The sequence below is a fragment of the Spermophilus citellus genome (assembly GCF_964194105.1).
Source record: "Spermophilus citellus genome assembly, contig: SCAFFOLD_91, whole genome shotgun sequence".
In the NCBI taxonomy this organism is placed as follows: domain Eukaryota; kingdom Metazoa; phylum Chordata; class Mammalia; order Rodentia; family Sciuridae; genus Spermophilus; species Spermophilus citellus.
In genome coordinates, this window is record NW_027673011.1 from 57,387 (window position 1) to 125,936 (window position 68,550).

The window sequence follows — 68,550 nt, forward strand, 5'->3', positions numbered from 1 at the left end:
TTTCTAACATAACTTTCTTGCATTGATCACTATTTGATCCAGTATTAAATGTGCACCTGTCATTAGCACATTTAGCTGAGGTAAAAATCACTAAAATTGAATTTAGAATGAATTTACAGACTTGAAGCTTATGTTGTTGTAGTCATCATTTTAAACTTTATAAAAATGCATAATTTATAAATTGGAATCATTTTATTTATACATTTTAAAATGTTATGATCATATCTGTAATTATAAAAATTTCAAAAGTCTGAGATACCATTTTGACTAAGGGGGAAAGGGGTAGAATTATAGCAAATTTCACTGGTAATTATGTGACTGGTTCTTGCTAAATATGTCCCGGCAGGAGGAAAAGGGTTTAGAGTCAGTGGGATGGAGGGCAGCCACTGTGAGATGGTAGAACACTGCCTCAGGTGGTAGAAATGAGGGGAGAGAGGAGAAGGTTTAGAGTCACACTGTCATCTTTCTTGGTGAGTTTTGATTGGCGAACCCACAGGTGTATTATTGCATTGCTCTGAGTATAATTTTCTCCATCTGTGAAGCAGGGGTATTGCTGCCTATCTCAGGATTCTGTTGGGAAGAGTAGAGTTTAGAAAATGTAGGTTAAGTGCATGGCACACATGGGAGGTCATCAAACATTGGTGCTTTTATTTATTTATTTTCCACCACAGTAGCAAAACTCAACTGGGAGAGATTTTGCATTTCTGCTTCCACACCAAGAGGACCTTGGTAACATCTGGGAATATTTGGGGTTGTTGCACTGGGGAGAAGTGCTCTTTGTGTCTGGCAGGTGGAGGTCAGGTAGGCCAAGCATTCTTACTCACACAGGACAGCCCCCTCAGCAAATAACTATCAAGTCCAAAAGGCAGGCAGTGCTAAGATTGAGAAGCTTCGCTCCACAGCATGACAATGAAGCACTTTCTAGCATCCCCTGCTACTGTATTTGGTTATTTCAGCAGGAATCAGAGCAAGTAGAGGCATGTATTAAAGGAGAAAAAAATAACACATCGGAGACCAGAAGTATTCAAAATGATGAAATTTTAAATTCAGAATACCATATTCACTTTAATCATATAAAGTTAGCAGTAATGAATGCACTGTGTTTACTTACAAATCAAAGTAAGTGACAGAAAACCCCCAGAAAAGAACAAAGAGACTAGGAAATATTCTGCAGAACCCGGAAAGGTAAAAATGTTGAATGCTCTTCCTCCTTTTTGATCATTAAATAGATCTATTTCTCTATGGAATTAGGGAATCCAGCAGTTGGCTTCAAGAAAATGATTACAATAGTATATATCTACGCTGTGCTCCTTTTCCTCAAGAAAATCAGGCATTAGAATCTAAGCCCTGGTGTTTGGGGAACATTTAAACTTCCAACACAGTTATGTTCATAACACTAAACAGCTTGAGATGCCATGTCCCCTACCAGAAAGTGACAATCAGGGGTTACAAAGGAAGAATGTGTGGGAAGGGGTATATATTCCTCAAAGATACACTTAAAATAACCCTTTTTACTCTAAACTTTTAAAATTTGGATTCATCAGAGCTTGGTGCTGATAACACCAAGGTCGCGGGTTCGTTCCCGGTACGGGCCACCAAATGCCGCAGTCTGGCTGGGCACAATTCACGTGAGCCACTTATCAAGCAGAAACGAACTTTATTTTTAGAACACACATGCCACATCACAGAAGCTCTTCAGGGATTCCCTCAGAGCCCAACTGCCACCACCAGCTTCCCTCAAGCCTCTCAAACCCCACCCATCCCTCCTGCTCTTGAGGCGATTGGCTGGGTCGCATGGGAAAAGCCAAAAGAGTCCCCCAATGAGCAGCTCCGTGGTCTGAAAGGGTAGGGAAACAGCCCAATGAGCATCACCGCAGAGGAGCCAATCAGCTGGCAGCTGGAAGTTTGCTGGGGCCACGGTGAGCCAATCAGCTGGAAGTTTGCTGGGGCCCCTTTGGCTGTGGCTCTCAACAAATGTGTGTGCGTGTCTGTGTGTGCATGTGGGAGTGTTGACACGTGTGATTTCTCTTGTGGGCACACGTCTTTGCGTGGAGATGGTGTGTATGCCATCATGCAAGTTGGCTGCAGCTCACTTTACCAATGTTGTTTGGAACAATAGCAGGAAGGACAGGGATTTCTTTTTTAAAATATGTGGTGAGTTATGGGCAAAAATAGTGAGGCTACCTGTAGGCGTCATTTGATTTCCCTGGAATATGATTCCAGCAAAGCAGTCAGACAGACTCTTAGTTTCTTCTTGGATTAGAACTTCACACAAAGTTCATAAAAAACTAAAGTAAGAATCAAGGTGAAAGAAGAGAGTAAAATTTTTAATGGGTAAGTATTACTCATGAGGAAAAGCTTTTTTTGAAAATTGATAGATATATAGAGAAACCCTAAGGTATCTGACACACAAAAAGAAAAGCAAATGTCAGGTGTTTTCAAGGAGAATCAGAAGACAGCAGAATCCAGCAGAACTGATTTTCACTTAGTTCTGAGATGGAGGTGCATAGAACAATGATCTGTTAGGGCCCCAAACCTGGCCTACAGGTAACTTTAATATGGGGGTTGCTGGTACCCTTCTAGCAAGAGAGACTTACTCTGTGCTGCATATTTGGGTTTCAGTGTCTTTAGACAAAGTTCCATTCCCATCTTTCCTTTGCTTATTAGAGCTGAAATTCCAATAAACAGAAATATATTACCTGAGTCCTCCATCTAGAGACTCCATGTTAGTCTAGTATTAGATCTTCATTATTCTCACGGTGTAAACTTGTAAAAATTGTCTTTTCAATGCCTTTATTTTATTAATCTGTGAAATGGAGTTTATTATTAATAGAGGCAATCCTATAGATTGGTTTATGGGAATTAAATGTGAAGTTCTGAGCACAGTGTCTAGCACATATGAATGACATGAGTTGTTATAGTCCCTATTGTTAATATTATTTGTAGTATCCTTATAATTTATGACTTCTAGTTACCTCCCTATGTGGAACAGTATATGTCATCCCAAACTTTCTCCAAATATTTGTAGCTATACGATGACATTACACAGATCTCCAGGCATTGAAATTGGATGACAAAACACTCTCTGTTGTCAAGGAGCTTGCAGCTAGGAAGGCAGGCAGGTGTGGGAGCATTTCATGCTCATACCATATGGCTAGCATTTCAGGGGTATCGTGGAAGGGCTCTTGTGGAGGTTCACCTGAACCACATCATGCTATACCAATAAAAATCAACCAGGAAAAGTGGGTCAGGTGGGATATAATATGATATTGAAGGGGACAGCACAAAGTGAAGCTTAGGAGTCATCTGCAGCGATCGTCACCTGCCATCAGTTCCTGTATGTCAGCCTCAATTGCTTGTAAGCAAGCACAGTAAGGGCCCCTCCCTTTTACCCGCCAGGTAGAACATTCTAACTTGACATGCAAAACCCCATTATTTGTGTTATTATTATTATCATCAGGTTATACAGATGTGGAAACAGGGCAGATAAAGTGCAACCCTCATGCTTAAAGGGCACTGAGTTAAGGTCACTGTCAGGGATTAAAACTACCCAGTCTCACTCCGGTTTCTGCTTATGTAATCTACTTGACCAAAATAAAACCCTGATGAAGTAACTGGTCCATAGTTTTAACGATGGCCACAGAAATCAAACCTAGTTCTTTCTGGCGTCAATGATCATTTGTCAGGGAGACTTTTAAGGTTTGGTGCAGAGGGTAAGCTATCTGTTGATGAGTTCACAGGCCAGGGCTGTTCTACACCTTGCAGGCAGGGTGAAGAGCTAGTAGAGAGTCTCTGCACCTCTTGCCTGAACCAGCTGGGCTCCCTCACAAAATGCAAAAAATGTCAGAAGGCCTGCCAGTCTCCATCAGCATGGCTCTGAAGCCATCATACCTGTGATACCCTTTACATCCTCAGCGGTTATAAGTGATCTGCACATGCAGGTCAGCACAGCACGTGCACGATGAAGAGGATACATGCTAATTCCTCATGGGAGCATTCTTTCTGCATTTCTCTAAGTGTTGCAAGCTTGAGCAAATGAAAACACAGAACACCCAGTTAAATTGAAATTTCAGATGAACAAACAATCATTTGTTTTGGTATCAGTCCCCGTGCAATACTTGTGACATATTTACGCTAAAAATTGATTTGTTGTTCATCTGAAATTCCAATTTAAGTGGGCCTCCTGCATTTGGCAGCTCTACACTGAACATTGAGAAGGGGAAGCAGAACAAATGTGATCTGGAAGGAATTCAAGGATGCCTCGACGATTTGAGCCAAATTGGTGGACAGTCAGGAAATACCTACTTTATAGATGTTTTTGTATTCAGCATTTGATGTGTACAGAGTTTCCTCCCAGAAGCAGCTTACAGTCTATTGGGGCGGTCAAGAGGGTAAGAGGCAATTGTGGAGAATGTGGCCAGACCTCGTGTGTGTTATGTTTCTGTCTCCTTCAGATCCATGCCTTGCTCTGCCTCTGCCCTGATCTGCCCACTCTAGTGACAACATTTTAGGTGTGTGCTGAGGCCTGGGTCAATTGGCTTCTGGCTGGGCTCCTTCACAGAGGCACTGGTGAGAGATCACGGTGCTGGAGGAATAGGGAAGCTAGGGAAAGTCTTCTTCTCTCCCACTGTCTGGGTCACCTCTTTGAGCTTCCAGCTATCTCCAGAGGCTTGCTATTCACCAGGGTCCACAGGCCCCTACCTGTGTGACAGGTGTTCCTCTAGCCTAGGACTGGAACAGCCTCTATTTCTTGTACCCCCACTCCCTGCTTGGCCTTCTAGAAATTCCATTGCCCACACAGCTGTCTGTGTTAAATTCCCACTGCGTTAACCATCCTGCCTTAGAGTGGTGTCTGTTTCCCTCCTGGGCTGTGATCATTGGAGCACTGTCACTGTGACATGGACAGGAGAAGTGGAGGAGTAGGAACCAGGAGGCACTGGGAGTCTTGAACTCAAGACCCTGATGGTAGTTCTAAGGTGTTCATCTTAGGATGTTCCAAGAACTGTGCTAAGAGTTTGTGATGGTTAATTCTGTCTGTCCACTTTCTTGGGCCACAGGATGCTCAGATGTTTGATTGAGCATTACTCTGGGTGTTCAGAGAGGGTGTTTCTGGAAGAGATTACCATATGAATCAGTAGACTGAGTAAAGAGGATTGCACCCCACTACCAAAGGTGGGGGGGGGCGCTCATCTAATCAGTTTAAGGCCTGAATAGAACAAAAAGCTCAATGAAGGAAGAATTCCTTTGGCCTGGTTGTCTGTAAGCCAGGATATTGTTTTTTTAGTTTTTTTGTTTGCTTTCTGTCCTCCTACTTGAACATATACATCACAAGCTCTCCTGGTTTATAGGCATTTGGACTTGAACTGGGACTATACCTTTGGCTCTCCTGGGTATCTAGCTTGCCATGGAAGATCTTGGGACTTGTCTGCCTCTGTAATTATATGAGCCATTTTCTTATACTGAATCTTTTATACAATCTAATACATTTACCTTATTTTAGAAACATTTATTGAACACCTACTATTTTCAAAGCCCTGCATGCATTCTGTTATTTCCGCACCAGGAGTTTGGAGAGACAAGGATCCTAGGATTCACACCTTACCAAGGTTCTTTCAAGCCCAAGGCTTTGACATCTTCCCAATTCCCTTCGGCCACCCAATTAAATGGGTCAGGTACTAAAGTCTGATCACACATTAAAAGGTACTGTCCCTTTTCAAGGCCTTATCAAAGATTTAGCATGTCTTTCTAAATGAACTAGGGAGCCATCCTTTGAAGCATCTGCTCAAAGACTAAGTGTTACCTGTCAAACAGTAGAAGGTAATGGTAATTCAAAGATTTAAAAAAGAAGAAAAAAGAAGGGTCCAAGGGAAATGAAAATGTAGCCATAGCAGTAAAACTCTGGATGGCTAAGAGTTACAGACAATGTAGATGTATTTTGTCTTTAACTAAATAAAGAGAATCATAATAGGTATAATACGGCACATAATTATTATGTGTCCAGCCCTGTGTTGTTTTGTCTTATTCTGTAACTATTTTATTTGTATTTGTTTACTATTTATTGTTTCCTTAAATATAATATTCTTCTCAGTTTCTTCTAAATACTACTGTGTGAAGAAAAAGAGAACATTGAGTTATCTATATATCTCATCTCCTTTGTTTGTAAAAAATCTACAGCCTGCATGAGCTGAATTTTTAACTCATTCACTCAGTTTAGAAAGGAGTTCAGTTATAGAGCCCTTATTATGAGTTAAAGAGAAAAGATAGAAAGATACTTACTGCATAGGACCCGCCCTAGTGGGGATTCTCCCCTATTAGTGAAGATACTTAGAGATGTACAGTGTGTGTGTGTGTGTGTGTGTGTGTGTGTGTGTGTGTGTGTTGGACTGCTGAAGAAGAACACCAAGTTCTTTTCCTTTGAGGATACTCCCAAATCTTCAAAGATAGAAACTATCCAGATAAAGAGGGGCTGTTTGAGGAAAGTCATTCTCAAGCGGAAGTGAGAAATAGTAGCAGGGTTTTGGTTCCCTTGGGGTGCTGAGGATACCTTGCAAACCAGGATGTGGTGAAAGATGATGTTGAAAGGGGTGCACTAGCAATCAGAGATTGCAATCCTCGGTGACCCATTATGGTGCTGGGTTATTTGGGTACCACCATGTGGCTGCTGCTGTTTCTTTTTGTTTTAGTTGTATGACATGTATCTATTTTTGTTTTATGAATAATTATGATGGTGTTTCAAAGTGGGGAAGGAACTACTGTCAAGAAGGCACATGAAGGAGCTGGAGGACTGGCTATTTTGCTGCTGTATTGATTAGGGTGAGAAGTGAGCAGAATCCAAATAGCATTAAGTGTGAAGTGGAGGAGACTAAGAGTACCGTGTTTCCTATTTGGGAGTACATGAGATTCTCAGTTCAGATCAGGAGCTGCCAACCCTGGGCAAATGGGGTACCAATTTGTAGTCCTCCCCAAAATGCCTGCGCTCTACTCTCCAAGCTTGATGCTGATTTAATCTCTGCATTTCTGTGTAAACCCTTGCTACTGGAAGTGTTGTCTGCAGAGCAGTAACAATGACATGAGAGTGACATTATACCAGCTTGTCAGATATGCATCATCTTAGGTCCCCTTCCTAACTTACTGGATCAGAAAGAGTTGTAACACAATCCTCAGATGACTCGGGTGCATAATAGGATGCCCTGAGAAAACTATTCAAATTAACTCAGGTGTTTTAAGTCATATTGTTTGCAGTTTGTTGGAGATCAAAAGCAAAGAACTAACCTCAGAAATACAGAGAAGAATCAAAACAATTGCAAAACAATTAAAAGTGCTAAAAATCCTTAAAAATGTTAACTATGAGCTATGGATAAAACAGGTATCAGAATGAACTGTGTGGTTCTGTAATTATCAGTTCCATTGAGAAAAGAATAGCTATTTATTTATTTATGTTTAATTTTCCTTTTCAAGTTCACTAGCCTTCTTTATTTTCTGGTATATATCAGCAATCAGTTGCAAGAAGAGAAAAACTGTTTTTCTCCAAAAAACATTTTCTTTCATTACTGTGGTTCTTTAAGAGGCAAATTAACATAGCAACCTGGTGACCCTAGAGCTAGTGGTCATATGTGTGACCTCTAAATGGAGGGCTGTCACACATGGAATTCCTGATCTCCTAAAAGTTTTACTATTGGGCCTAGGTGTTTTGTTTGGCAATACATGGATAGTATTCCTGCTGCTGTTCAGCTCTTTAATTGTGAGCATTCTCCCACTGTGGAATCACTAATTGGACTATTGTTTAAATTAACATAAGGGTGCCATTTTTGATAAAAAAATCTAGCTTTAGTAAACAAGACAATAACTATTGATACAAGGATAAAAATAGACAAATACAATGAGAGTGACTAAAGACAAACTCACATTTTTATATGTTGTCAAACAATTTAGAAATAAGTCCCTACTCCAATAAACAGTGCCAAATCAGTTATATGGATATGTCAGACCAAATATATTTTAGATATTGATCAGTGAGATACATGGAGAAGGATAATAGTCGCTGAATTTAAGGAGAACATTTGGAGAATATGGAAGAAAGAATGCTTTTCTTGATGTTTTTGTTTATTTTAAGTAAGTGATAAAGTGTTCTGGGATCCTTCAAAAATTAAAAATATATTGGCATTTACTCCCCAACTTGTCATTCTTTCTGTCCTCACCCTGGAATTTCATTGGTTATTTCCTTCATTGCTAAATCAAGCCATGCAGATCTCTCTCTCCACCCTGTTTCAGCCCTGCTTTGCTGTCCAATCATCCTCTCTAGGATAATGCCCAATTTTTCTGATAAATAACTCAAAAAATGTACTTCTTTTCTCTCTCGTTTTCATGTTGCTGCACATCACCCATCTTTCGTGGGAGACATGCACCACATTCTGACTAATCTTTAATATTCATGGTCTTAGTGTTAGGCCTCAGGATAGAGAGGTGCTCTGCTCTGGAAGTTCAGGTGGAGCTTCAGAGCATGAGAAGTAGATAAGTGTAGTAGAAATCCGTGTAAAGGGGCAGGGGTTATGGCTCAGCAGTAGTGCACTTGCCTCGCATGCATGAGGCACTGGGTTCAATTCTCAGCACCACATATAAATAAATAAATTAATTAACTAATTAATTAATCAAGGTCAGTCAACACCATATATATATATAAATCTGTGTTAAGTCTGCGAGAAACCTCCATGGGGAACCAGTTCTTGCCTACTTACTCTTTAGTATGTCTGTGGTAGATCAAAGTGTTGAATCTGCTCTTCCCTGAAACAGGCTTACACAGCCCCACCTGATTCCCTATTTCAGTTATTTGAATAGCACCTCCAGCAAGTTTTGAGGGAGGCTCATCCCAATGCCAGGTCCAGTCCAGCCTTACATCTTTCTCGACACATCTAATTGATTGGGAAATGGAAATCGAGACCTGTGTCATGTTAGTGGGTTTTATTATTGGAATTACTATTGCTACTATTTTAAATGGGCACTTGTTTTTATTCTGTAGTTGCTGAAAAGACTGTGTAAATTCCAGAAACCGCTACCAAGATGGAGCAGCCTTCTGACCTTGAAGCTTATAGGAAAAAAAAGTAGAATCAGGAGATGGTGAGTGAGGAGGACAAATTTCTGATGAGGCTGCCATTCAAAAGTCTGTCTAAAATCCAGCCCAGAGCTTTTCATATCAATCGAAGATTCTGACCAATGATATAAGAAGCAAGTGTGTAATAAAATTTGGTTATATGAGGTACAAACTGGCAAATCATAACTTACCAGATGTGAGGGTAATATACTTTTTTTTTCTTAAACTAAGTTCAGCATTCATTAAACCATAATTTTGGGAACTATAAAAGAAACTATACAGGAGAAAGAGTTTATATAGATAATATCAAATTATGATTATCATAGTTGATCTGATTATTGAAATTTAGTTTTCTCTGATATTAAAAACCAATATAATATGGAAAGTGTATAATAAAATAAGGACAGGAAACTAAGGGACATACATTTTATTCATTGAGTTAGACATTCACTTTAGCTTCTCCATCTGTAGGGAGATAAATAATTTAGAGGTGAAACATGGCATAGAAACATTTTGTGTCCAAAGTTGATCAAGGGATTCAGCTGGCATTTATGCAAACACACTGCTAATGAAGTATGATCGATATTAAGGATTTTTTCACAAGTAGATATTTGGCCCTAATAGTGATATTAAAAATATAATAAGCTCTTTAAAATTTAATATCTTTCTTTGATGTTTTAAAATAATACTGTAAATCTTGTTGACAAATAGCCTTCAGTTAGTTCTATATATAATTAGACAAAGACATTTTTCTTTTAATAGTATATCCATATCTATCTATATCTACATATGTATACCTATATATATCTATATCTACATACATAGATAGATATATCTACATTTGTATACCTATAGTTATCTATATGTTAGATATATAGTTTAGTTGAAGTACAGTGTATGGGGAAGGGTAAGAAGAGCTAAAAATTTAAGAATCTTTTTAAGTTGTCTTCATTTCCTCTTCTGATCAATTAACTCTGGCCTAAATCATCTAATTTATTTTCCAAGCATGTGCATTCTTAAACTATAAACAGTTTAAATTATGCAACAATCATAACCCAATTTTGACTAAGATATCAGGATATTTGGGGGGTCATTTCTAAACTTTAACAATCTAGATAATTCGTTCAACTCTTTGTTGGTGAATCTAGTTATAATTAACTAATTAAATCATATCAGCAGTTCACTTTTTCCTAGTCACAGAACTTGGAGGGATAAAAGAAGGAAGAGAGAAACTAGAGAATATATCTAAACATAAATGTCATTCCATTATAGAACCTTATTAAGTGCATTTAAATGTTTTAATTTCTAGCACTGTGTTGTTCCTAATGAACTCTGCAGGGATTGAAAATGAATTTTTCATTCTGAGATTTTTGTCTTTTTTGCATTGCAAAAAGCATTCCTCTTGAATTTCCACTAGATAAAATGAAACACTTTTTAATATCGCATCAAGCTGGCCTCCTTGGAGACAACTGTCAAAAACTCATGGTATCTTTAAATCACTTTAATTACATTTTGCTGAATGAAAAATAATGTGTAAGAAAGTGTATTAACTTTATTGTTTAGTCTTTTCCATACAGTTAAGTTATATGCCATCCAAGTAAGCCTGGGTCATTCAATTAGGATAAAGTTCAGGGTGAATGGAGAGATATGGTAAAAGATTAATATGAAAAGAAAGGTTTATACAAGAATATGAACTTCTTTGATGGTAACATGAGTGTTTTAATGTTCAAGGGCTACATAACAAAATAATTTTAATTAACTCATAGAGCCAAATATATATTGTGCACTTTACCTACATTTTCTCAAGAAATTGGATTACCCTTGGTGGAATGGACTGGCTGAGAAATAAAAGCTAAGAAAAATAGAATGGCGAAAAAAACCACAGAAGACAGAAAGTAGTTTCAAAAGCAGGTGAAGGATGGGCAAGCCAATCAGATGAATTGAGCTTCTAGTCTATGATTAAAATGGAGCCTGTGCCTGCATTGTTTATATCAGGAAACATCAAAGGCTTTTCCATAGAATATTCTTCACCCAAAAGATTATCGCTGAGCTGTACAGTTCCCAATTGGCTATGCCCATCTTTGGAGCTACTATGAGGGATTTTCCTAGCAGAGCCGAGATAAAGTTCACGTGCATTGGGCAATCTATTGCTGTGAGAGCACCACGGATAGTTCCCAAGGCCAAACCTAAATCTCTCTGGCTTCCATGCTGAGAGAAGATCCTCATGCAGTTCACTGATGGCTTCCTGCACAGCCCTTTAAGTACATGTTGCAAATGATAAAAAGCTGAGTTTATACTGAGACACATATTATGCTTATTGGAGAAAGCAAACTAGAAGTGTCTATTTGAACTCTCAAATGGACGGTCACAGAGTTAGATGGTGGAAGAAAGGATAATGACTCCAGTGTCTGGAATGCTGAAGGGCTAGTTTGCTGAGTTGCACCAAAAACCAGTTCTGGGGTGCATTAGTGCCTAGGAAGGTCTGTACCAGGAGGAAGGTCATCATGACCAAACTTAAGGGATGCTGCCCCAATCACTGTGGCACCCAGCAATGGAAACAACTCAGCCAGTAAGTCTCCCATTCTGATTTATACCACTCCTCCTTTGCCTTTCAAAAATCCACATTGTCACAATTTGTAAAGACATTTGCCATTTGTACTCTTTTAGACCCAATTTATGCCGGTTATCATGATACCTGTCTGTACCCCCATACTCAATGTCATCTCAGAAACTCCTATGTAATACTCCCCAGGAGACAGGTCAAGCACTTTCCCTGCATCTGTTGAGATGATTGGGAGATTGTTGCTCATTCTTCTATTTATAAGACGTATTGCATTAACTGAGATTCAGATGTCAATTCAACCTTCTATTTCTGGGATTAACTCCACATTACATAGTATATCATCTTTTTATATGCTGCTAAATTCAGTTTATGATTGTTCAGGAGTTTTGTGTTGATCATCATAAGGAATGTTGATTGTCTTTGGATGTCTCTGTTTGCCTTTAGTGAAAGATAATGTTAGTTTCATAGAATGAGTTGAAATGTTTTAGGAAAGAATTTGTGGATTGGTATTATTTTCTTCTTTAAATATGTGATAGAATTCAACAGTGAAATCTTCTGTGCTTTTCTTAGAAGATTTTTAAATGACTTATTCAAATTATTTACATGTTACTGTCTTGTTTAAATTGCTTACTTTTGCTTGAGACAATAATTTCACTTTTCTTAGGAATCTGTTCACTTCATTTGTGTCATCTAGATTATTTGCATAAAGTATTACATAATATTCCTTTATAAACTTTTAATTTATGTAGGATTGATAATGATACTCCTTCTTTAGTATTTAAATTGTTACAGCTTACATTTTCACAATGTGAAAAACTGTTTTAGAAAACATTTTTTAGTTTCTTTCATTTTATCTATCAGTTTTCTGTATTTTGTTCCATTGATTTCCAGTGTGGATCTTCATTATTCCCTTTCTTCTGCTTGCTTTGTGTTTAATTTGCCTTTTTTCACCCTCATTCTTTGATCTGTAGATTAATGGTCTTTGTCTAATTTGGAAAGTTTCCAGGCATTATTTTTTTTTCAGACATCTTTCTGCCCCTTCTTTTGTCCTGGTCTTCTGAATGCAACTTCTTGAAGGTGTATATAAATTTATGCATTTTGCTCTGTGCTGAGTTATTTCAATTGATGCTTTTAAGATTTTTCTGCCTGATTATTACATATGTAGATATGGATCTTATGTTTATCTTACTTGGGGGAATCACCAAACTCCTTTGATCTGCTCATCAATGTTCGTTATATAATTTGGAAAATTTTCAGGCACACTTTTTATTAAACTTTCTTATGACCCTTCCTTTGTCCTTCTCTTCTGGAATTCGCATTACATGTATGCTGGTATGCTTCTTATTTTCTTATATGCCTATAAAATGCTATTCATTTTAAGTCTTTATTGAATATTTATTCATTAAGTTATTGTCATTATGTTTTCCTTAAATTACTTAAGCATAGATTCTTTAGTTCTTTGAACACAGTTAACAGTTTCGTTGAGGTCATTGCTAAATTCAGGATCTGAGAACACTCAAAGATAATTTCTCTTGACTGCTTTATTATTATTTTTTTCTAAATATGGGTCATACTTTCTTGTCTCTTTGAATGTCTCATACTTGTTTGCTGAAAACTAAACATTTTAGATAACATATTGCAATAACTCCAGATTCTGAATTTGTTCTTTTGGAAAGCTATCGTTTTGTGTTTTGGTAACTTGCCTGAACTAATCTGTGAAGTCTGTCTTCCCTGCAGTGTGTGTGACCACTGAGGTTTCTGCTCTGTTTTCTTGCTTTTATTTTTAGGCTTGGCTTCCTAGGGTTTGCCCCTTTGGATAGCTTAATAATCAGCCAGAGATTGGTCAGAGGTGTCTTCAAACACCTGGAGTCAGCCTTGTTTCCACCATCTGATGATGCATTTATGGGTGGACTCAGGAGTCGATTCAAACATCAAACCATATTAAGTCTACTCTGACTTTGACTTTCTGCTGGAATTTCTTGCATCTCCTTTGTGTGTGCCTACAGTCTTCATTAACCAGGTATGTACGTGTGGTTTGAGCCATTTCCTTTTTGTGATGCACATGAGCAGTCTTGGATCAACCTGGGATGTGTTTTGAACTCGTCAAACATTTTAGGGTTCTTTTACCTTTAATTCCCTGGTGAGGTCAGTTGCTTACTCTAAACAGGACCCAACCCTCAGGCTGGTAGGAGTACTGTTCTCCTGTTTGCTTGCCACCAAGATGTTTAGTTTAATGAGCCCAACCTGAAGTGGTTATTTTTGCTGTTTTGTTCAGCTTCATAGTTGCTTTATCTGAACAAAATTCATCAATGTTACCATTCTGTCATACTGAATGTTTCATCCCATGCATGAACCATAGAACTGTCTCTCTGATGAAAGGGGCTGTACCCTTTGTACCCCAATGTCAGTCAGTATTTATGGACCAGCCTAGGATGAAGGACATGGCCTCTCCAACATTTTCAGGTGGGCTGGCTCCCATCGGCAGTAGGCACTTCTCATAATATGGTGGATTTGAATTAGTAGCAGTCAGCACTAAAAACAGCTGGGCATAGGAGCATCAGTCAGAGAATAAGATCTGGGTGGCACCAATGTGCCTACTATGTCACTTCAATACTACTCCTTGCCCCAGCTCTCACCCTGGAAAATGTATAGAATATCAACGTGGTTTTTCCCTTGTATATATTGAAAGTAAATACCAATTGACCACAGTCATGTTAAAAAAGTAGTTGTTACTGTTTCTGTTGCTATAATTACACTTATTTTATTTTATTTATTTTTTTATTGATTTAAAAAAATAAATGACAGTGGAATGCTGTTATTTGTTACATGTATACAGCACAATCTTTTATATCTCTGGTTGTATATAAAGTATGTTGACACCCAATTCGTGTCTTCATTAATGTACTTTGGGTAATAATGTCCATCACATTCCACCATCTTTGCTAATCCCCTGGCCCCTGCCTTTCCCTCCCACTCCTCTGCCCTATCTAGAATTCATCTAATCCTCCCATGCTTCCCCTCCCTACCCCACTATGAGTCAGCCTCCTTATATCAGAGAAAACATTCGGCATTTGTTTTTTTGAGGATTGGCTAACTTCACTTACACTTATTTTAGAGATTTCAGGGGTAAAACATAAGAGCTTTATGAGGAAAAAATCTGTTCTTGTGACAGAAAGTAGTACAAGAATTATTACAGAAGGACAGCTCAAAAGATCAAAGAGGTAGTTCAGGACGGGTCTCTCTCTCCTTCCCCTTCCTTTCTTTCTTATTTTTTTAATTTTTTTTAATTTTTTTTAAATTTTTTTTATTTGTTGTTCAAAACATTACAAAGCTCTTGACATATCATATTTCATACATAAGCTTCAAGTGGGTTATGAACTCCCATTTTTACCCCAAACACAGATTGCAAAATCATATCAGTTACACATCCACATTTTCACATAATGCCATACTAGTAACTGTTGTATTCTGCTACCTTTCCTATCCTCTACTATCCCCCCTCCCCTCCCCTCCCATCTTCTCTATCTACCCCATCTACTGTAATTCATTTCTCTCCTTGTTTATTTTCCCATTCCCCTCACAGCCTCTTATATGTAATTTTGTATAACAATGAGGGTCTCCCTCCATTTCCATGCAATTCCCCTTTTCTCTCCCTTTCCCTCCCCTTCATGTCTCTGTTTAATGTTAATTTTTTCTTCCTGCTCTTCCTCCCTACTCTGTTCATAGTTGCTCTCATTATATCAAAGAAGACATTTGGTATTTGTTTTTTAGGGATTGGCTAGCTTCACTAAGCATAATCTGCTCTAGTGCCATCCATTTCCCTGCAAATTCCATGATTTTGTCATTTTTTAGTGCTGTGTAATACTCCATGGTGTATAGATGCCACATTTTTTAATCCATTCATCTATTGAAGGGCATCTGGGTTGTTTCCACAGTCTAGCTATTGTGAATTGTGCTTCTATGAACATTGATGTGGCAGTATCCCTGTAGTACGCTATTTTAAGGTTTCAGGGAATAGTCCGAGAAGGGCAATAGCTGGGTCAAATGGTGGTTCAATTCCCAGCTTTCCCAGGAATCTCCATACTGCTTTCCAAAGTGGTCGAACCAATTTGCAGTCCCACCAGCAATGTACAAGAGTACCCTTTTCCCCACATCCTCTCCAGCATTTGTTGTTGTTTGACTTCATAATGGCTGCCAATGTTACTGGAGTGAGATGGTATCTTAGGGTGGTTTTGATTTGCATTTCTCTGACTGCTAGAGATGGTGAGCATTTTTTCATGTACTTGTTGGTTGATTGTATGTCCTCCTCTGAGAAGTGTCTCTTTAGATCCTTGGCCCATTTGTTGATTGGGTTATTTGTTATCTTGTTGTCTAATTTTTTGAGTTCTTTGTATACTCTGGATATTAGGGCTTTATCTGAAGTGTGAGGAGTAAAAATTTGTTCCCATGATGTAGGCTCCCTATTTACCTCTCTTATTGTTTCTCTTGCTGAGAAAAAACTTTTTAGTTTAAGTAAGTCCCAATTGTTGATTCTTGTTATTAACTCTTGTGCTATGGGTGTCCTATTAAGGAATTTGGAGCCCGACCCTACAATATGTAGATCGGGGCCAACTTTTTCTTCTATCAGATGCAGAGTCTCTGATTTGATATCAAGGTCTTTGATCCATTTTGAGTTAACTTTTGTGCATGGTGAGAGGAGAGGATTTAGTTTCATTTTGTTGCATATGGATTTCCAGTTTTCCCAACACCATTTGTTGAAGATGCTATCCTTCCTCCATTGCATGCTTTTAGCCCCTTTATCAAATATAAGATAGTTGTAACTTTGTGGATTAGTCTCTGTGTCCTCTATTCTGTACCATTGGTCCACCCGCCTGTTTTGGTACCAGTACCATGCTGTTTTTGTCACTATTGCTCTGTAATATAGTTTGAAGTCTGGTATCGCAATACCGCCTGATTCACACTTCCTGCTTAGTATTGCTTTTGCTATTCTGGGTCTTTTATTTTTCCATATGAATTTCATGATTGCTTTATCTATTTCTACAAGAAGTGCCATTGGGATTTTGATTGGCATTGCATTAAACTTATAGAGAACTTTTGGGTAATATCGCCATTTTGATGATGTTAGTTCTGCCTATCCATGAACAGGGTATATTTTTCCATCTTCTAAGATCTTCTTCTACTTCTCTCTTTAGGGTTCTGTAGTTTATGCTTTAGGCAACTAAAAGTTCTGATAGTAATAGGCATATTAGTAAAGAATCAAAATTTTATGAAAAAAAAGATTTTGTGGTGTTTAGATTTGTAAAACTTGTCCAGGACAATGACTTCCTTAAGGTCTTTAGTTATAGTGAGGAGGACGTTTTCTTTTGACTCAACATATACTTTCTATTCTCCATTCATGTGTGTGTTCTTTTACTCAATAACACTTACTGCTTAATATTATAAACAAACAAAACTGGAATTCTTTCTCATCTTGATTCAATACAGTATTAGGAGTGATTGAGAAGTGGTTAATGGGATTAACATAAAATTTAATATTAAAATTTATGCTGTGCATTGAGAAAAATGCTTTCTGATTCCCTTTTGGAGATAGCAGACCTACAAGATGACTTTAAAGTATTGATGTTTGTATTGCAGAGAATCAATGTCACATATATGACTATCAGAAAAGTCAAAGCCATTTTCTATTCAGGTATTTTTAGATAAGCACAAAACCTAGTGTGTCTCTCTGGCTTTTATTAGTCTTACATTTCACTTTTCTTAAGGTCATATCTGACAAAATAACAACAACAAAAAATTAAATCTTGAATAGTCTATTTGGCTATCTGTAAAGCCATTAAAGCATTTTCTTTAAGCTACTGTCTTGATAAATACATTAATTTATTCTGTAAGGGAAATAGGTCCCATTTGCTACTGGTATAGCCGAGAGACTAAAGACTTATATTTAACCAAAGAAAATATAATTGCTAAATGTAGATGTATGACAAATATTGTAAAGATACATTAATTAAGATTTCAGTCTAGAACAGATTTCCTCTGCTCTGGGCAATTTTGTCTTCCCCTGTGGATGTTTGATGGTGTCTTAGTTTTGATTCTCATGATTAAAGGAATCAGGGGCTGGAATCTAACAGATAGAGGTCGAGATGTTGCTAGACATCCTACGGTGCACAGGTCAGCCCTCTCAACAAGAATTCATCTCCTCTGAAAAGTCAGTAGTGACACTGTTGTGAAACCCTGGTCTCCATTGATGGGATGGAATGGGCGGAGGCTGGAAGTTTGAGGATCACTGTGGCAGGCATTCAGCAGAACAACTGCTTTGGATGGGGATGCCTTTTAAACATCCTACCACTGGATGAATAATTCAATAATCCCACAGAATTTTATTTCTAGGTAAACCTTTATAAAAGTTGGTTGAATATACAAATCATGAAGTAGCAAATGTTAATATGAAACAGATGCTACCCAGCCTTTAATGAGCTTTCCTACCCCTTTATTCACTGACGGAATAATCAAAATCCCCCAGGTTTGAACCTGGCCCCATGATCTACAATTGTTACTGCAACTATAAATTGGAGCTAATGATTGCTTCCCTCACAATTGTTGTGAGAATTAAATGAGAATATTCAATAAATATAAAGTGTCTTGCACAGTCTCTGAATAAATGGCAGCTATTAATCTGAGAAAATCACATTATGCTCCAAATGATATAAGTCATAGAGCTTCTGTGGCCCCATAAATTACAGAATTATTATATCTTACATGAAGACAGAAATGGAAATGATTACCTCTTTTGATGGAGAGCTATGTTGTGAATTACTTTTTTAAACCTTCAGATAGATGACTTATCTGTGAAAAGCCCTGGAACGCTAAGTGTTTTTACAAGATTTGTTACTGGCAAGAAATGGGCAAGCATAAATGAGATCAGTCCAAAAAAAATTACCCTGCAAACTTGCTGATGTGCTGTCTGCTAAAGTAGTGACAGATCATAAAACTACTGAGAGAGAAAGGCAGAGGTAGAGGGCACTGGAAATATAAAAGGCACGGTCCCTGGATCTTTACAAATGCAACTTTTTTGGGGATTTATATTGCTTCACTGCTACGTTTAGCATCATGCTCCCTTTTATGTATAGTACAGGAAGTTGACCTCACTTTGGATGAAGGTAAGAATTATTGGGGGTGAGTGTGACACTATTACCAGGCTAGTATCATGTAGTTTTTATGAGTCAGGGATTTGAAGTGAGCTGTAACGTCCCACTTCTGCTGTGTTACAGTGGTGTGACCTGGAGCAGGTCCAGTCTCTCAGATAAATATTCTGTTCTGTGTAATGGGGATGTTTATACTATTTGCTTCCTCAGTTGTGCTGATTAAATTGAATAATTCATAAGAAGCCCTTTGTTTGGTGCCTGGGACTATAATCATTTTTACTATCATCTCTTAAAAGCTTCCTATTGTTACAATAATTTGTACCACTTGACTTTATAGCTTTGTTTAAAGGAAGAACTCTTAAAGTACTGTCTTTGTTTTTAACTTCAAGTGTGATTAAGCCTCCAGATTAATATAGAAGACTTTCACATGAATTTTCTGATTATATAAATTTTCTTGTATAGAAAGAACAGAGGATCTCTCGTCTGTGCATCTGTGGGTTTTTGCATTTGATTTCTCTTGAATGTGATAATATCTATAGAAATCCTTTACAATAATACATTATATATTAATACATAATAATAAATAATACCTTTTTTATTTTACTGTATGATGTAATCCACTCCTTTTCGTTCCTCAATTTATATGATTAGTCAGTCAAATATTATGCATGGTTTTATCTGACTTTGGAAGGACCTCTGTGAGAGCTCTGACTTGGATATATGTAAAGGGAGGTGTTTCCTGGTTGTTCCTGACTTTTCAAAAAGTGGGAGTTGGAGTAGATAATAGCAGAAAGCATCCCACAAAAAGCATAAGTGGACCATGTAAAGGTGGCACTCAGAAAATTTCTATGCATGATTTATTTGATATTTCAGATTTGTAGGTAAATGGCCCATAGGCAGCTATTTCCTATCCATAGTAGGCATCTCTAGTTGATGGTGACACTCATATTAACTGGCCTCAGAATACTTTTCAATTCACAGTCCAACGAACTCTTATTCATTGTTTAATGTCAGCAAGCTTAATGAAATCTCCTCTTCATCTTTACTTGTACAGGGAATAGAAGAGTGATTGGTACGTTAAACAGAGAAGCCAAGATCCAATAATGCCAGTATGAACTCTAAGAAAAGCAGCAGGACTAATGTAAAATATTTAGTTCGTATGTAAACATTACCTGCAAAATTGTGATGGAGGCAATAACACCACATGGACATCTGCAAGTGAGGTTTTCGTTTATGGTAAGCTTGGTGTAAATCAACAGGTGCAAACACTTGTGTGATACTGATACCGCTGTTGACCGGTGACGAGTCCTTGCTTCCCCGATGTTGAAGAATAACACCAAAGAAGCACGCCGAGGCAAGGTCAGAGTAGAAAGTAGAAGTTTATTAGAGGACAGAGGAAAAGACTTCTCCCGGAGGAAGAAGGGGACCCAAGAGGTGGAATCCGTGGAAGTGCGGTTGTTTCCCCTTTTTATAGTTTTGGTGATGGAATGTAGGTGGGAGGGGTTGGGACACCGGTGGGCCAACAAGTCATCCGGGCAGGAAGGACTTCTTTATCACTTCTTTGGGATGGGGTATCTTTAAGTTTGCTGGGGGCTGTTTATTAACACTTCTTTGTGAAGGGCTATCTTCAAATCTGTTGGGGGCTGTTTCCTGGGCTCCATTAACATTCCATTGTCCTGTGTTTTTCCTGAGTCATTTCCAGCATGGCCTCCATTTTAGATTTCACTCGGTATTAGACCCGATTTACCTAACTACACTGACTACCTAACTTTAAATCTGGCTTCAATACTAGAGGAACTATTGGCGACTGGATGAAGGAATCTGAGGACATGCAGTTTGGAAGATCCTGATGCAGAGACAAAAATATCACTTTTCTAACCTCTGAATCTGGTGACTTTGGTAGTTGATGTTAATAATCAGGGAGTTCTAATGTCCTCTAATAAAAACATCCCATCCATTTATTCCTTCCCATGCAACTGTTATCTAAAGACAGAGCTGAGATCTAGAAACTAAGCCAAAATTATTTTTCTTTGTTTGAAAAGGGAAAAAAAGTCAGAGTTCTCTGACTATGCAAAATTGTCCAAAGTGAAGAGAGAAAGTGGTGGAGAAAATTGTGTGATGTTTGAGGGTTTTAGTGGAGTTGCTATTTTTATTTCTGTTATTTTGTTGTGTTGGTTTGGGTGTGAGATTCTTATTTTCCAGGACTAAAAAACAGTGGATTTAATTTCCAATAGTTAATCCAGAAAACAGCAATATCCTGACCTGATTCTCCCCCTGTGATCAAGAATATATAGGAAGCACATCAAGATCTGAGACCTTGTGTGTAGCTCTTCCACCAGAGTCCATAATTCTACAGCTCATTAATTTCTCCCCATAGGATAATTATGAATACTTATTGATTATCTGTGGATGACAGGAAATTCTATCTACATATATTTACATTTTTTAGTTGTCCTTTATTTTATTTATGACACATATATATATATGACTTATATATAATTTTTAGTTGACTTTTATTTTGTTTATATTTGATGCTGAGAATCGAACCTAGTGCCTCATACAGGAAAGGAAAGCACTCTACCACTGAGCTACAACTCCAGCCCTATATTATTTTTATCTATACCTTCTCATCAAATTTTCAAAAAAATCTTGTGAGGAATGAATACTCTTGAGCTCCAGTTTCCTAATTTGTGAAATAAAGATTGAAATGACTAAATTTCTTAAAGGCTAAAAATTTGGGACAACGAGATTTGATGCATTGCTACTCTTATATAGTTTTATTGCTAATTGTGATGAGAAATACTGGAGAATACATTTTTTATCATCTTCACACCAACTATCATGACTAAAAGCACTTTTGAATCTCTCTATTCCTTTTCCTCAAGGTAAAAAAGAATGTAACAAAGCATTTTTTTTAGATAGAGCTAAAAGATACCTGAAAATTCAGGCAACTTTTATAGCCTTGGGTTTATCCTAATTAAAAGATTAAAGACATGTAAAAACTCCTTATGAAAAATAAAGGAAATGATGTCAAAGTGTTTAAATGTGAATGAATCTTCAAAGATACACCAATATAGATTTACCTCTAAGACTAACTTTGAGATTTCATATTCTATTAAATAACAAGATCTAGTTTCACTGGGTGTGGTAGCATACACTTATAATCCCAGCAGCTGGGGAGGCTGAGGCAGGTAGATCACAAGTTCAAAGCCAGCCTTGGCAAAAGCAAGGTACTAAGCAACTCAGTGAGACCTTGTACAAAGAGCTGGGGGTGTGGCTCAGTGGTCAAGTGCCCCTGAGTTCAATCCCCAGTAACTCACCTCCCAAAAATCTAGTTGTGTAAGATATATATTAATGTATATAACATATACATACACATGTATGAATTCTGATAGCATCATCTACGTCAATTTTAAATTAGCTCTAGGGGCTCAACAGTGAGAGAATAATTCTGTCCATTTGATGGATGAGAAAATGGGTTTGAAGAGATTATGTAAGTTTAGGCCAGCCTCTCAGTCATTTATCTTTGTATTTATTCATGCATTCTTTCTCTCAGTGATATTTATTGCTTCACATGATAATGAAGAAGAAGGGAGGGTAAAGCGTAAGAGGAAATGATCCTAGCGCATCTGAAACCATATTTCTTAAAAAATAAGCATACTGGAAGCCAGGAAATGGTAAGGGTGTTTTCCTATTTTGAGACTGGGTAGGGAAGCTATTTGAAGCCAGTGGGATTGGCAATGGTAGGAACTGTCATAGGTGGTCAGGGCTCCTCAGAGTTTTCTCCAGTGTCTGGTGTCCAGAAGTTCTCTCTGTGGCAACTCAGTTTTCAGTTTGCTCTGACTAATCTAGTGGAGCTTAGATCAGGATTTGAGACCCCTGGCATTCTTTTCCATTATAGTATGGTGTTTTCAGGGCCTTCCTGAATTCCTATGTGGGAATCTGTGTGCCACTAGCCTGGCATGACCCCAGATTGGGTTGTGAAGACTGAGATAATCATCACAAGAGGAGCCAAACTCCATTAACTGTGTTCCTTCATGAGAAAATCTATAGTTTTTAAGAACCCCTGCTTTTGCTCCTCCTGAGATTTTTTCTTTTATAGTAGTGGTTGTTGTTCTTGCTTTTTAATATATGCTTGTTTGTGAATAAAAAGTAATCCCAGAAATATTTATCTACTAATTCACAACCCCAGCCCTTTTTTATATTTTTATTTAGAGACAAAGTCACATTGGGTTGCTTAGGGCCCCAGTAAGATGTAAGACTGGCTTTGAACTTGCCAATCTCATGCCTCCTGAGCTCTCTAAATCTAGGGTAAGCAGTATAACAGCTATCTGTTATCCAGAACTCCAATTTAGTTATCCATAGTTCTGAGAATAAACCTCTAAATTTCCAGCTCTCACTTCACATTCTCAAAGCCAGAGTTCTTGCTCACCTTGATTGAGGATAAATAGAATAGATAGTAAAATGATCAGGCTGCTGTATAAAGGAGAGCAAGGAGAGCATTCAACCACACCTGGAGGCTAGTGGATAGATATGTTAATGAGCACCATTAAGGCCTAATTCAAATGTAAAATACCTTGAGGTTCACTTGTGGAAATACTGACAACCAAATTATTTGTCCCAGGGGTGAACCCAGATGGAAGTTACAGGAAGAAGGGTGGGATACAGATGTGAACCCAGGTGGTAGCCAGGATGTTTTTTTCAATATCTATTTTAAGTAGATTTTGCCCCATGCTCTTCCTAAAACCATACATATACTCCAAAGCTGGCATGGCAAAATGGGTTTTTCTGCTATTATGCCCTCTCCCACATTGTGCAGTTCTATTTTCTCTTGCTTAAATAAATCTTATTCTTTTTACTCTTACCTTCCCTGAGTGTCCATAGATTTTATTCTTCAAAATTTGTGAGACAGGATCCCAGAAAAACCTGGTTATAGGGGGAATTAAGCTTCATCTCAAAACTCCAGTTTCAACATGATCGATTATTTTTCACATGTTTAATTTTAAAGGGATACCTTATTTGTAATTTTTATCTCCAAGAACTGGAGTTTTAAAAGATTTTTCTTTACCCCTGAGTCTTTCACATAAGACAAAAGAACAGAAAACTTAGGAAATTAGGTGACATTAAAAATAATGACTCACTTATAAATAAAATAGTACAGTTAATGTGTCCCAATTAAAGATACGTGTAAGACCACTTTATTAAAATGACCTGTAGAATCATTCTGAACATTCCAGTAAACATCTTTGTGGTGGAGTGTAGGAAAATAATAATGGGTCTAGATTTGTTGTAAACTACAGGAAAGTTTAATCACAGGGCTAGAGTACACAGTGAATTTGAAGGCCAAAATTCATGTAAAGAACCTGGTACATTTTTAATAACCTGTTGTTACTGATGTTTACCAATGATGATTCCTTGCTTCCCTGAATGCTGAAATATAACACCAGAGAAGCACACCTAGGCAAGTAAAGAGTGGAAAGTGGAAGGCTTTATTAAAGGATAGCAGAAAAGACCCAAAATGTGGAATCTGTGGAAGGGGACAGCCTTTCCTATTTTCCTAAGGTTTTCTTTTAGTCCTCCCACATTCCTTCATTTTCCTCTATCCTGCAGTGATAGAATGCAGGTGGTAAGGCCAAAAGGTGAAAGATAGGTGGACTGCGGGTGGAATTTGAGAAGAAAGGGCCTGGGGTGGTTTGCTGGGAGCTACTTCTTTAACTGTTCTTTAGTGTGAGTTCCAGGCCTTGGGGACATTAGCATTTTAATATTATCAGATGTGTTTCTGGTTTCCTGAACTCCATTCTCAATAATGGTCTCCATTTTCTTTATCTTGCTCAATATTAGACCCAATTTATATAACTACACTGTAAGGGATCGGCGAAACGTCGGAGGAAGAGACCACCAAGTGACCACTCATGCAATTGGCAGAAGGGGATTTATTGAGATTCCAGCATGCTGGGGCTCCATGCCCACTCAGGAAAGGGGAGCAGCCCAGAGCCCAGAGCAGGGGTTGAACAATGCTTAAGTACACTTTTTGGGGAGGGCGGGGGCTTTGCATACATCACAGTCTCCTTTAACAAATCACCTTACACCGCGGGAAAATCAAACAATTCTTAGACTTGATTAGTACATTCATTGGCAGGAACAGGGCTGGCTGGAGTGATAGGTCTTTCCTAAGGAGGGGGTTACATTTAAACTGATTGGTTCGGGCCCTGAATGTCTACATGACAAGCAGCACAGGGTCTTGAATGCTTACATGAGGAGTTACACAGGATCCCAGGCCATAAATCAACTAAATGGCCAGTAGGGCCTTGTCTTAACTGCCTCAGGAATTTAACCCATGCTTTGCAGTTTAGAAGCAGGTTTACAATGCCTGGTCCTTTGCATTTTAACTCAGGCTTTGCAGCTTAGAAACTTTACCCTTTCACACTAACTACCTATCGTCTAATCTGGCTTCACTGTTTTACATTAATATTAATCAGTAGCTTTAATACTTTTTCAATATCTGTTTGGATTGAATCAATAACCCAGGAATCAGTGAAGCACAGAATATAGTTTTATCTCTGTTAGACCACGACACAAGAAAAGACCACTGACTCCAATTAAAATCAAATTAAAGCAAGCTTATTATTTTGACCGGCCGGGCTGCCTTGCCCCTCAAAATCGTGGGAGCCAAGGAGAGCTGCGAGGCTTCTTTGTGGCCCAGTTTAATAGCCCAAAAAGTTACACAAAGGGGGGTTACAGATAACAACACTCTGAGGAGCATAACACAAGTTTACATTTTTGCTGGCCCTGGCATCAAAATTTATGGAGAACTTAGAGACTCAGAGAGGGTCGTTATCCGGCCAAGGAAGGCCAGAATTTATGAGGTGTCACTAAGGTTTAGGAAAGGGTTGTTATCTGGTCAGGGAAAACCGGACATGGGTGAGTTCAGGGCATGGGCAGGCATTCCAATCAGCTTTACAACATCAACTAATGGCCAGGCCATACAGAAATCCTGATATTTTTACAGAAAACAGAAATGAATCCTTCATAACTTCTGACAAGCTGGCTTCTGATCTAATGAGACAACTAGGCTAGGTATATCATCTCCAACTGTGGTTTCAGGTCTCAAAGTGACTGAGTTAAGATTCTCCATTGAAGAATTTCCTGTGCATTGTGTTCTCATTCCAACCTCCCATATTTGTTCAGTCCTTAGTTTTATAACATACCAAAGTCTATTGGCTTATTTATAAAATATCAGTTTCTTTGTCTTGCCTTCTAGAGATCAGTTTGAACTATAAGTGTGTAGCCTCTAAGGGGAACAGTAGCTGGAAGAAATCTTCTGATGTTCCTTTCATCTAAAAGGAAGCTATTTTTTGGGGGGGATCATACCATGAATTCAACTCAGAGGCATTCAACCATTTAGCCACATCAACAACCCTATTTTACATTCTATTTAGAAACAGTTTGTTAGTGACTCACTATTGCTGAGGATGCTTTGAACTCTCCATCCTCCTGCCTCAGACTCCCAAGCCCCTGGTATTAAAAGCATTCTCACCATGCCTGTCTGTTTTTTTTTATTATTAAATAGTGTGAATAAAGCTACAATGAAAATATAACTGTAGTTATTTCTTTGTGAAAAGTTTCCCAATTCATTTAGATACATACCCAGAAATATTATTATTAGATTGTATGGCATTTTTTTAACCCAGATTTATTATTATTTTAATTCATTTAGGTACTCGAGTTTAACCCATGGGCACTTTGTCACTGTGCTATAGTCCAACCTGTTCCCCTTTTTTGAGACAGTGTCTCACTCATTTGCTTATGACCTTGCCAAATTGCTGAGTGTGGTCTTGAATTTAAGATTATCCTTTCTAGGGGACACAGAGCCTTCACCAGTGATTGCAGATTTTTTGGGAGGGGCTGGCCTGGTTTCCTAGGCAGACACACTTGTGTGTTAGCAGTCTCTTCACTAGTACAAAGCCATTAAATGACAGGGCATGCTTAGAAAATTGTTTTGCATTTTTAGCCATTATTTTCCCAAATGACTTTTTCATTTACACTGTCAATATCCATGTTTAAGTGGGGTTATTTTAACATATAACTGCACTTAACAGGCTGCTAATATAATGCAGCTCAGAGCAGCACTGCTGTGCACATGTCCATAATGAAAAAAAAATGTGTATGGTTCCTCATTTTCCATTATATTTTTTATGCAATTACAGATATTTGATAACAGAATTTACAAAATAGTATTGGTAATCTTGTTCCTAAAAAGTAACAAATAGCTAATTAGAATATAGTGCAATCATTTAAAAGAAGTCAATGTGACTTTATTGACCATTGTCTGCCCAGCACAGTCTTCCTAGAATTTGCATCATCTTGAATCACTGTGCTTTATAATTTCAGAAATCAACAAGATATATCTAGAACATAGAATTTTACCTTTTGATATAAATTCAACAGGTCTGACTGGCTACATAAGGGATGTTTGGAAAAAAAGAAAAAAAGTCCTTGTGTTGATAGACCCAACCTGATCTTTTCTTAAAATTGGGCATCTTGCCACAAAACTATGAAAAGATAATTTTGGCTTTACTATAAATTACTGCAAATTCTGAACCTGCTTGGAATGCCTGCCCATGCCCATGCCCTTAACTCACCCATGTCCCGTTTTCCCTGACCAGATAACAACCCTTTCCTAAACCTTAGTGATGACGCCTCATAAATTCTGGCCTTCCCTGGCTGGATAACGACCCTCTCTGAGTCTCTAAGATCTCCATAAATTCTGATGCCAGGGCCAGCAAAAATGTAAACTTGTGTTATGCTCCTCAGAGTGTTGTTATCTGTAACCCCCCTTTGTGAACTTTTTGGGCTATAAAACTGGGCCGCTAAGAAGCCTTGCCTTGGTCCTTGGCTCCCACGATTTTGAGGGGCAAGGCAGCCCGGCCGGTCGAAATAATAAGCTTGCTTTAATTTGATTTTAATTGGAGTCAGTGGTCTTTTCTTGCGTCCTGGTCTAACAGTGTACTGAGCAAATAACAAGATCAAAAGTAGAATCCAGAGTTTATTTTTATTTTATTTATTGTGGACACTTAATGGGTGCAGTACAATGCTTTGCTATTCCTAATGCAGAGGTTACCACTGTCAGGCAGGTGAACACCATCTCCTACACAGCATCTAAAATCAGTTTTCTGAGCATAAATTCCTGCTGTGACCCAATGAAAACCTGGATTCCCTCACTCAAGGCAGATTAGTAGTGCTTAGGTGTGCAGACCACAGCAGGGGTTCCCAGAAAAAAGGCTGGGGACAGAGTAGATGGGGGGACAGAGGAGAAGACCAAGGTTCAGGCATGTTTTGGAGAAAAAGGTGTGGATTCCATAAGAGGTTTGGAAAGAGCAGCTAAAACCCACTTCGGCCAAGAGAGTCCCTGAGATAAAGTGGGTGGTGGGGCATTCGGACATGGCCACCGGACAGTGAAAGCAGAATTTGCTCGAAGTTTTTGGATGATTTGTGTAATGGCAGGAGCTCTTTTGCCTGGGGTGAGGCTGCTCTAGAGAGAGGGGACACAGTTGTCAGAATAACTGAGTGGCTGGAACCCTGTCTCACTATACACAACACTCCCAGGAATACGTGGCCATGTGCAGGGTTCAGGCTGTGCACATGACCTCCTCAGTGGCTGGGGAAGGCCCATGGTTCTTAGGCTGCACCTAGACATCTGGTTATGGCTCAACCAAAATGAGATTCACTACTTGCATTAGCTGGGTCTTGCCATCTGGAGACAGAGGTGGCATTGTGGACCATGGCACCATTCAGAGACTGGAGAGCACAGGTGGCACCAGGGACAGGAGTCTGACATCTTAAGTCGGGCAGTGCATTCCCTGGCCTGTCCCAAGTTTTTGGAAGCCCTAAGGCCCAAGAGACCCTGTGAGTGGCCTTTCTTACTATGCTCATTAGTGTTTTTGGAGAAGGTGTCCCTGGGCACACGTGCCATCAGCAGCCTGGCCTCACCTTTGCTAACTGGCCCCACTCTGTGCCCAGTGCTTTGTGTGCATTTTGGTTTTGGTCCAGGAGTGTTTCTCAAACCCATCCATGTGACTTGAGGCACTATTAAAAATAATCAAGCCCAGGATTTGTTCCTACAGACTGATTCTGCAATGAGCCCCAATGGTCAGCTTTGTTGTCACACTGCTGGTTGTGGCCGTGAGCAATCAGGGTGGAGACCCCCTGGCTCAGTGCTGAAGTCTTTGTGGAGAAGACACATAGTATGGACAAGAGGGTGTGACAGGCCATGGAGGAGCCTAACCACATTGACATGTGACAAGCATGAGGATTTGAGACACACTCCCAGGTGGCCATTTTCTCAGAGTATCTGCATGAAAATGTTACCATGTGTGACTGGTGGCAGCTGGTCCTTCCAAGTAAGGGCCTGGGGTGCATTCCTAGTGATGAATAAACATTCTGATGACAGGGTTGTACTCCTGGCATGGGAGGGTGAATGGTGGCTCTGGATACGTTCAACAAGGGGACAACAAGGGCACAACATTGGTGGCGTCCAATCTCCTGTTGGCCACATTTCAGCCCTTTGTGAGGACATAGAATATGACAAGTTCATCAAACAGAGCTCTAATCTCTAGGGTATACAAAGAACTCAAAAAGTTAAACACCAAAAACCAAATAACCCAGTCAACAAATGGGCCAAGGACCTGAACAGACACTTCTCAGAAGAAGATATACAATCAATCAACAAATACACAAAAAAATGCTCAACATCTCTAGCAGTCAGAGAAATTCATATTAAAACTACTCTAAGATACCATCTGACTCCGGTAAATATGGCAGCCATTATGAAGTCAAACAACAACAAGTGCTGGCGAGGATGCAGGAAAAAGGTACACTCATACATTACTGGTGGGACTGCAAATTGGTGCAGCAAATATGGAAAGCAGTATGGAGATTCCTTGGAAAGTTTGGAATGGGACCACCATTTGACCCAGCTATTTCTCTTCTCAGACTATACCCAAAAGACCTAAAAACAGCATACTACAGGGACACAGCTACATCAATCTTTATAGCAGCACAATTCACAATACCTTGATTGTTGAGCCAAAATGCATGCCCTTCAATAGTTGAATGGATAAAGAAAATGTGGCATTTATACACAATGGAATATTACTCAGCAATAAAAAATAACAAGATCATGGCATTCACAGGGAAATGGATGGCATTAGAGAAGATTATGCTAAGTGAAGTTAGGAAACCCCCCAAGAAATGCCAAATGTCTTCTCTGATATGGGGGGGTGACTCAAAATGGGATAGGGAGGAAGAGCATGAGAAGAAGATTACCTCTAGATAGGGAAGAGAGGTGGGAGGGAAAGGAAGGGAGAAGGGGAATTGCATGGAAGTTGGAAGGAGACCCTCATTGTTATACAAAATACATGTATGATAATGTGAGGGGGGAAAAAGAATCACGTCACCTTAGATTGGGCAGAAAGAAGTGATGGAAAAGGAGGGGAGGGGAAGGAGGAAAGGAAGGAGTGTAGAAGGAAATAGACATTATTATTGCTGTATGTATATACGTGACTGCATGACCAATGAGATTCTGCAACCTATACACTCGGAATAATGAGAAATTATATCCCATCTGATTCAAATGTATTGTACTGTCATGTGTAACTAATTAAACAAAAAAAATGATGAGTTCTCCTAACTTAAAACCTCCTGTTCTAGGCTTCCTCTTGCCTCTCATGGCCAAGATGCATAGGTTCTTGGGACACTTATGATGGATGTGTTTTTGCTATTTTACAAAACAGCAGAACCATCAGCACTGTCATATTTGAGAATATTTTTTCTACCTCATTAACTGTTACTCCTGGGCCTCCCTGACCCTCAGCCCCACAATTTCTGGTCTGTCTGCATGGATTTTTGTCACTGTGAGCACTTCTGTGGCAAGCACGTGGCCTTCTGTGTGTGGCTGTTTTCCTTCAGTGCAACATTTCCAAGGGTCACTATGTTCTTCTACATTATCATCTGGCCATTTTCTGTCACCTGGATGACCCTGTGAGGCTCAGCACCACACCATCAGGTGTGCCCAAAGGCCACCTTTGGGTGGGATGAAGAATGCTAACTTGGGGCTGGGGATGTGGCTCAAGCGGTAGCGCACTCGCCTGGCGTGCGTGCGGCCCGGGTTCGATCCTCAGCACCACATACCAACAAAGATGTTGTGTCCGCCGAGAACTAAGAAAAAATAAATTAAAAAAAAATTAAAAAAAAAAAGAATGCTAACTTGAACATCTGTTTTCAGTTCTGTTGAGGAGCTGGTGAGAAGTGGCCCTTTTGGGTCATAGGCTAACATTATGTTTAGCTTTTTGAGAAATTGCCAAAATGTTTCCAAAGTAATTGTCGAATTTGACATTCCACCAGCAGCACTGAGAGCCCCCACTGCTCTCCACCTCCCCCACACCCAGGGTTGCCAGGTATCAGATACCAGTCTCCCTCGGAGGTGTGAGTGGTTTTCATCATGGTTTCCCCCAGCAACTAACAAGCTGAACACACAGAGTCATGATCAGTTTCATGGCTTTTTAAGAAAAAGGTCTGTTCAGATATTTTGCTGTTTGCAGCTAGGTTGTCTTTGATGGTTGATGGGTCATGGCACTCTTTACATATTCTGGATATAAATATTTTGTCAGATATGTGGTTTTCAGGTATTTTCTTCCCAATGCAAAATCCCCATTACACTCACAGAATTTCTGGACATTAGAAAAAGGTCTTTGTAATTAGTAGGAACGGACCCATGGGCAATGCCTGGGAGATGTGGGGGGAGCATCTAGGACACACAATACAGGAACTTTGACCAGCCAAGAGGAAAGGAAATTTGGAAGAAACAGATGGGTAGAGAGAGACAGTAAGAAATTAATAACACTTGGTTGAAATCATTGGAGTCAGAGTCTGTCAAATAAGCCATAAAGTAGAAATACCGGGGCAACAAGTACCTTTGAGGAGTGGAGGATGAAGAGGGCTCCCCTGATTCTGGAAGTAAATGTTTTCAGATGCTCCTGAGTTTCTAGAAATTCAGCTTTGTGTCACAAAAGGGACCTTGCATCTTTCTTTGGCTGGGTTCTGAGGCCTGGCAGGGCATAGCAGAGTGACTGGAGAGGTCATTAATATTTATGTAGATTCATTTCTGGAATAAGACATCAAATGAAAGAATTAGAAGTCCCTGTCCTCATGGTGCTTACAGTCTAGCTGGGACACCATAGTGTAAGTGCTAGACAATTTTAATATAGATGTATAATGAGAATTAGGCAGTCTGGGGCTGTAGAAGGGGAGGGGCTCATAGTTTAGGTAGACGGCATTAGCCAGTCTGACAAAGTAACTCCTGAAAGAAGCCTGACAGGTGAAGGACTGAGCCTGGATCTCAGGGGGAACTTCCTGTGCAAATGTCCTGAGGTGGGCCTGGTGCTTAGCTGAAAAATAGGGAGGTGAGCATGACTGGTGGGTGAGCAAGGCCATGTGGGTTGGAGAGAGCTGCAGGGCTTCCCAGACTCTGTGAACACCATGGTCTCTCTCCAGGTGTAATGGACATGAGGGCATTGAACAGTGCTCATTGAACTGGCCATTGAACAATGAGGTCAGGCATGGTGTCTGCTGTCACCAGGTCCCTCTGGCTGTGGGTGGAGAGCAGATTGCAGGATTCAGGACTAGGTGCAGAGCAGAAAGAGCCATCAGGAGTCCCATGCAATGGCTGGAGAGATAGACGACCTGGCAGAGGAGGCTGTTGGCCACGGCGGATGCAGCAAATTTAAAGAGATCACACATGGAATGGGGGAAAAGAGTCAGAGGTGATCCCAGACTTCTACCCAAGTGAATCACAGATGGACTTGTGTTTAATGGGATGGAGAAGGTTGAGAAAAGGTGTGTGTGTGTGTGTGTGTGTGCGCATGTCCACCATTCAGCTTCTGACAGGTTCACTGGGGAGGGTCCATTCACAATCCATCATGATCAGGGGTGAATGGTGTGGTGTAACTCGTCCTGTGACACCCACTCAGAGTTGCTGACTCTGTCCTGGGGAAGGAGAGCAGGAACTTCCCATGGCTGGAAGGATTGTGGTGAGTACAGAAGTAATCCTTCACCTCCAGCTGCACAGGCCTGGGGCCCTGAAGCTAATGACCATGCACTCAGATGCTCTGCAGGTCTGCCATCCATGCCTCAGCCTCCTGAAATTCCTGCAAATTACCTGTTACATTGTGGATGGCACAGTTCACCTAGGCATTTATAAATGTCAAGTTAATATTTCTTATTGTTTTTTCTGTTACATTTGTGTTTTATTACAGAAATCCACTTTTGTATCTATGCTTATTATACTTTCTCTTTTGTTTTATACATCATAAAATCATCAAAATTATGTTCTATAGAGCACGAGAAAAGTAGTTTAATATTGTAGTTCATCTTCCTTTCTCATAGAACAGGATACAATTAATATTTGTGCCTTGTAAATAACTAATTTGAGACCTGGTGATACTTTGAGAACTGTCTTAGCTTTTTGTCACTGTGGACCTATTTTGTGGCACAACATTATGATGGGGAGCATGTAGCAGAGCATAGCTGCTTCCTTCCTGTCTGCTGGGAAGGTGAGAGAGCATGAGAATGCTTAAGAGCTTGAGTGAGAGCACAAGCCAGCAACCAGGGACCACTAGGACACACCCCCAGAACTAGCTCCCTTGAACCTAGGTTCCACCTCCTCCTGTTTCCGTCCTCTCTCAGTTGTCCATTCAGCTCTGAATCCATAATGGACTAATTCAGTGATGAGGTTAAAGTCCTAACCATTACAAGAACTTAATGAAAACTTTAGTTAAATAATTGTTATTTAATGATATGTTTATTAAACTCTTAAGATTAACTTCATAAGCATAGTTGATTCAAGTTTTACTAAGATTACACCCCCTCAAACCTTCTCTTATGTTGGCTGCAAATTAGTCATTAAGCCCTTTTGCAACACTTAAAAACAGAAACCAAGTGAAAAAATAGAACTTGAAAAGTTAATCATTTCTATTAATAAGGAATGAAACGGGGTGGGTCAGATACCTTTTGTCAATTTGAGCAAGTTCATAAAGATATACTGAGTCCATCTGGGTCTTCTGGTTTGTTTTTTTTTTTTTGAGTAAGGGTTGGGTGGGGAGGCTGTGGGATTCTAGGCCTTTCTTTTGTACATGAAATGTTTTAACTTGCTTGTTGCCTCTCATAGTGAGCTCCAAGTTTGTTCAACACTTTGTGTGTGCCCAGCAACAAGAACCATCCCTGGCATGTGGAAAGAACACTACTAAGGGGTCAGAAAGATGACAGGTGTTATTAATAGCATCTTCTATTCAGATAGGTTGCTGGTGAGGGTGTGTACTATTGAATCTTTCATAAACATTGCTATAGTTTTGTGTGCCCTTCAAGGCTTGGTTCCCTGGGTGTAGCCTAGTAGAATGTCTGTAAGTCATTTGAGGTGTGCTTTTGGAAGGGATTATGGGACACCAGTCTCTCCCTCTTCTCTAGTTAGAGATTTAATCATATACTTGCTCCCACATAATTGATATCTATACCATGAGGTGATGCCATCAAGGGGTGGCCCTGGTCATAGAGTCTTGTGCTATGGTGTTTGGCCTTTTAGCCTCTAAAACTGTGAGCTAAATAAACCTTTTCCTCTTAGTATCCTGTGTTGAGTATTTTATTATAGTGATGAAGAATTGATAAATACAAACACTCTTGCCCTACTCCACTCTTGGGTCAGCCTGGATATCATTTCCTCTAGAAGCCTTCCCTGTCACTGTACTTCTTCCAAATAGAGTAGTTAGGTCTCTTATGCAATTATACAGCTTACCGAACTATTTGTGCCATTTATTCACCTGTGTCCCTCATTAGACTAGGCTCTGCAAAAGCAGATTGTATCTACCTAAACCATTATTGTATCCCTGGCTCCTTGGCCATTGGCTGCCAATACATATTTACCTGAAATACTCATTTTATTTTAAACAAACGGATGGCACTGTAGAACCAAAAATGATGTCCCATTTTACTTCCCATTTTGGGGAAGACTACCCTTGAGTTTGTGCTTCCTGACATATTTGAAGGATCATTTTCACAGTTTTTTCATTTGAAGAAAAGCATCATACTGAAGCACATTCATTTTATTACCACCCACTTAGCTATGCTTTTGCTGTCAATCTCAGCCTCATATTTTAACCACTTGAATTGTGCTTATGCATGTCTTGATAGTTTTTGATACAGATGTTAGTCTGCTTTCATTTGTGTGCTGCCTATATGTTCTTGAAATGTTTTGCTATAAAAGATATTACTTTTCTTTTAAAGCAATGGTAATGAATGTATTTAAAAACTCAGATCAATTTCTAATTTTGTTCTTTAGCCAGAGGGACTTGCCCACTGTCATTTTAAAAAGAAACAGCTTATTGAGTTATAGTTTACATGGCATAAACTCACCATTTTACAGTTTACAGTTCATTGGTTTTTAGTATATTTACAGAGTTGTGCAGCTATTACCACCATATAATTGTAGATGTCCCCCAAACAAACCTGTACCCATTAGTAGTCACTTCCCATTGTACTTCTTTGTCTAGGATTTGCCTATTCTGGGTATTTCATATAAATGGAATTATACATGATATGGCTTTTGTGTTGGCTCCTTTTCCTAAGCATGATGTTTGGAAGGTTCATCCATGTTGTAATAATAATATGATACACACTGCTTCTTTTCCTTTTATTACTGAATAGTATTCCATTGTATCCCATATTATCTGTCTCTTTATCAGTTGATGGACATTTGGGTTGTTTCATCTTTTGACTGTTTCAAATATTGCACTATGAACAAAGTTTTTGTATGAATATATCTGATTTCAATTCTTTTGATTGTACACCTAGGAGTGATGTTGTTTCATCATATAGCAACTAGAAATTTTGAGGAACTGTCACACTGTTTTCCAAAATGCCTATTACCATTTTACATTCTTATGAACAAATTGGATCCCTTACATATTGTTTCTTTGTTTGCCAAGACTCTTTATCACCCCCCTTTTTAATTAGAGCTGTCAAATAAGTAGTATCTTCTTCTTTTGCATTTCTGTAGTGATTAGTGAAATATATAACTGTTTCATGTGTCTTTTAGCCATTTGTATACATTCTTTGTGATTTGTCTATTCAAAAACTGTCCTTTTTCCATTCTTGCATTGAACTCACATCTTTAGGTTTAATTATCCATTTTGAGTTGTCTATGTGGTGTGGGGTAGGGATCTAGGTTTATTCTTTTGTGTGTGGAAATCCAATTGTTATCAGCACCACTGGTTGAAAAGACTATTCTTTCTGCATTGAGTTATCTTGGCATCCTCATTGAAAAATGTTTGACTGTAAATTTGAGGGATTATTTTGGGATCCTCAGTTCTATTCTGTGATCTGCCTGTCTGTCCTGACAGTATCACACTCTGTCAGTTACTGGAAGCTTTACACTAAGTTTTGAAATTGAAAAGTTTCCCTCATAAGATTGTTTTGGTTCTCCTGGGTATTTTCACATAAATTACAGGATCAACTAGTCGATTTCTGTAAAGTCAAAGCATTTGACAGGGAATGGGTTGAATCTGTAGTGTACACTGTCAATTGACCTGAGCCTTAGCTCATTTTCTCTTTTGGGCTATGTCTTGAAGGCATGGATCTCATTATGAGTATGTGGATGTGATATTATCAGGATTCTATTATTAATTTAAGATTATAAAGGATTGAGAACATAAATATGTTATTCACTTATAACATATATACTAAAACAATAAATATGCATTCTGATGACTGTTTTTTTTTCTTTTTTTAAATTTTTATTATTAGTTGTTCAAAACATTACATAGTTCTTGACATATCATATTTCATACATTTGATTCAAGTGGGTTATGAACCGGTTTTATAATGAGCATACTCATGTAACAAGAACCCAGATCTAAAAAGAATATTACAAGTATCACTGGGACCTTTTTTTCCCCTTTCTTTGTGGGATTGAACTATCTAGTTCAGTCTCAAATTTAATATGAAAAGCTGAAGAGCATTTTAGACAGTTTACCAAATGGCATTCTTCCTAAAAGAATAACTGGGCCCTTCAACAGATGAATGGATAAAGAAATTGTGGTATATATACACAATGAAATATTAGAACCCAAGGCCTTGTGCCTGCAAAGCAAGCATTCTACCAACTGAGCTATATCCCCAGCCCTCACTGGGGACTTTCGATATTTTACCTTATGTTCTGGTAGAGCTGAAAGTTTATCCTAACTGTATATTTGGAACATAAGATTAGTAGGTAGCATAAACACTGTTTTGAGGTTATGGACTTCAGGCCTTGACTGGGTTCTGATCCTAACTCTACTACTTATTATCTCTGATACCATGGGGAAGTTACTTAACCTTTCTATACCTCAGTTTTCTTGTCTGTAAAACTGACATATAAAAACTACTTCATTGGGAGAATTCAGATGTGTGGATTGCTTAGAAAAATGCCTGATAATTATAGTAAATGCTATGTGTGTTGGCTATTATTGTTAATGTTATTGTTATTATTGTGTTTCTGTTCACTGCAATAGAAGCCCTTTGTCTGACTTGTTTATCACTATATTCCTGGATTAACACAGTGCTTGGCACATAATAGATAGTAAATACTTTTGTTGAGGAAGGAAGAAATGAAGGGAGGGATTTTAAATAATGAATGATCATATGCCTAAATTCTTTCCCGAAGCAGCTTTTGACAGCTGTACTGTCTTTCATTTCCCACAGCTTTTGGAGCTATTTGACAGTGAAGACCCTCGGGAACGAGACTACTTAAAAACAGTTCTACATAGAATTTATGGCAAGTTTCTTGGTCTTAGAGCATTTATCTGAAAACAGATTAACAATATTTTTCTAAGGTAAGTGGAGTGTGGGGGATCGGGATATGCAAAGTTGATGTTTTTATAGAAATACTAAATAAGCCTCCAATATTTGAACATAGTGTACTGACTATTCCAACTCACTTCCTTCCCTTCCTCCTTCCTTTCCTGCCCTCTCCTCTCTCTTCTGTTTTAAGGTTTGTTTATGAAACAGAACATTTCAATGGTGTAGCTGAACTTCTGGAAATATTAGGAAGGTAAGCTCTTTCTATGTAATTACTTATCTCAGGTGAATATTATTCTGAAGATTGGGTTCAGGTGGCACAGAGAAATGCTGGCCTAGGTCTCTTACTGTATATACTCTGGTTCTCTCTCATTTGTGCCTAGCATGTTTCCCAACTGACTCTACAAGACACTATTTCCTCTTCCTCTTGTTCCATAATTATGTGTTGCTCATTCCTCTGGAATGATTGAAAAAGCCAAAAGTTCATTTATTACTATAGAGACAATATATAATTGTAGTCAGGCCAGTCACATCAAAACATTCTATTTTATAAGCATAGTTTCTAGGCTACCCCTCCTTTGCCATATCTGTTGAAAGCAAGTTTATAATAGATTGGGAAAATTGGCCATTTTCAGTGGAACAATGTACCCAGGTGTAGTTCTGGAACAGCTGCTGCCTGGCATAGTGGAACAAATTGAAAAGACACAGCCTAATGTTGCCAGACAATGGGATAACTTAGTTTTTCCTCTTGATTTGAGGAGAAAAAGAAAGTGAAACTCACCCAATTTTCTCCCATTGACCTCCCAAGGTTGGCCAGAGATTTCAGGAATGAGAAGGAATAATATCTGGAAAAGGAAAGAGATATATTAAAGGAGGAAGTTAGCAAAGCAGGCATCATATGGGGAAGATAAAGAAGGAGGAAGGAAAAAGTTAGGGCTTTTTATAAAAATCTTTTGGAAACCATTGGACTAGTTTTAAGAGCACTGGAGCCTTTGTTGGGTGATCATAAGCAAATTCACTTCTCTTAAACTTCCTTCCTACTTAAATGAACTCTTTGAAGTAACTAAAAAGTCTTGAATGCCACTGGTTGGTTTTGGTTATGGTTCTGGTCAAACAACTGATTAATACTTAACCAAGCTCACAGAACAGTTTCTTTTGGTCTTATGTGTTGTGGTAACATTGCTAATTTGTGTCTCTTTTCTTTTTCCTAGTATTATCAATGGCTTTGCTTTACCTCTTAAGGCAGAACACAAACAGTTTCTGGTGAAAGTGTTGATCCCTTTACACACTGTCAGGAGCTTATCACTCTTCCACGCCCAGGTAGAATTTTAAAGTGCAATTACTTTTGAAGCAAGATAAAAAGCTTGCAAACTCAGTGGTTTTGATATTGATATTTCCTTTATTAAAAAAAACAAGTCTCATTAAAGTTTAAAAATACTCCCTGATGATAATTAGAATGTATAAATTATTTTTTTCTGTTTACAGAAGAACTGTGGGAATATTTATAAGATGGGGGCAGCTGGTGTTCAGTCTTGTTTTTTTTATGATTTTTCCAAGTTCATACAGATATTGAACATATTGCCTACAATAGAATGTATGTGGGCTCTTCAGATTCAGATCTTTGGACATTGTGTAATAATTTTTTTAATGTTCTTGAATATTTTGTTCTACCTTACTTTGCATTGGTTCATTAGTTGCCCTTTTGTCCCCTCTTCTACTTCATTCACCATTTCTTTTTCACTTTGCACACAGAAATGAACATTCTCACAAGTAAACAAGTTTCCAAAATTTTTACTTTTGTTTTTTAAACATTCATTACCTTAGAAAGCATATCCCATCTTGTCCCCATTCTAGTTTCTGTGTGAACACTACCTTGCATGGTAAGCATGTCACTAGAAGGCAGATGATCTAGGGGTATTTTTAATTTTAGTATTTCAAACCTCTGATTCCCTTCTCCTTCCAGTGGAAATGCTATTAGTTTGCATAAAAATGTAGCAATTTTATACATAATGTTTCTCTTTAAATTTGAAAATCTGTGTTTTGAGGAAAAATTAATCCATTATATTTTTAATTTAGAATACTATCAAAATGTTGGTGTTTGTGAGGGTGGATTTCTTGTTTAAGAATTTTAACAAGCCCTTCACACATATTGCCATTTATTTTTTGTAATGGGCTATCACATTTTGTGATCATTTAAAAGAATTTTTTCTTAGATATATTAGTATCAGATTGGGACTCTGTATTTCTCTAGGTTCTTAACTGTGACAGGTACAGTCTTTTATCTCTTTGTGAAATTGTTAGTTGGTGCTTGCCATTGCAGGCAACCAGCTGGGTCTTGAGAAAGTGCCTACCGCCCCTGTAGGATTCTTCTGAAAAGCACAGTAAAACCTAGTACTATTGATGTTAGCAAAAAGAGAAAGAAAGCCCATGAGATAAGCCCTAATAGTATGTAAATGTGATATTTTCAGAATATACTGAATGTAATGTTTCACTTCTGCTTTTCATTAGCTGCAGATGCTTCATGTCTCAATACTCTTAAAAAAATTCTCTTGGAACCATTTTAGTGTTTGTCTTTGGCTAGAAAAAGTAGCTTTTAGCTGGGTATTATGTTGCACTCCTGTAGTCCCTACTCAGAAGGCTGAGGAAGGAGGATCACTTGAACCCAGAAATTCAAGACCAACCTGGGCAACACAGCGTAGCCAGACCTTGTCTTTTTTTTGAAAAAGAGCTTTATATTTTGCTTGATATATTTTATTTTTATGATAGTTAAAATGAGTTCATAGTGCAGTTAAGACCAGAGTCTGGAGACATTTTAGGAAGTTTTAATACTTTATATTTTGAGCCATTAGTATAAGAGCTCACAATTTTGTCTTTCATATTTTGTTTCTTCAGTTGGCATATTGTATAGTCTAGTTTCTGGAGAAAGATCCTTCACTCACAGAACCAGTAAGTAATGTTTTTTTTTTCCTCTCAATTCAGAACTTAACTTTAAGAAAAATAACTTTTCCTGAAAGTAGTAGGAAAAATTAAATGCCACATGTTTTTTTCTCCTTTCTTATTAGGTTATTAGGGGATTAATGAAATTTTGGCCTAAAACATGCAGTCAAAAAGAGGTAAGTGCTTAGTGTCAAGAAGTAACAATAGCTTACTAAGTGCTTTGCCAAGTGCCAGGCATTGAGCTAAATATGTAAATATACATCATCCAAAGCTCATTTGTAGCTCTATGAGGCAGGACTGTCCATCTCCTTTCATTAATAATGAAATTGAGGCTTAAAGGGGAAGGAAGTAGCCCACTCAAGCACACTAAGAACAGGTAAGTTGATCAGAAACCACCTCCCTAACTCCTGATCATGAGGCTTTTATCCACTGTGTTGCTCGGTCTCAGGTAACCCCAGATGAGGTCCCATTTTATATGTTCAGTTGTCAATTCTGTTGTTCCCTTCCTAGTCATTCCCTTCGTAGTATGTAGATTTTGCTGTCACTATAGATGCTATAGCAAACTTCTCACATGCTTCTTAAAACACAGTATGGATGGGATCTTAATATGTATAATCTTAAATTATATAATAGCCGTTAGTTTCATTCATAAGTAGCTCTAGAAGGTTCTGACCTACAGTCATTTGCATCTTTGCTGAGACCTAAGCAGGAACACACACAGTGTGAGGTTTTGGGAAGTGAATCCTCAAGCATGCAGCTTAGAGGTGAGCCTAACTGAATCTGCCCCAGATCTTTCGTCACTCTGCTGAAAGGTTAAAACTACGTGGAACCTGGTCTAGAAACCAAGTTCAGCTGTTAGGTTTATATTTTGTGAGAATTTTAGGTAAACTTTTATTTCTATCATTTTTTTCATTATATTTAATATAATTGACCAAATCAACTATTATTCCTGTTCCATATTATAACCTAATGCTGGTCTCTAGGTACATAGTGCTGAAGCCATGAGATTCACTGTGCTCTCTAAAGAGCTTATGTGTATGTGTGCAAGTACATAGAATGGGGTCAGTGTTTGTTGACAAGCTTATGTGATACCTTCATGTGGGTGAGTTTGCTCATTTGTGTTGTTCATATGACTTTTTTCTATTCGGTTAATTGGTGTATCCTATAGGAGTACTTACTGCAGTAGCAGAGACCACATTCACTTGGCAGATGACTGCCTGTACCACTGTGTATTTCTACTTGTTCATACCATAGGCCCCCCTCCCATTGTTTGAAAAAAGGTGGGGTAGGAGAGGTGGAGATAGCTAGGTTGCTAGCAGTAGAGAGGAAAGCCTGCTGGGAGAGTCCTGTTTCCCAGAGGCCAGGTGCAGTATGTGAGTGCTCCTTATTCCCTGGCATGTGTAGGAGTAGACTGCTTTTTTCAAACTAGGTTGGATTCTGTTTTCAGTGTTGTAGGGAACTTTTGACGTATATCCTATGGTATGAATTCTTTGTAAAATGGGATAATGCATGTTTGTTTGGTTTTATGTGTATGTTTTTCTTAAAGTGGGGTGAACTATCATTAATCATCAACAATCATGTTGATTTTTAAATTAAGTGCCTCTCATTTATGTTTTGCTTCTACTTATAGGTCATGTTCCTTGGGGAGCTGGAAGAAATTTTGGATGTGATTGAACCTTCACAATTTGTTAAAATTCAAGAACCTTTGTTTAAACAAATTGCCAAGTGTGTATCTAGTCCCCATTTTTAGGTTGGTAGTAAAGAGGACATGAGCAAGAGTGTCCTGTAGAACATGAATTGTTTTGGTTTGATTTCACTTGTCTTAAAGGAGATGTAATGAATAACAGCTGCTTTAAAAAAATATTAGTTTTTGTTTGTTGTTTTATTTGCTGCTTTTTATTTGAATTTTCTCACATAACAGTTCTTAACAGCCACCCTATCTTGAGCACCTGTTGCCTAATGGCTACTGTAATGGTGCCTTCTTGAATTCCTAAATACCCTGCAAGGAAGGCATTCTGTTTTTTGTTTGTTTGTTTGTTTGAACAGATTTACAGATAGAAATAACTTATCTCAGGGAAATTACTATAACTTATCTCAGGGAAATTACTGAGTATGAAGTGGGCTGGTTGGGTTCTTGAATCTATTAGAAGACTAAATAATACTTAGGAGAAAAAAAATGACCCTAACATTCTTTCTATACTGTGCTAGATGCTTTATGTACATTATTATCCTCTGAGGCTCTTTTCCATTTTTTGGATGAGGTTCAGAGAATGCTTTGCACGAAGTTCCAAATTAATAGGGCATGGAGTTAAATTTTGATCTTAACTGTAGCTTCTTGCTGAAGCCCATGACCTTCACATGGCCTGCTCTGCCTCCTTGTGGCCACTCAGGGAGAACATGGGGGAGGCCGACCTTGACCCCTGCTTTCAATGGTGGAGCCCTTGCTGCAGTGCTATGGAACCCACATAGGAGAAAAGAAACGAGAGAAAAGAAATGGGAATCAGGGTTGAAAACATGGTTTTTTTTAATCCCCTGGCTGTCTCACTGAAGATCCATCTCACAAACCTAGAGGATTGACTGCTTGTCACTTTGAAGAGATTGTTCAGATTGTAGTTTGCAGCACAAAAGCACATTTCAAATGGAATCATTTGATGGGAACTTTCCCTTTAGTTGTCATTATCCAGCAGAGGCAGAGAGGTTGGCTCTTGCTGTTTTAATTTTTTTTTTAGCTGTAGATGAACACAATGCTTTTATTTTATTTACTTATTTTTATGTGGTACTAGGAATCAAACCCAGTGCCTCACACATGCTAGGCAAGTGCTCTACCACTGAGCCACAACTCCAGCCCTGTTGTTTTAATTTTTGACGTAGAGATGCATCATTTTGTCAAAGCAGCATTCTTATAAGAATCTAATGTTTGTGCTACAAAGAAAGAGGAAGAAAACAAGTAGAGACCATTACATGAACTATTGAGGTGACATAATACATATCTGGATAAAAATAGAAAACTGCAGAACAGTATATAGATGATTTGCATATTGCACCTGTAATGCTCAAACATCTGGATTATTCACCTTGTTTTTTCCTTTTCATCAGGATGTTCGGTGTAAAAGAGGTCAAGGAACCAGGTTTTCTTTTAAATGGGTATCACTGGGGAGGTTTAAATGATGCTCAGAAGCTTAGAAAGGAGAGATAATGTCTATGGTAGCACAGGCTGCCATTACAAAATAGCACAAATTAAGTGGCTTAAACACAGATTCATTTTCTCATAGTTCTGGAGGCTGGAAAGCTGAAATCAGAGTGCTCGCATGGTTGGTTTCTGGTGAAGTCCTGCTTTCTGGCATGCACATTGCCTCCTTACTCTGTCCTCACATGACCTTTGTTTGGTATATATAGATAGATAATTCATTCACTGCAGACTATTTATTCTCACTCTTCTGGTAGTTTTAAAAATGGTATTTGATACAGCCTCTGTCACAGTTTATATTGGATAGGATCATAGATGCCTCCTTCCCCTACCAGGCTATCAACACCTTAGGGATAACAAAGTAAGAAAGTTAAGAGCAGAGACTTTGGATCCAGTTACTTGCTAGCCATGTGCCCCTGAGCTAATGGCTTATCTTCTCCAAGTCTTAGTTTCCTCATCTGCAAAATAGAAATAATGGTACCAACTCTGTTGGTTGTAAAGTTTAAAAGGAGTGGAACACTTAGCGCAGTAACTGACATATAGTAAACATTCAATAATGATTGCTTTCTCTGTATTCTTAACATTTAGAACCTAGTGAATCCTAGCAATTTTATTGGACCAAGTGAAATAATCCAAATGGAAAGGTTCTGATTTTTCAGTCTATTGATAGGGTCATCTTGTACCATTTTTGTCTCTTGTAAGACATAATTTCTTAATCTGTATGAATTCATAAAATCTAAGATGTGCAACTCAGGCCCAACAGACCAAATACGAATAAATTGGTAATGTGGTGGGCAGAGAATAGAAATCTAAGAGAGCAAGCTAATGTTGGTGCAGCCAGTGCCTCTGAGTCCAGAAACTAAGCAGCCATCTTTAAGCATTAAGCATCCACAGCTTTAAGCATTTACTAGCAGTATGATTTTGGATAGATTACCTGATCTCTCTAAACCTCTTGAAACCTACTTCTTGGATGTTGGTGAGGATAGTACATTGTACCTGCAGTGCAGGCTCATTGTCTGGCTACAGGAGGTGCTTAGTGAACATGGTTGCTCTACAGGGATTGGCACCTGTGGATTTTCCTGTGCATCTGTTGCTGAATACCAACCATATGCTAGGCCATGTGGTTGCTCTGAAGTATGTGGGACGAGAGAGGTGAGCCAGGAAAGGGGATCTCTAAGATGGGGTCAAGTGATGGGAAAATAGTGCAGTATGCAAAGGTAGTGTAAAGATACTTGGAATGTGAGAGTTGTGTAGGGGAAAATGAGGAGTCAGATGAGATGGGTAAAATTAAAGGAGAATATAAATAACAGGAAAAACAGTATTTTTTGCCTTCTCTTAATTGATGAACTACTTTGCAACTTTTAGAGATTTTAAATCCACAAAAAATGTAAAATGTGATTAACATTTAATTTTTACTTTTGATTGAATGATTTTAAAATATTTTTATTTGGAAAGATTATAACTTATTATATCGTTATCTTTTTCTTTTCCCAAAGGTGGCAGAAAGGGCACTCTATTATTGGAATAATGAATACATCATGAGTTTGATAGAAGAAAACTCTAATGTCATCCTTCCCATCATGTTTTCCAGTCTTTATAGGATTTCAAAAGAACATTGGAATCTGTAGGTTTTTGATTTCTTTCTCCCCCCTCCTTCCTTCTTCCTCTTTTGCATAATAAAATGTCTTGAATGCTCACTGTGTGCCAAATGATGTACTTGTTGCTAAAGACAGATATATGAAAAGATAAAATTCCTACTTTTAGGAATTTGTGGACTGGTTGGGAGACTCTGAGATAAATAGATATTTTAACAAAATGGCACTGTTTTTACTTGTAAGTCTTTGTGACCTGTCTATGAAGGTATATATTTTTGGGATACTCTGAAACTGAGAGATTTCAGAGTGGGTGATGGGTAGCAGTCCATAAATCTTCCAAAAATTTGGGATGGGAAAATCCCTTTCAGGCAGGGGCCCATCCATCACATAAGAAGACACAAAGATGTAAAAGCACCTGTCAAGTTCTGAGACCTGTGAGGTTGGGAGGATTAAGGCTCAGTGTCTTTGGGGCAGGGTGCTGGAAGATGAGGTTAGAAAAGGGAGTTAGGTGGAGGCTGTGGTGTCATATGCCTGTAATGCCAGTAACTCAGGAGGCTGAGACAGAGGATCACAAGTTCAAGGCCAGCCTCAGCTACTTAGCAAGGTTCTAAGAAACTTAGCAAGATCCTGTGTCAAAATAAAAATATACAGAGGGCTAGGATGTGGCTCAGTGGTTAAGCACCCCTGGGTTCAATCTCCAGTACCCACCCCACCCCACCCCCAGAAAAAAAGAACGAAAGAAAGAGGAATTAGGCCTACATGAATCCTAACTAAGTAGTTGATAAGGAGATACTGAAGGGTTTCAAAGAGGGAAGTCATCTGAGTAGATTTGCATTTTATAGCAAGGTCTATTTTTAAACAACTCAATTATTAGACATATTCTATGGTGGGGGGACTTTAGAATCTTCAAGAAATTTAATCCAGCCCTATGAATATTAAAGCATTCTCTATTTGAATTGCTTTACTTATTTTATATAGAACAGAAGGAAAATTTAATATAGAATTAAAGAATTAATAGATGTATTTGTGCGTTTTTAAAAAATTTGCATGTTATTGTAAAATATCACATTTCTTCATTTTCAAACTTGCCAAATTTGAAAATAGTACTTGCAGAAATAAAGGAATGGTAAACCGTTGAGTCTTATTATATCTTGAGGACCTGGAGAGTAGTGTTTGGGAATGTCTGTTACTGCTCAGCATTTGGTGCTTCTCCATCACTCCCCTTGAGAGGAAGGTCAATCTGGAACCTTAACAGAAATGACCGTAAGTTTTCCTTTTAATGGATACAGGACAGACACTACTCAGCAACTACTTTCTTATAAATGTTTTGAAAAAAATCAGACTTATGGTTTTTTTAATATATTAATTTTACCAATGTCATCTTAGTAGTATTGAGAGCACATTTGTTGCAAGATGGAAATAACATTGTATATTTTTGTGAAGGGTAAAGCTGTTTAGATTCTAGTATGAGGCTGTCAAACCCACCATGACACAGTTCTCACATTGTCCAAGAGCTTATTCTTCCATTAATAAGAATTGGTCATGGGCTGGGATTGTGGCTCAGCAGTAGAGTGCTCGCCTAGCATGTGCGGGACCTGGGTTTGATTCTCAGCACCACATAAAAGTAAAGGCATTTTGTTAAAAAAGGATGGGTCAGAATTGTGACTGTTTGTTTAGTTTTATATGTTATATAACTAACAATGACCATCACCACCATCTTGCCAGTTATCTGTCTTGTCAGCGTCAGTATTGGATCAGCAAAGAAGCTGAGCAGAGTAGATGGATTATTGATGCAAATCACAACTGGGAAAATAAATGAACATTGAGTATTGTTACATATATACATAGATGTTTGCGTATATCTGTGTATATGATTTGTTTTCATGGGAACAGCTTCTGATTTTGATTTTATGTATATTAATACTTTAAAATTTGTTGTAGCTTCAGATCTCTAAGCTTAAGATCTCTAAGTCCTACCATCGGTGTTTATTTTTAGGGTGAAGTTGCTGTATTTTATTTATTTTGGGTACTGGGGATTGAACTCAGGGGCATTTGACTTCCAGCCCTATTTTGTATTTTATTCAGAGACAGCACTGAGTTGCTTAGTGCCTAACTTGTGCTGAGGCTGGCTTTGAACTTGTGATCCTCTTGCCTCAGCTTCCCGAACTGCTGGGATTCCAGGTGTGCACCACTGCTCCTGGCTGAAGTTGCCTTTTGGTGAAACAAAGTTATCAGGTGGCCATGGGTACCAGTAATTAGAAGGGTAAAATTAGATTTTTCTCCCCTACTTTTTCCATCCCCCTCAGAAAGATCTTGCCTTGAACAGTAAAGAATTTAAATCCCTTTATGTGGAAGTGAACTATAGGTCACTTATAGTTGTTCCAACTATAAAGGGATGAAAACAGTTTGCAGTTGAGCTCATTCAGACAAAAGTTGTGCTTTCGTTTTCTTCATTCAGCATCCCATTATGTAATACTAACCAATATGTTCCCTTTTCTCTGCTTCACAGGGCTATTGTGGCGTTAGTGTACAATGTGTTGAAGGCATTTATGGAAATGAACAGCACCTTGTTTGATGAGCTGACAGCCACATACAAGTCAGATCGTCAGCGGTGACTTTTTAAAGCTTTTTTGTCTGTAGTGCATTAAACTATTGAGTTCTTTCCTTGTTCTTTACTGAAGTTGCCTAGTTGTACCAAATCATAGCCAGCACACTTTTGTTTATTTAGATTTTCATTTTTGCATGGTCATTAGCTGTGTCATTATTAGTGTGCCACTGAATAATAAAGCTTTCTGACAGTTTCATTTTGATAAAGCCTGCTTTCCTCCCTTCCTTTATTTCAGTTCTGCCTCAGGGTTAAGAGCCTGGCACATAACTGGTATTTCAGGCCCACATAAGGAGACCATCAGGTAGTTTGCCATCTGGATTCACTCCCATTCCTAACTTTCTTGGACTAGAATTGGGCTGATATTGTATTTCACTCCAGCAGCAGGAAGGATGAAGCACCATCATCTAGTTTTTTGGTGCAGATCTTACCTCTATTCTAGAATCCAACAAATTCATTACAATTTAAAGGCAGTGAGAAGAATGTGAAGGTTCATAATCTGTATTAGATGAATCTTAATATGTTTGAGACCATAAGGGAGAAAAATTAGTGGACACCTCTATAGTAGATGCTTATGGCTTAGTAAAGCCTTTCTTGACTTCCTTTACACAATTCTCCTGTTTTGTTATTTGTTGTCCAATATGTCCAACTTTCCAAAAGACATAAATAGGAAAATTAAGGAGTCTGGAGAACTCTTAGTAGTTTGGGCCTCTGATTTGACTTTGACCACCAAGAAGCAAATGTAAGCTTTCTAGATCACAAAACCATGGATTTCAGAGGTGCGTGTGAATGTTCATACCCAGGACCTTACTGAACCTCCTGGATAAAAGCCTGCATTTCCTTGCTTTTTTGCTTTGCCTGATTTTGAATGTATTACATGTGTTTTATTGATAAAAAGAGCAGTGAGGGGAAAGATTTGGTGGCAGAGGGCAAAGGACCATTGTATTGATATATTTTTTTTTAAATCACCAGGGATGGGGCTTATGAAAAACAAGTTTATTTTAGAATGTGGCAAGTATTAGCAACTAGCAGAGTCTGAGATTTTTTTTACCACAATATTGGGATAGATATCATTTATAGGATATGTTGTGCCACACTTGAAATGTAAATAACTTTTTCCCCTTTTCATTGGTGCATTATAATTATACACTATAGGAGATTTGTTGTTTCATATTTTTATACGCAAATAACCTCCATGTCCTTGTAAACTCTTCCATGCCCTAACCGCATCCACAGCAATTTGTGAGTATATGCCAGGATCATATGCAATTTGTTGCTGCTGATCCTCATAAGGTCCCTTTCCTAACAACATATCTAGATTTCTCTGAGGATAACAAGCTGCTGCATTTTGCCTAGCTGTCTCCTTGCAAAATTCCTCATTGGCAACCTTCCATAACAGGTATTGTCCTCCATTTAGCACAGCTTTACACATATTAGCCCAATCTGCTGGCGTCATGTTCAAGTTGGTAATGGATTTGACCATGCTTACAGTGAAGGGTGCTTGAGGACCATAGGTTGTTACAGCCTCTTTTAGCTGCTTCACTTTTTTGAAATTTAAAGCATGATGAATTTGCTGCCCTCCTGCCTGCTCAAATACAGGGCATGTTAATATTTGAGATCGTGTCTCAGGATCCCAACTATCAACTGCGGGGGTTGGGGGCCTCCCAGCATATGGAGGTGGTGTTGTTGGTTGGACACTTATGCCCTCTGGTGATAGAAAGGTGTTAGTAGCAGTCTCCTGTTGTAACTTTTCCCCTGATGGCTTTTTCTGCTCTAAACTTTCTTTCTCTGTCTGACTAGCTCGAGAGGCCTTCTCTTTTACTTGAATTTTTTCTCTGCCTGACTAGTTCGAGAGACCTTCTCTTTTACTTGAATTTTTCCCTCTGTCTGACTAGCTTGAGAGCCCTTCTCTTTTACTTGAATATTTCTACTATAACTATAATACAACCCAACAAGATAACACCAAACAAAACTGAAACAGAATGAAACAAAATTGGAACAACAAAAAATCATTATAGCCTTTCTATCCTCCTGAAATGTCCATCTGTCCTTTCTCCCTATCTGTTCCTCAGATGTGAGCGGTTTTTCTTCCATCTTACACATCTCCAGGGACAAGCAACTTAAAACAAAAGTGAAGCAAAACAAAAGAAGAATCTTAAAATGGCTACCCATCCTCTCGCCCTGCCCTCAGGGGCAAGCAGTTTACCTTATCACTTACCCTCAGTCTTTCCCCCGTATGGGCCACCAAATGCCGCAGTCTGGTTGGGCACAATTCAGGAGCCACTAGTCAAAAGAAACGAACTTTATTTTTAGAACACACACACCGCACCACACAGCTCTTCAGGAAAACCCTCAGAGGCCAACTGCCACCACTGGCTTCCCACAAACCTCTCAACCTCCCCCACCCCTCCTGCTCTTGAGGCCAATTGGCTGGGTCGAGTGGGCAGAGCCAAAAAAAGTCCCCCAATGAGCAGCTCTGTGGTCTGAAAGGGCAGAGAAACAGCCCAATGAGCATCACTGCAGAGGAACCAATCAGTTGGCAGCTAGAAGTTTGCTGGGGCCCCTTCGGCTGTGGCTCAACAGTGAATAAAAGGAGATTGGATTTTATTAGTGCATAATGTATGCATGTATGGAAATGTCACACTGAACCTCATTAGTACATATAATTAACACATGTTAATAAAAATAAAAGGTAAAAGGAATATATATGTAGTGACATTTAATGTAACATATTTGTAGCAGCAAAAACTGAAATATTCAAATATCAAAGAATAAACAAGGTAATAATTTTAATAGTCATTGTATTATGTAATTATTAAAAGGAAATATACAATTAGACATAGAGACATTGATTAGAAAGAAATATAAATTGATCATGCTGAAGAATCATTGAGATGAATCATGATGGATCAAGAAAAGCAGTAACAACACTTTAATTATATAATATTTCATGTCTGTGTGAGCATAAGGTAAGTTGTGAAAAGAAAAGACTAAGGGATAGGGTTGTGGCTCAGTGGTAGAGTGCTTACCTAGCATGTGTGAGGCACTGGGTTTGATCCTCAGCACCACATACCAATAAATAAATAAAGATACATCAACAACTAACAATATTAAAAAAAAGACTAAGCCCTTTATAGTAACTAACAAGTGGGACAGGAATAGAAAGGGGGCAAATATTAACTTTTTACATATACATCTTTGAAAGTTTATACTTCCTAGAATGAATATTGATGTATCTATAATGTACTGTTTTAATAGTTTAATTTTAGTAAAGAAAAACAATCACAGAAAAAGTTAATATGAAGTATTCATGTCTATCTCTAAGAACATAAAACATGTTCTACACACTTTTTCGGGGGAGTAGGGTAATAGGAATTTAGGAATTTAGGCCAGGGCACTTTACCACTAAGCTATATCCCCCTTCCTTTTTATGCTTAGGGCCTCTCTAAGTTGCTGAGGCTGGCCTCAAACTTGCAATCTTCCTGTCTCAGCCTCCCAAGTCACAGGGATTCCAGTCATGTGCCACCACGCCCAGCTTTTCTACATATCTTTAGGTCATAGTAATTTTCTTAATATTTTTTGCTCTTTTTCCCACCAAAAAGTAAAAGAAATCTTAACCACACAACAGGGGATCCATGAAATATGTGTCTGGGAATGGGAGAGGTAGTAGAGGAACTGTCCGGGAAGAAGAACACAGAAAGACCTCAAGCACGCAAGTTCATGGGAAACTCCCCAACCCATCGCATGCTCACAGTCAGCATTACAGATTGGGTAGAGAATACCTTCTCATGTGTTTCTTTGGGGCTGGCTGTGATCACAGGTGCCATCAATAAATACTGACTCCCAAAATATCTTTAAAATCGTTCCAGTAGTGTGGTACCTGTCCCTCAGCCTTCACTTCACATCAGAGTTGAGTGAGGAACAAAAACCAAACAGAAGAGTAAAACATGAAAGACACGTGAAAACTGTCCTTCATCTGATCAGATGAAAATGCCTTTCATCTGGTTAAATCCAAATCTTGGAACTGGGGATTGGATCTTCTTTACCAGTGTTTGAAAAAGCTCCCCAGGTGATCCAGAAGCATTGTGTGGGCTGAGATCCACTAACAGGTTCAGCAGCTTGTCCCTCATTCTCAAACAGTAGCTGGAGACTCTTGACTCCATCCCAAAGGGAAGAAGAAGGTTATCAAGCACAAAACAAACAAACAAAAAACCTTTTTAAACCTGGAGCTCTATAACAATGGCCATATGTCTTATTTTCACTCTACATTTTTTAGGTATTTATTCATTTTTTTGCTTTTTTCTTTTTTATTGGTGCATTATAATTATACATAACTGTGGGATTTCTCATAATATATTCAAACGTGCACACAATGAAACAGTATAATTTGATCAATTTTATTCCCCAGTACCTCCCCTTTCTTAAAACAGCTTTTTGGAGGTATAGTTTATATATCATACATTAACCCATTTAAATATATAGTTTGAGCCAGGCACAGTGGCACATGCCTGTAACCCCAGCAGCTAGGGAGGCCTCTCAACAGGAGGGTAGCGAGTTCAAAGCCAGCCTCAGCAATGGTGAGGTGCTATGCAACTCAGGGAGACACTTTCTCTAAATAAAATGTAAAATAGGGCTGGGGATGTGGCTCAGTGATTTTATATAATTGTACAAACATCACTACCACCAAGTTTTAGAACACTTTTATCATTCCCAAAAAAGTCTCCTCGTGCACACTGTTAGTCTATCCTGGCTCCTAATCTAATCTGAAATATCCACTGATTTTGCTTATTGTCTCACAATTTTGCTTTCCTGGAAACTTGGTTTTGTAATTGTATCATATATACTCATTTGTATTTTGCTTCTTTTCCTTAACACAATATTTTTTAAAACCACTATGCTGTTGCATATGTAAATGGTCTATTCTTTTTATTGCTAAGTAGTATTCCACATTTTTATTTAACTGTTCAACAGTTGAAAGGCATTTGGACTTTTTCCAATTTGGAGATATTATGAATAATGCTGTTATAAATATTAATATGCAAGTAGTTGTGTGGATATATGATTTCATTGTTTCAATGATACCAAGGAGTAGCTTTACTTAATTTTATGAAAATATTTTAAGAAACTGACAAAATTTCCAAAGTGACTGTACTATTTTGCAATCTCACCAGTTGTGTGTGGTTGCTAGGAGACAGTTTTCATGTGTCTTACATGTTTCTGCACATTTTGCAAGCACAGAAATTAACTACTTTTTTTTGCTTCATACTACCTCTTTTAAAAAGAATGTTTGTACAGTGAATAGACTTCAAAGAGCCAAGAATAGTTTTGATCACTAAGATAGTAAAGAAAACGTCTTCCTCTGGGAATAAAGTCAGAAAAATTTGTAGTCCATTACAAAAGATTCAGATTCCTCAGGCATAGGGTCTGCTCTCTATATAGGCTTAGATGTAAACCCATTCTATCTACAGCATTTGCATGGCTCTTCTGTACCACCCTGTCAGAATTTGAGCTCAGAAAACTGATGCAAGAACTGACCACTGATATTTTTTAAGTAAAAAATGTTTTTTCTCAAAATCAGGAATCTTATGTTTTCTATCAGCATCCATACAGCATAGAGTATTCATTAACCTTGACACTAAGGGAAAATGTCAGACTATTTACCATTCTTGATATGTTTCCAAAGTCTTCACATCTCCCTCAACTCTTGATATAGTCTATTTTGGATGTTAGCCAGCCTATTAAAAGTGTGGCTTTAATTTTAATTTTCCTAATGACTAAGGATACTGGGCATCTTTTCCTGCGCTTTTTGACATCCATATGCCTTCTTTGGTCGATTCAAATCATTGGTCCGATTTTAACTGAATTACTTGTTTTCTTATCTAGTTCTAAGTGATTTTTATATATTCTGTACTCATGTTCTTTATTGGATATATAATTTGAAAGTATTTTATCCAAGTCTAATGGCTCATGTTTCATTCCCTTAATAAAGACAAATCTAAGAATGTTTTCTTTTATAGATCATGTTTTTGTTGTTATATCTAAATCATCTTTCCCTAATCCAGGATCACAAATATTTTCATATTTTTATAGAAGTTTAATATTTTTAGATTGTAGGTCTATGTGCTACTACATGTACGTCTATGTGCTACTTTGTATTTTATACAGATCAAAATTCTTTTTCCCCCTTAGCATATAAATAATTCTTCTAAAAGCACCATGTATGTGCTCCTCCAATTAAATAACCTTGTCTACAATGAAAACCTTGATCAATTATATATATACAGATCTATTTCTGGACTCAAAGGTATTCCATCCATCTTTAGGTATATTTTTATGTTACTATCACAAAGTTTTAATTACTGTAATTTTGTAGCAATTTTAAAATCAAATAGCTAAAGTCTTTAAAGTTTTCCTTCTTTTTTCAAAACGGTTAGCCATATTTAGGTGTTTTGCATAATAGTCTGTTTTAACAGTTGGGACAGTAGCCAGTTCAGGATGGTAAGGTAGAGTTGAAGCAGAAATTTATCAAAAAGAAAGGTTATAGCCCAGCGTGATGGTGCACACCTGTAATCCCAGCTGTTCCAGAGGCTGAGACAGGAGGATTGAGTTCAAAGTCAGCCTCAAGCAATGGCGAGGTGCTAAGCAACTCAGTGAGACCCTATCTCTAAATAAAATACAAAATAGGTCTGGAGATGTGGCTTAGTGGTTCAGTGCCCCTAAGTTCAAACCCCGGCACCCACACCCCCGAAAAAGAAAGATCTTAGAGTGTCGTTAGGCATTTAGACTTGGAACATATGTGTAAGAACATGGTTTTCAGAGAGTCAGCAAAGGTATTTTCGATTTGTGGCACCAAGAAGTGGGAATCTGGTGTTATGGTTTCTCCATTCAATGACTATTCCTCATTCTCATATTTTTAATTGCTCTAATAAATTAACCACTTCCATTCAGTCTTATTAACAATTGATACGTTTTTCTTTATGTTTTTTTTAAGTGTCTGCTATACACTACTTACACAATTTGAGTCATTGAAAGGATTGTACCAGATAATCTGTATAGAGTTAGATTAATAGTTACAGGCTTTGAAGTTTAAGCAGACACGGCTTAGACAGTTTTCAGATTGCACTGGATGACTCGGCTATGATTTCCTTATTTCACAAGATTTATTTCAATGCCTTTAAGTCTACTGCCATTTAAATCATCCTCTTCTATTAATTAAAGACCTAAACTGAGTAATTTTACATGTTAAATTTTGTATTTTTCTCTGGAAGTTTGTTTCAGTAGATGATATAACCCCAGAAACTATACTTTTATTGGTCAATAGGTGTTAACCATCTTGTATCATTTCAGCTCAGGAGCAAAGGGCTTCAAGAAATGAGATCCCGAGGAACAGGAATTAGTTACATAGAATCAAATACTTGAATGAGGCTGATTTAATTGTGGGGTTTTTTTGGGGGGCATACTATTGGCATTATTTCTAGAGATATATTTTCTGATTGGTTTTTGAGGAAAACTTCCTCTTCTTTCTTATAAATCTCTTTCTAACCTTCAGTGCAGTGGACTGTGCTTTTACAAACTGAAAGGATATATATATTTTTTTAATATTTATTTTTAGGTGTAGATGCACACAACACAATGCCTTTATTTTTATGTGGTGTTGAAAGGATATATTTTTAAATGATATCTGATTCTCACCTCCCAGAATTCAGAAACAATGATTTCACTGAGTCTGGTTACTCTTCGTGGTGATGCATTCATTGCAGAACTTGAGTAAGAATTCATCCTTCCTTGTATCAAGTTATATTTGACAAATTGATAATGCAACTAAGATCATAATACAATGTTATACATGATTTAAAAATAATCTCTAGAGCTCTCCAATAAGGAGTGTTTCAGGTCACATGCAGAACCAATATTCACAACTCCTCATGCCAAATTGGACTGGGACTTATTATATGACTTACAAGGTCCTTCTGCCACAGGGATAAGAAAAATCACTTCCTGTCAGGCTGTGGATTTCAGAATATTTGATAAATTTTGAAGAGAGAAGAATTCACCTAAATTTAAAGGCACTGAAATAAATCTTGTGTTAAAAGACTTTGATCGTTGGTTTTTCTAGACTAAAAAAAAAAAAAAAAAAAAAAAAAAGCAAAGAGGGATTTAAAAATCCAATCCTATATTTCTTCTGAATTTCCAGACAAAAGTTAATTTCTAACCTCTATTTGCTCAACCTTGAATGTTTTCTGATATTCATATTAATTAACACTTCTTAGTGTATCTGATATAAATAAACAGGTCCAAACACTGTGAAACCAGTCATTTTTTATTTGGAATAATCTTTGGGTCTTACTTACCTTACAGGGCAGAGAAAACTAGCTTTTCCAAAGTTTAAAAATAAACTTTTTGAGTTTATTAAACCCAAAAAATCATTGAAAGATTTGTACCAGATGTTCTTTCTCAAAATCTTTCTAATTTGGGGGTTCAAGGAAGAGCTTCATATCCTTTCAATGACATATTAAAACATTAATTAACATATCAATCAAAGAAATATTTTACTATCTATAAGAATTAATAAGTCTACTGCCATTTAAACCATGATCTTCTGTTAATTAAAGACCTAAATGGAGTTATTTTACATGTTTAAATTTTGTATTTTTCTCCAGAAGTTTGTTTCAGTAGATGATATAACCCCAGAAATGATACTTTTATTGGTCTATAAGATATTAACCATCTTGTATCTAACTGGCAAGCTTACTCAGTAATGTTTTTCCAATGCCAATGAAACTTTTATCCCTTTGAATAAGATTCCTTCTAGTTAAGCTGAACACATTTTGACAAGCATTTATTCAATATTTTATAACAATCATATTTTTAACCTTTAGAAAAACATACTGTGTCCCTGGCACAAAGCTTACAGAATCCTTGCTTTTCACTCATTAGGGAATTATAGAAGTTGATCTGCAGAATTGATAACTGAAATGAATTCACTTATTCATTTAACCAGTCAGTTAAAAGTATTTATTAATATCTCATACACAAGATCTCTCCTAGACATTATAGGCACAGTGGTAAATGTGGCATGCTGTTACCCTGCTATATAGGAATTTAATATAGTCACATGAAGATGAATTAAACAAATACATATCTGTTAGTAATTTTTTTAATAAAATAAGGCAAAGAAGGAGAATAAGAGATGTGTTTTCTGGGTGGGGAATATTGTACCCTTATAATCACTCTTCCAGGTGATCTTTAACAAGAGAATCAAGGCAGCAAGTTATTTACTATCTAGAGGAAGAATTATCTAAATATTGATTCTCAATCTTTTTAATATCAGAACTTCTCCTCTTTTAAACTCGAAGTCAGATGTGATGCTGCGCACCCAACTACTTGGGAGACAAAGGAAGGAGGATCACAAGTTTGAGGCCAACCAGAACACAATAATGAGATAGTTTCAAAACAAAAAATAAAAGGAGCTGGGTACATAGTTCATTGAGAGAGCACTTACCTAGCATAGACTGGGCCCTGAGTTCATCTCAGGATCTTAAAATATAAATAAATAAATAAGCAAATAAATAAATAAATGCCTCCAGATTTATTAAATACAGAAAAACTTGTATGCAGATACAGAACATATACACACATGCACACACCTGGTATTACTGTATTGTAAATTATAACTATATAATTTTAAAACTCTGTACTATTTTTTAAAATATCAGTAATAACCCATTACATGATAACTTAAATAATATAATTTATGAAAAATAACACTTTCCAAAATGAAAAATGTGTGGTGAGAAAAATGGCAGTATTCACTTTTTGCAACTCTCTTTATTGTTAGTCTCAATAAGAGACAATCCAATATATTAATCTGTATTCAGTCTGTTTGAATATGATGTTTTGATCATATATGAAGAAATTCCTGTTTCACATGGTTATGTGGTTGAGGAAAAAATTGTTTTTATTATAGCTTTTTCAGATAATCAGTTTAATTTTAATTATTACTGTGTTTAGTAACCACGTTGCAAAATTCCAGGCTATCAAGCTGGAATCCTCTAAATATATCACATTTATTATTTCCTTAATGAAAGAAGTATCCTCAAGTATCTATTTTTGGAGTATAATAAGAAGAGGTTGAATAGATCCATTCTAACATTTCTTATTTTTGAGCCTTTGGATTTCTTTCTTTGGAGAATGATACCATCACTCAGGCATTTCCACTTTATAGAATTTGGGTTATTGATGAATCCAGGCTTCAATCAACCAACTCCTTGGGTTGCTAATCCCTTTTTCACATATGTAAGCCAATATATTAAATAGCATATTCTGGGTGAATGCATCCATAGCTATGGAATCACCCCAGTTACATCTGATATTTTACTCTCCTTGCTCTAATCCCTTCAAATCCACTCCCACACATACTTGTTGATGTCTCACCAACACAGACTGTAAAGCTCTGAAACTCTTTGAGGGTACAGGCTGTCTTTTCTTGGTACAATTCTTGTACTCTTTATTCATTCTAGATCTGACAGCATTCATAGGTTGCTTATGAAGATCAATTATCCATTAGGCAAATACAGTCATTTAAAGGTTTTTATCAGAGGAAATGTGTACTTTTAGTTTTCTACATGAATTATATTTGAGGAAATTGATGGCCAAAAATGGGGAGAACATTAAATTTCTCGGTCTCATCCATACTGCTCAAGTGTCCCTGTCTTATGATTTTAAAACTGCACTCCTTCTCCACCAATACTTTTCCATCAGTGAGAGGAATTGTGAATGTATTTGAATGAAAACACTGAAACTTCTCAATAACATTGGACATACTCCATGTGGCCCTTGAATATTGAAAGATTCAAGATAGCTCCTTAAACTTTCTGATTATCCATACGTGACATATTTTATCAATTGTATGTAAACTTTTTGGGCCATCAAAAGAAGCCAGGTAATACCAACAATTTATAATCACTTTTTGTCATGGAAACTAACTTTCACAATTACTTGAGTTCTCAACACTTTGACCTGCTTATATGCTTTATCCCATGCTAACAACTGTGATCACTTGAGTAATAATACTGCCATTTCTTGTCATGAATTATCTATATCCCATTTCTTCTTAGCACTTCCCAAACATGTGAGCAATCTGTTCCTCTAATTTGAAGTTCTGTTTCCTGGGGCCATTTTTGGTAGCAATTATTGTACCAGTCAAGGTGCTGGCAAGGTACAGATGACACAAATGAGGAAAGAGATTCATAAAGAAACAATTTACACAGATAAAAATAAGGTGTAGGGAAGCCATGGGCTATCCTGCATAATATTATAACATTTCTAGGTACTTACCTACATACACATACCATACACACCATGCTTAAAGCTTCATTTTACTTTTCACTCAAGATATAAATTGGGAAATCATCCAAGATTCTCCCTCTGCATCCCAATCTTAATTAACTAAATACCAAGTCCTGTCCATTTTGTCTACTAAATAAACATCTAAAATATGTTTTCCTTACAACACTGATCCTCTCCAATGGGGCATTGTGGTCCCGTGCATACTAAATTAAAAGAATTTTTGTATAACAGGAGGAGCAGGAGTAGGAGTAATAGGAAGATCAAGGTCATGGAATGGTTCTTGTATCAGATTAGGAAGATCATTCTCCTTCTATTTACAGCAAAAGGAAAATATAGGGAAAGCAAAGTGATTTATACGTCCACATTGTTTTTGCTTTTGCATTGACTGCTCAGCTTGAGAAGATGCATTAATACAACATCAGCATAAAAGAAGTGAATTTTAATATGTAGCACATTCAGTTAAAGCACTACAGAGAGAATTAGGAGAAAAGGAGCTATAAACATCCAGCTGCAGTTTAAACAGTCTCATGCTGTGACTTCAGAGAATGCAAATTATATATTCTCAACTCATTTTAGAAACCAAAAGTGCATTATATTAAGCTCAATCTGTATGTTATGACCTGGGAATTATAAACTTCAACTCAATTGTAGGAATGTATAAATTTATTGAATTCTTTATTTTGATTAGTACCACTGAAGAAATGTTAAACTACATTACAGGAAATGAAAAGGACAACACAGCCCAAGGTGTTCCTACCTGAACTACATCGGCCAAGTGTCAAGGTAAAATGTCCATAGTTCTCCCTACCTATACTGTATTACCTATATACTTTATATTAACTGATATAATATACTAGACTGAACTTATAACCTTATATTAAGTATAAAATGTGAGGGCAAAGCATATCATTGGTCTCCTACCTGTGCTCTAGTAGTATTTATTAAAGTGAACTGCTGCTTCACTAGCAAGTTAAGTAAAAATTCATGGATCTTAGTCTTTCTGTTTTTGTCATCTGAAGAGATCTAAAATATAGCATCTCATAGTAACTTCTTAACTATTATAAATAAGTAGCTAACAGGAGACTGCTGGGAAGGAAATAACATAATATCTGAATAAATTATATATATGATGATCCAAACCTAATTTATTCATCCTATTTTTCTTCACTTAATAGTATCTGTATCATTTACTTTAACCCAAAATTGAAGTCACACCCCTTTTTGAACAATAATCTGCACCATGGAATTGAATAGACTCAACTCTTTTATGAGACTCAATACACTCTTCAATTGCTAGAACAAAATAGACCTCAGAATCTTGAACTTTTACAAAGCCATATAAAATTTTGAATCATAAAACTTAAATAGATGCAGGATGAAAAAATAACTTTCACTTTCTTTATAAACTTCATCAAGGATTCTTCAGTCTAGACAGTCTTTTAACAATTATGTATCTTTGGGCTGGGGATGTGGCTCAAGAGGTAACGCGCTTGCCTGGCATGCGTGCAGCCCAGGTTCGATCCTCAGCACCACATACAAACGAAGATGTTGTGTCCACCGAAAACTAAAAAATAAATATTAAAAATTCTCTCCCTTTAAAAAAAAAAATTATGTATCTTTGGTGCATAGAGGACATATGTGTTCCAAGGAAAGACCTTTCCAAATATAAGGGATTTTCTACTATTCTGAAATTGATGATTGCATTGTTAATAGTTATTTGTGTGCACAGGAGGGGAGAGAATGCCAGCTTAAGAAATAATAATCCATCTGGGCATGGTGGCACAGGCCTATAATCCTAGCAACTCAGGAGGCTGAGGAGGGAGAATCACAAATCTGAGGCCACTCTCAGCAATTTATTGAGTCTCCAACTTAGTGAGACCCTGTCTCCAAATAAAGAATAAAAAAGGCTGGGGATTTAGCATAGTGATCAAGTGCCCATGGTTCAATCCCCAACACCCTCTGCAGAAAAAAAAATAGTCCATAACTTCCTGTACCCCCCATAACTTCTGTCCATCAAATTGACATTCTTAAATTCACCAGTTGGGTGTGGTCATAGTTTTAAGATTTCAGGCACTTAATAAAAATGTCATGTTGAGGCCTAATACTAATAACTTCAAATAAGATTATTGGGCTGGGGATATAGCTCAGTAGGTAGAATGCTTCTCTCACATATGCAAGGCCATGGGTTCAATCCCCAACACCACAAAAAAGAAAGAAATAAATAAAATTCTTTTTTAAATTATCATTTTACATTACAAAACTTACTTTTGAATGCATGGAGACATCATTACACATAAACATGTTAAATTACTTAAAGAAAAATACTAATTGCTGTACATATGGTAAACCTTCCTTGAGCATATTATAAATATTGAAAGGTAAGAACCATGCTATTTTTCCTATCTGGATTTGGCATTATACCTCAGTTAGTACTTTCATAACAATGTGAAATCAATAAATATATTTGATGAATTTTATTAACTACCTGTCTTCTATGATATTATTTTCTAAGTTTTATTTTTCTTTTTAATTGACACATAATAATTGTATATATTTATGGGGTACCATGTGATATTTCAATACATGTATACAATGTGCAGATCAAAGCAGGGTAACTAAGTATTACCATGTCCTTATACATTTATCATTTATTCATGTTTGAAGATTTTGACTTCCTCTCTTTCAGTTCTTCATTAAGGATATAATAGGTTGTTGGGAACTATCATCATCCTATTCTGCTATAGAACACTAGAACTTATTCCTCCTATATTTTGGAAACCATCCAACTTCCCACCATTCCTCCTTTATTCTCCTCATGCAACTATCTGGTAAATACTGTTCTAATCTCTTTAAAGATCTATGTTTTAAGCTTCTATGTGACAACAGGCAGTATTTGTTTTACTGTGCTTGGCTTATTTCACTTAACACAATGTCCTTCAGTTTCACTCTTTTATTTTTTAATATTTTTCTAGTATATGGACGCAATACACATAATACCTTTATTTTATTTTTATGTGTTGCTGAGTATCAAACTCAGTGCCTCACATGTGCTAGGAGAGTGCTCTACCAAGTGAGCCACAACCTCGGCCCCTCCAGTTTCATTCTTAATAAATTTTCTAAAAAAATTCTGGAAGATTGGAATAAATCAGAACCCTCTTGTTTGAAAGTTTCTAGAAGTATACTACAACATACCCTATATTGTTGTGTTAGCTTAGTTAGGAAAATAAAGCATTCTTCAATAAGTTGTGGAAATTATTGTACTTTCCAATAAATTAATTAAGCATTTTCATCTTTCAATAAGTAAACATAAGAAAAAGTGTAAGGATTCTGGCTGTGGAAATGTACAGGACAGTGTTCCTCGGTGAGCAAACTCCTGGGGGTAACAGGCTCCCTGTCTTCCACACTTGGAATATTCTGCAGGTTCCCCCCAGGAACTACTAAGTTAACTAATACATGTGCAATGCCTGGTTGCTGTGGCAATACTCTGCATGAGGAGGCTCTGTGCTAGAGTCTTATCAGCCTCCACCTTGATCTCAGGCACTCAGCTCCTGGGAATAAAGGAATTTTCTTGTTGGACAACCACAATGTTTCACCAAGCTCAGCTGAGCCTGAACCTGTCCACATAACAGTAACTTTAAACAATGGATTTTCTTGAGAGCTACACAAAGCTCCTAACATGCACATTGCAACTATACTGTGTAAGTGAGAAATAAGTTGCACAATGTTGCTAACTCTGTAACCTGCCTATTGACACAATGAACAATAATGTACTACTGATGCCAGTGACCTAATGTAACTTATTGATATCAATAAAGCTGTCAGCTTGGACAAGGGGCTTTCTGCCTCTCTGCCATTCTGCCATCCTGCTATTCTGCCACTTTGCCTGTGCACCTTCCTTCTGTCTCCTTTTGCTTTCTTTACAAAAGGTTTGGAAAAAAATTTCTTTCATTCTCTTTTAGAACTATGTGATGCTGTTTTTCTATATTTAATTTCCATTGTTTAATTAACTATTTACATTGTCCAAGAGAGTGTTTTAAAAGCTCAAAAAGAAAGACTTTATAACATTCACCTGTATATACTTAGGATTAAAAAGAAAGACTTTATAACATTCACCTGTATATACTTAGGATGATGGTTAATATGATAATGTTTCCCAAATACTTAGTTTAGCATGAATGATGATATTCATTTCTCTATAGATATTTTGTATAAAACCTGAAATTGTAAAGGAAAATTCATGAGAATAATGTTTAAATATTTATACACAAAAATTTCATTATGGTATATTTTTTCTTGGATAGTTAAAATTTCAGAGTCAATTTTTGGAAGTAATTAAGAGATTATTGTTTAACATTATAATAAAATGTTATTTGACTATAAATTAATAAAATACTGGTTTAGAAGAGTATGCAATAATGTAAAAAGATGCTTATACAATTGTAATTATGATATAAAAATATTTGGAAGATGGGTGTCAATGCATTAATAGTTCTTACCTCTCCATATTTTTAAAAAACATCCACTTTCATCTGTGACTAACATTTAGAAAAAATGCAATATTCATAAACTGCTACTGTATTTATTCTTTAGCAGAATTAACACTGTACAAAAAATGTATTGGTCACCAGATAGCTGAAAGAACATTATTATGTATGACTTTGATACGAGGATATAAGAAAAGATAAGCACAGGTACTTTTTAATCTATGATTTTCTTTGGAAACATATTATACATTAGAATGATAACTTTTAAATACACTTTTTAAATATTTGTAACTTTAAAATGAGTCAATAACTTAACAGAACTTTCATAATTTCTTTTTGAAAACAAAGTGATTGAATAAATTGGTATACTAAATTTCAAAATTCTGGGCTCAAAAAACAAATATTGAGGAATTTTTTGAATGAATACTATACATGAAATATACTAATCCTGGTTTGCACATAAATTAATTCACCAAATATGATTAAAAGACACAAGGAATTATAATTTCCTAAATTGTAAAATAGCACCAAATAATTTTATCAAAGGGCTGTTGAGGGAATTAAATGAGAATGTACCTAAAAGTCTTAGTACAGAATTTTACAGTATTAATATTATTTTATTATATTATTGTTATTTAGCCAATCATAAGTCTGGGTGAAAACATAAAGTTTGTTGGGGAATTAAATAAGATAATATTTATAAATCTCAGCACAGTGTCAGGTAATTATAAAAACAACAATAATGATAGTGTTTTACTTCCAAAATACATACAATATCAGATTATTAATGTCTAAATATTTACAAATTCCTCTAATTAAACATTTTCTTTCCTCTTATAGTTATCCTTCATGTGGAGATATATGATAACTAACAGGAAAAAAGATGTTTAACATTCAGCAAAGTTGATCCAAAACTCAAAATGTCTGAGTTCTTAGTTTATATTGCTACAAAAATGTCTTTAGAAATCAACATTGGAAGAAATGATTTTTAAAAATAAGTCTCTGCAATTAAATTTTGAGAAAGGTAGAGTTTAATTTATGTTATGTAATATAAATTTATTTTTAAGAAACAAAAATGTCTAAAAAGTTCACAGAGATAAAGAGACATGAATTGAAGATGATTCAAATGTTGACAGATTTTATTTAGAAGGCATCTGGCATTAAGGATTTTTGTATGCTCCTTTTAAGAGCTATAACTGCCATTTTAATTAAACAGAGTTTTATCCTCTAATAGAAATAACTATGCATGATTATCAATTAGGCAATATAAAATAAATTTAAAATATTAGGCAATATAAAATAAAATAATTTTTATTTCATATAGAATATAAAGCTACAAAATATTAAAGAAAATTAATTGTAGTTAGTTGTAAGTGTTTTATATTGACAACATGTATGTTTTTATCTAATGCCTTTATTAATTTGGACTTTTAATTTTTCCTCATGACATAAATTCCATCAACAAACCAGCCAAACACATCCAAGACATATCTGGTGTAAACCTGGATAAAGCATCTCATTTCCTTGAAACAAGATGAGTATGTCAACATGTAACATCCCAAAAATAAACCAAGGTACATAATATATCATTATTATTATTATTATTATTATTATTATTATTACAAACACAAATATTTAGTACGTGTCAATTGCTGTTTTAAGTACTTTGCATGAACTAATTTATTTAGTTATTTAAGTTACCCCTTGATGAACATATTATTTCCGACCTGCAATCTCTTACCTACAATTTTGAAAGACAAAAATCTCTGATAACTTTGTTTCGTTTTTTCAAACACAGGCTGAAATCCGACTTTATATGAAGCTTTTCACTTCTTGATTTATCCCTCTTAGTTTGAATTTGTTTTGCTGCAGCTATTTAAATATGCTGCTTTAGGCCTTACTGTGGTGTTGTCTACACTAAATTACTTTCTAAAATCCTAAATATTCTTAATTCTGAAATAACCCCTTGACTCAAGATTTTTAGAAAATAAGTATGAGGGCTTGGGATGTTACTCAGTGATATAGAGCTAGCCTAGCATGTACAAGGAAAGAAGGAAGAAGGGAGGTTGGGAAGGGGGACATAAGATATGAACTGAATCATTATCATGGTCATTTCACAGACAACTGGAGAACAGAGAAGGTAACTAATCTTGCAAAGTCACACAGCCATAAGCAGTTGATTGATATGTGATTCATTTTCATGTAAACATTTATCATGGTTTTAAATGTTTTTCCCATCCTCCTGGCTTTCCCATTGACTGCAATATCTAAAATATGGAAAGTTCGATGTGTACCTATAGATGAATGTCATTTAAAAATAGTATAGAAAACTTTACCAATGTTACTGGCTAAAAACTAATTTTGTCCTCCAAGAAAAACATCATATTGGTCATCCTATATATGTCAGTTGAAGATGAAACATTAATTTATTGGAGAGTGTTTGTGTCTGTCATCGCAGCTGCAACAGGGTGGCCAGATTCTGTGCCAGCGTGGACTGTCAAAAAAAAAACCCACTGTGAACTGTATAGTAATCAGTCTGAAACTGTGAAACTACAGAGAAGGCAAAGCTTTTTAAGGACTGAAATACATCTGTCTTGATTGAAATTTCTAGAGCTATCCATATAGCAGATTGAGATGGATGTTAGGAAACTGAGTTTCTGTTTCTAGCTCAGAAACCAAATTGTTATATGACCTTGAAAAAATAACTAAGTGGTATTTTGCTTCATTTCTTTCTAGTCCTAAACTCTAAATTATATTTAAGATTTTGCTTTCATGAATTCTAAATGAAAAAAATGTATATGAGTATGGTTAATCGAGTCATTTATAGGAAGGCCTAAAAGTAGTATCAACTATTTTGGTGTCTAATCCTGAAAGAGTATGTCCTATTTCACGGTATCAGAAGCCAAAGTAGAATTTGTCATCTGCAGTGTGCACCAAGATTGATCAATTAAGGTTCTCAGAGACTTTAATAGCATTTTAAGGAGTGGCAAATGAATAATAATTTTATAACTCTAAATATAAATGCCATGCTTAGTCAAAGTGTAAATATGTAAGTTAATAATTTAGATATTTTTGACCCTATTGCACTTTACATAAATTGTTAATGATGTTCCTCAATTTCAGTAACTATTGGGATAGCAGAATACTGAAAACTGACAAACTGTCTCAATCAAGAGCAAAGACAATGCTCACATTATACACTAGATTAGTGGTTTCTGATTTCTAGAAAGTGCATATTCCATTACTGCTAATGGACAGTATGGCATGACTCATGTGAATGGCCCCTTTATTAGGCCACTAATGCAAAACATTCCTATGAAATAAAAAAAATGTGCATAAGCCTTTTCAGTTGATTAGAGTACACCCTGTAGAAAATATATGAATGTCCAGAATTATAAATCATGATTATTCATATCACATAATGCTACTTCTCAAATATTTTTCAAGTCTAGCCAGGGGTTGCTATAAATAGTAAGCTTTTCTTTTACAATTTAAAACGTAAATTTGTCTTTTTTAATTACTTTATTAGTAAACCATACCAAATGCCTGAAAGCAGTTTGGGGATAAGAATTAATAGTTTAATTTAGCAGCAGTTGATCCTTTTTTTTTTACTAAGGGATGAGAGTTAATGTGACTGTTTATAATTTAAGACAGTGAATGAGCACTTCAAATCATAAATCCAGAACCAAAGAAAATCAAACTACCCTTTTCCATATGCAAACATAAAATACAAGTCACACAAAAATGCTAATATTTTTTAAATGGATTCACATTTTAATCTAGATTTAAAGCATGAAAATTAACCTTTAAAACTTATAGCCTTGGTAATTAATTCAAGCAGAATTTCCAAAAGACTTTTTGTTCTAAGGATATTAAAATGGAAGGAAGGGATGGCATTAAAGTTGCATTTACTTGACTTTCCCCACTGCTGCGAACATATAATTAGACCCCGACTCAGATACAAACCCAACAAACTCAGTATTTTCTAACCCAAACCAGGTTCTTCTAGTAGTTTCTCTATTCTTGTATTGTAATAGTTATATCTAGGTGTGTATGTGTGTGTGAATATAATTAAATAATAACAGATCAAATATTGGAGGCTCTGATAAAAGAGGTTTTAGGGAGAAGGAAAGGTCTTTAACAACCACAAGATTATGAACCACCCCTGTTTCATATTAGTAAATTAAAATCTTTCAGTGATGTCCATCAGATGATTATATCTGAATTTATGGGTTAAATAAACACTGGGCTGGTTGGAATGTCCATGTGGTACTCATTTTAGAACAATTCCTTCTGCACTCCTCTGCTTTGTGAGTTCCATACTTTGGATTTACAGCATTAGGCTGACTGAGCTTTATAGGTGCTGTGCTTTAGGGGGCAATTTCTGCAGTTGCTTTCTTGCAGTTTTTCTTTTTTCCCAGAAGAGAAGTTTTGAACATAAGGATTTGGTCAACTTTGGCAAAGAATCATCATTTAAATGTCACTCTATATCTGAGGTTCAGCTATCAATAGAACTGGTTCCTTGAGTTAATGATTTCCTGGAAACTGCATGATCACATTTGTATTATTATTATAAATATAACCATAAATAGAACTTTGCCTTGAACCACGTGATCTGCATAACCAGTGATGAAAATTTTTTGATGGATGGAATATTGCTTTGTCTTCAGTAATGTGTCTGTTAGTGGGAGCAGGATTGGCCTAGAAATGACAGATAG

At 37.1% G+C, this 68,550-nt stretch overlaps 1 pseudogene across 1 annotated transcript; it reads left to right on the top strand.

Moving 5' to 3' along the window:
- The first annotated feature begins 32,862 nt into the window (after window positions 1-32,862).
- On the top strand, window positions 32,863-48,009 carry LOC308640248 (serine/threonine-protein phosphatase 2A 56 kDa regulatory subunit epsilon isoform-like; annotated as a pseudogene). The gene is made up of 9 exons: window positions 32,863-32,964; window positions 37,580-37,710; window positions 37,869-37,928; window positions 38,887-38,995; window positions 40,568-40,621; window positions 40,738-40,788; window positions 42,243-42,369; window positions 45,303-45,423; window positions 47,904-48,009. The product of its transcript is annotated as a serine/threonine-protein phosphatase 2A 56 kDa regulatory subunit epsilon isoform-like (transcript).
- Window positions 48,010-68,550: the final 20,541 nt, after the last annotated feature.